The sequence below is a fragment of the Loxodonta africana genome, chromosome 4 (assembly GCF_030014295.1).
Source record: "Loxodonta africana isolate mLoxAfr1 chromosome 4, mLoxAfr1.hap2, whole genome shotgun sequence".
Lineage (NCBI taxonomy): Eukaryota > Metazoa > Chordata > Mammalia > Proboscidea > Elephantidae > Loxodonta > Loxodonta africana.
Genome location: NC_087345.1, coordinates 147,477,410 through 147,549,498, shown reverse-complemented (window position 1 = coordinate 147,549,498; position 72,089 = coordinate 147,477,410).

Genomic DNA, 72,089 nt, shown 5'->3' with positions numbered 1-72,089 from the left:
GATGAATCCTAGCTGAAAGCAGAGAATACCGGAAGGATGTTTACCTGTGTTTTATTGACTATGCAAAGGCATTCGACTATGTGGATCATAACAAACTATGGATAACACTGCAAAGAATGGGAATTCCAGAACACTTAATTGTGCTCATGAGGAACCTTTGCATAGATCAAGAGGCAGTTGTTCGGACAAAACAAGGGGATACTGATTGGTTTAAAGTCAGGGAAGGTGTGTGTCAGGGTTGTATTCTTTCACCATACCTATGTAATATGTATGCTGAACAAATAATATGAGAAGCTGGACCATATGAAGAATGGGGCATCAGGATTGGAGGAAGACTCATTAACAACCTGTGTTATGCAGATGACACAACCTTACTTGCTGAAAGTTAAGAGGATTTGAAGCACTTACTAATGAAGATCAAAGACCACAGCCTTCAGTTTGGATTGCACCTCAACATAAAGAAAACAAAAATCCTCACAACTGGACCAATGAGCAACATCATGATAAACGGAGAAAAGACTGAAGTTGTCGAGGATTTCATTTTACTTGGATCCACAATCAACAGCCATGGGAGCAGCAGTCAAGAAATCAAAAGACGCATTGCATTGGGCAAATCTGCTGCAAATGACCTCTTCAAAGTCTTGAAGAACAAAGATGTCACCCTGAAGACTAAGGTGCGCCTGACCCAAGCCATGGTATTTTCAATCGCATCATATGCATGTGAAAGCTGGACAATGAATAAGGAAGGCCGAAGAAGAGTTGACACCTTTGAATTGTGGTGTTGGCGAAGAATATTGAATATACCATGGACTGCCAAAAGAATGAACAAATCTGTCTTGGAAGAAGTGCGGCCAGAATGCTCCTTAGAGGCAAGGGTGGCGAGACTGCGTCTTACATACTTTGGACATGTTGTCAGGAGGGATCAGTCCCTGGAGAAGGCCATCATGCTTGGCAGAGTACAGGGCCAGCGGAAAAGAGGAAGACCCTCAGCGAGGTGGATTGACACAGTGGCTGCAACAATGAGCTCAAGCATAACAATGATTGTAAGGATGGCGCAGGACCGGACAGTGTTTCGTTCTCTTGTGCATGGGGTCGGTATGAGTCAGAACCGACTCGATGGCACCTAACAACAACAACATGGCTATTATAATTTAAAAGAATATTTGCTTCAAGGGATGACTCCAAGTTCTTTTCTTCATGTTTTCCCACTGTAACAATCTTTTGAAAAAAATCTTTTAAGTCCTCTTGACCGTGTACGCTAATGTATTTATTTCCAAGGTACCTACTTCCTCTTGAGTTCTTGCTCTCTAGATTAACTTTCTCTCCTCGACTTAGATCAAGATCTAATATTTATGTCCATTCAATCAGATTTGCATGACATATAGGTTTATCTAAAAAATACAGAAGCAAAACAAAACCAGAGAATAATTAAACCATTTCCCCAATATTGGGGTTTTCTTGTGCTCATTATATATTTTGGATATATAACCAATGGCATTAAAAAATGAAGACACGGTCAATGCCCAACTGTAAAGCCCATGGAACTATACTTTCCAACCTGTTGCCATCATGACAAACATCATTCTGAGTTTTGCAATAACCACTAACTCCCTCCTCCCTTTAAAAAGATGGAGATGGTGTGAAAAATACTGTTGGTTACCTATACCACAGCCATTTCCTCCCCCTCCCCCTTCTTCCTTGCTAACAGAACACTATTTTTGTTCAGGTATCAGGGGCTCATATGCTCGCAGAAAGTGGACCCCTCCCCAACCCTAGGGAGAAAATGTTGACTCTAAGACAATCATGGAAAGTCCACTCCCCTTTTCTAGTAGCGTACTTGGTTCAAGATACGTAATCAACTCTGGCCAAAGAGACGTAATAGAAAGTCCAATGGGGCTTTCCCGGAAAGGGTACCTCCCTGGCATGCCTCAGACTACGTACAGATGTGATCTTTAGAATTACAGCAGCTATCGTGGGATCATGAGATATGGAACCTATGAACCAAACTAATACCCAGGTTCAGTGAGGTCAACAGATAGTAAGACACTGGGTCCCTGAGGATTTTAACAAGCCTGCAACCACCCTACATAGCATTTCTTGTTAAATGAAGTAATATTTTCCTCCTTTTTAAAATCACTTTAGCTGTATATTCACACATTTACACTGAAAGCATCCTAACCAACTCGTTGCTGTCCAGTCAATGCCGACTCACAGCAACCTTACAGGACAGAGTAAATCTGCCTCATAGAGTTCCAAAGGGCACCTGTGGATTTGAACTGCAGACCTTTTGGTTAGCAGCCGTAGTTCTTAACCACTATGGCACCAGAGTCTCCCTCTTCTTATATAAGTGAAGTGAATTACATGTTTTCAGTATTCTTAATTTTAGGAAACACTTTCATACAACTGAAAACACTTGGCATTTTTTAAACTAATTTGAATACCATTCAGGGAACACTTTAGTGCCTAACATCTAAAAGTATATTAATATACATTTTATTTTTTAATTCTTATTATTACATGTAAGATGGGAATTATTCCATATTAAAGATGAGGACAAACAGGGAAATCAATTGATTCACATAAAAGCACACAATTTGCAAGTGTTAGATCCAGGATTTGAAGTCAAGTTTTTTGAGTCAACGCCCAGTTCTCCTTCTAGTCCACCAAGCCACACTTGTTGTTAGGTGCCATCGAATCAGCTCCAACTCATAGCGACCCTATGTACAACAGAACAAAAGACTGCCTGGTCCTGCACCATCCTTACAATTGTTGTTATCCTTGAGCTCTTTGTTGCAGCCACTACTGAATCCTTATCCCTGGCTAGGTTCTTAGACTGACTATTGACATCAACCTCATCACATCTCTATTTTAGGTTACGACTGACCTTGGTTGAAATACCCTACTGATGTGAAGTTTTTTATTTAGTAGGACTTTCAAAAAAAAATTTTTTTTTTAGTTGAACATCTTTATACTTGATCAACTAAATGGCCCTATAAAGACTTGGGCTCAATTTTTATTAACAAAAGCTGAAAATATGCTGACTACAACCAAAAAGGAAAAAAAAAAAACTTAAACCCACTGCCATTGAGTCGATTCCAACTCACAGTGACCCCACAGGGTTTCCAAGGCTGTAAATCTTTGTGGGAGTAGACTGCCACATCTTTCTCCTGCAGAGCTACTGGGGGTTTTGAACCACTGACTTTTTGGTTGGCAGTTGAACACTTTAACCACTGCACTACCAAGGCTCCTCATGCTGCCCACAGTTGGTGTATTTTTCATTAACCAGTACAATTAAAAACACAACTAACAGATGAGTGGCTGTTCAATTAGATTTTTTTCTCTTCCTGAGTGATAACTTCTAGGTATAGCACTTAGTCTTTATTCCATGGCATAAACCTTGGGAACAGGAATCATTCAATAACCATGGTAAGCAAAAATTCTGACCCCTCTAGCAAACATTCTGGATTTTCTTTCCATTTATGATTTGCAAAATAAATGTTTCAATCTTCCTAGGATGGTATTTGCACAAGTAATCAAATAGTTAATTGTCCCTTCACAAAACCTATTTATCTTCTTATCTATCTACCTAGACACAAAAGCTTTTAAAACCCCAATGGATTTCAGATGTGTCCTGCTCAATAAGTCAAAAACAACATTTTTTATTTTTTGCTGGTTGAGCTCAAGTTTTGATTTGTTTAATTTTTATTGTTTACCTTTGGGTTGGCACAAGATTGGCTTAAATGGATTTATTCATACAATAAAAAGTGTTTTGAGTAGCCAGGCACTTTTCTAGGCAGGGGGATGCTCAGTATACACAAGACATAAGATCCCTGCTCTCCTGAATCCTCTACTATTCTAAGGTAAGCAGACAATAGGCAAATAAGCAAATAAATAAGCGTTTCAGATAGGAATGATACAATGAAGGAAACAAACCAGAAGAAGACCAACATTAGATAGGGTGATTGAGAAAGAGCCCTTATTTCCAAAGAGCTAACATTTGAACTGTAACATGAATGATGGACGTGCATATGAAGATCTGGGAGAAAAGTGTACGATTCAGAGGCAAGAAGAAGGGCAAGAGCTCTGAGGCAGGAATAAGATTTATACTGTTCAAGGGTCAATGTGGCAACGATTAGTCCTAAACTCCAATGTCCTATTACAAGTTGCTCTTCAACATCTCCATGTGGATGTCTAAGGTATTTCAAACTTCACATGCCAAAAACTGAGCTCCTCAAGGGAGAATGAAGGAAACCAAAGATACAGAGGAAAGATTAGTCCAGAAGACTAATGGAACACAACTACCATAGCCTCCACCAGACTGAGTCCAGCACAACTAGATGGTGCCTGGTCACCACCACTGACTGCTCTGACAGGGATCACAACAGAGAGTCCTGGACATAGCTGGGGAAAAATGTAGAACAAAACTTAAACTCACACAAAAAAAGACCATACTTACTGGCCTGACAGAGACTGGAGAAACTCCAAGAGTATGACCCCCAGACACCCTTATAGCTCAATAATGAAGTCACTCCTGAGGTTCGCCCTTCAGCCAAAGATTAGACAGGCCCATAAAACAAAACCAGACTAAAGGGCACACCAGCCCAGGGGCAAGGACCAGAAGGCAGGAGAAGACAAGAAAGCTGGACAAGGCCAAGAAGGGGAGAGTGTTGACATGTCATAGGGTTGGCAACCAATGTCACAAAACAATACGTGTATTAATTGTTTAATAAGAAATTAATTTGCTCTGTAAACCTCCACATAAAGCACAATAAAATAAATAAATAATAACTGAGCCCCTCATCTTCCCTCCCCCTCCCTGTAATCTGCTACCCTGTGCCATCCCAACTGATGATACCTTCATTCTTATTCAGGCTAAAAACCTGGGAGTCATCCTCTGTGCCTCTTTCTCTCGCAACCCTCATCTATGTCATGAAACCTTGACTCTACTTCCAAGTAAATCCAGAATATGACCCCTTCTCACCACCTTTAGTGGCACTAACCAGAGTTAACAACTGTTATCTCTAACCCAGATTACTACACAGAACTGGGGTTTAGGCTGAGGAAAAGCCGGCCTCCAGGGTACAAAATTTAAGGAGGCACTCACTCTCAAGCTCACTTGCAAGACCATGAAAGTGAGTACCTCCTTAAGTTTTACACCCTTAAGGCCTACCTTACTTCACCTCAAAACTGTCTCCTACTTCAGTCCTTGTTCCCCCCTACAGTCTATTCTCAACACAGCTGTCAGACTATTTCTTTTTAAATGCAGATCAAGTCGTGTGATTCTGCTGCTCAAGACATTGCATTGGCTGCCCATCTCACAAAGACCAAAAGATAGACTTTTTACAAGGGCCTCCTCTCACCCCTCTCCAGGCCACTGGTCGCCTTACTGTTCCTTGAACACAACAGGTATACTCCTGCCTCAGGGTCTTTACTCTAGATACAGTCTCTTCCAGAACACTCTTTCCCCAGATGCCTGTTTTGGATAATTCCCTCGCCTATTTCAACTCTTTGCTCAGATTTCACCTTTGACTCTGGCCTACCCATGCCCACTACTGCAACCTTCCTCAAGACCCTCCCCTTAGCACCCAATTCCCCTTACTCAATTCAACTTTATTTTTTTCTACAGTACTTAACCACTTGCTAACATCCTAAATAGCTTGATTGTTTTGTTCCTGATTTGTTTTATGTCTCCCCTGTTAAAATGTAAACTCTGTGAGTTTGTCTGTTTTCTTCTCTGATCTACCCTGAATGCCTAGAGGAGTAGTAATTACATAGAAAGCACTCTATAAATATTTCCTGAATGAGCTAATTAACGTATGAGCATAAGCGAGCAATAGTGCTAAAAGATGAGGATTAAGAGGTAGGCAAGAGCCAGGCTATGTAGGGTCTTGTAGACAATGGTTAAGACTTTGAAATGTATTCTAAGCACAATCATGTGCTTAGTATGAGTGGAGGGTTTTAAGTAGGGGAATGATTTAATCTGATCTGTGTTTTAAAATCATTTGCCTGGGCAATGGATGAAAGAGAAAAGTGGATGTTGGGGAGACTAGTACCCTAGTCCAGGCAATGTATGCTGGATTAGGATGACAGCAGGAAAAACTGAGGGAAATGGATGGATGTTTCAAAAGATGAGTCAACAGGAATTCCTGATGAATTAGTGATGGAAACTGCCTTAAAGAAGGAATGCTGACAGGATGAAAAGTGGTAGAAACTTTGGGGAGGTGGAGAGTTTCAAAAGATCTATTTTTAAAATGTTAATTTTGAGATGCCTATTAGATATACAAGTAGAAACATAAGAAGGCAATTGAAGAAACCTGGTATACAGGGAAGAGGTCAATGCTGGACATAAAAACTTATGAGTCATCAGCATATGGATGGTATTTAAAGCCATGGTCCTAGATGAGATCACCTAAGAAACCGTACACGTGGAAAAAACGACCAGAGCACAAGATTGAAGGTGTGGAGTGTAAATGACAATATCTAGGAGACTTCCTTCATGGCGGTTTTCCACTCCTTGAAATATTTGTATTTCACCTATGTTCAAAAATCTGCATTTCTCTAGCCTCCTTCTGAACATTTGCAATCATTTTTAACTTCCTCCGTTGACTAAAGCAGTATTGGCTGACGCTCACACTTGGCTTTACAGACCTAAACCCATTTTCGAGAGTCTTTAAATTCAGTCAGTTTGCCGGTTAATTTATTGTTATGAAATGTACATTAGAATGATTACACAAAATAAGATTTATTTTCTAGACTCTGTTTTATTTGTTTGTTTTGTTTTGCTTTTAATCTCCTTTTCTTTCCAAACTGAACACCATGGTATCTGCCCAGGCAAGAGACAAGGAGAACATTTTCCAAAAATATTCTGGGTGCTTGAAATTTCACTGGTACATCATTTTTATTTTAATTGCATCAGGGAAGTAGTCCAAAATCTTATTCCTAGAACAACCAAGGCAGCTTAGAGTAGTTTGCTTTAAACCAAGGGATGGAAGATGTAGGTGGGATAAGGCGTATGACCCCACAAAGAAGATGTAATTATTCACTGAGTATATTCCTGGAGACCCTTTCTAATGAATTGACCCAACTGTATAGTTGAGGTCATTCAGTCCTAAATGGAATATGGAAATCATGGTTTGAAACTGAATCAGAGGCTAAGAAATTACTTTGCACTTTGTCTCTCCATTAAATGTATCACACACAGCAAACTATTGCCAGAGCCAAGCATAGAACTCTGCCCCAAAGTTCTAAACCCCGGGGCCCAAACATAGTATCTTCCTTACTCATGATAAGCCTAGTGTAGACATACCCAGGCTTCTACCTAGTCTTGTGGCTTCCACAGCTGGTCGTAGGTCATCCACTTCTAAAGGATCTTTCCACTGTTTGTTTTTTCTTGCTCTTATCACAGAGGTGGATGGTATTAGATATGTTTCTTTTCAGCAAGGATGAGGTAAGCAGAGGTCAGTCCAGTGTCAAACAGAGATGTAGAAAAGCAGATATAGTTACAGTGCAAACGCGCCAGCCTAAAGTAAAAACAAAAGAATTCTTTCAGTGACACTTCAAAACCAATTGAAACCAAAGTGAAGATCTGGAGGCCACTTTCTAAAGAGAAGTCAAGCCAAAGCCTCCGTGCTTAACGGCTCTTACGTACTGAGCTGACAGAGGTAAACAGACGTCTCAAGCAACTGCTTCATTTCCTCTACCAAACCCGGTTATGGGTACTACTCTAATACCTTCTTCAGTGGGTAATTAAATTTGAGAGAGGTTAGGAACAAAAGCGAGAAAGCCCTGTGGTGTCCAAGCTTTGTCGAGATAAAAATCTTCTACTGCTGAATCTATTCTGATTGCTGAGGTGGAAGGAAGGTTGCATACTTTTCAGAGCTACTGTTTACTCATAGGGTTGCTGTAAATCGGAATCTAACAACAACACTATTTACTCAAAGCAGGAGTGCAATAAAAGAACTTGAGTATATTACTATGCATTTGTCTCCTAGACTATAAGCTCCTAGGTGACAATGATCTTGTCTTTTTTTTTTTTCCATCATCTTCATTCAATTTCCAGGGTTCAACATGTAATAAGAACTCAATAAATATTTCTGGAATCGGTGTCTCATCTTTTAAATCTCAGTATCTCAATGTCCTCATACATTTCAAATTAATGTTAGCCAGGAGCCTAGACTCAACAGAATCTCATTTTATTCTCATCTTCACTTTCCATGTCATTTTATTTTAGCTAACCCTAGTGTCATTGGTTTTTCCTTCCTTCCTTTCTTCCCCCCTCCCCCATTTCTTCACAAATCCTGAGTCCTTTTAATTATATGTTTGCTTGTTTTCTCAGACCCCCAAATCTCTCTTTTCTTCCTCTCACCCCCTCCCTCTATCTTTCTCCCCAGGTGAGTCATCCTCCTCCATCATGTACTTCACATTGTTGTCGATCTTATTGCCTATCCTCATGCCCCTGCTGCTTTGTCTTGGCCAGGTGACCTGTGAAGAAATTCATCGACGAAATCATCTGTTAGCCTTGTGATAACAAGGTACTCTAAGAAGCAGTGCAATCCATCCATTGGTCAGGAGATGGTTTCTAGTTTGTGTCAAATTTTTACTGGTCCACAACACAATGCTCTATGAATTTAATAAATTCAATCTTGACACACTGAATTATTGCCTCACTTGATGTGATCAATATGCTTTGTTCTTTACTTCACTGTTAAAACAAATGAATGAAAATATGTAAAATACATATATCATTAATTATTTCATAAATACATTTTATATGCATTTCGGAATTTTAGATATTTTACTGTTTGGGACAGGGCTTCAAACCAGTTTGGAATGGTTCAGAAATTTTCAAAAAAAGGACAGCGTATCTGTTGCATAATAACCACATCTTTTGCCCCTTTGGGATTTTGACCAGAGTAGGAAACAAACAGCCCCGGTGTTGCAATGGTTGAGTTTGGCTGCTAAACAAAAGGTCGGCCAGTCCAAATCCACCTTGGAAACCCTATGGGGCAGTTCTACACTGTCCTATAAGGTCACTAGGAGTCGGAGTAACACCACACAACAGTTTTTTTTTTTAGGAAACAAACCAGAGGTGCCCTACTCAAAGATGGCAGCCAACTGCGCTGCTTTGAATGTGTGTCGGTCTCCACAGTCCTGCCAATAATCCCATCTCCTGCATTGATCCCGAAAGTTTCAGGAGCCTGATGTGGGAGACTGGGTTATTGGCAGGACTGTGGAGAGGGACATGTACTCAAAGCAGCATGTCAGCAACCACCTTTGAGAAGGGCACCAATGTTTGTTTCCTATTAGGGTCAAAATCCCATGGGCACAGATTTGGTTGCTATGCAGCGCCTACGCTGCCCTCATTTATGCCCCCAATTACTGAACCCTTCTGAACCGGTTGAAGGCCCTGGTTTGAGTTAAGTAGCACTGGTCCAATAGACAGAGCTTTGGCTAGCTATGCAACTTTGAGTACATCGTTTTGTGTCCTGGATTCCAGTTGGTACATGCACAAAAACCATAATAGTATCTTCACCTGTGATCCCTACTCCTCCTTCTAATTTGACCTTAAGTAAAATCACTTTCAAAACAAAACCTCAGCCTGACAATTGCCTTCAAATCCAGTCCAGTACACGACACATGCTAAGCATTCAATAAATGTTGAGTAGATAAATGAATCCCAACATTTCATTATTGTTGTGAGGATTAAATGCAATAAAAAATGTACACTTTGTAAACTATAAAACAATGTAAATGTAGTGGATTATAACTAGGGGGTGCCAAAGCACTCCTTCAACATGCTAACAAATCACATAAAGCACTAAGTTAAAATTCAAATAAAAAGTACTCTAGAAGTTCAGAGGAAGCAAACATGACTGAAATTGAAAATAAAATGTGAGTTGGTTTATGTTAAAGGCCATCATAAAGCTTTGTAGACTACAGTATCTGCTTTCCCTTCTCAGACTCAATAACACATATTCTAGATTTTCATTACAACAGCATTTGACCTCGTGTACTAATTTTTATATAACCCATTGCCATCATAGTAACCCTATATATAGCTAGAGTAAAAATCTTTTTTTTTTTTAAAAAAAAATCTTAACTCCTCTTGGGGATGGGGATCAGTGACGCGGTGGCTTAAATATCAAAGAGGCTTGTGTGTCTTTCATGTAAATATCCAAAGCAGGTATGTGAATGGTTCTACACATGTCATTCACAGACCCAAGTTCCTTCTATATTGTTTCTCGGAAATCCTGTAGGGTACTATCTTCATCTGTATGGTCAAAGCTGTTCGTCTGCACATCAATGTTGTAGCTCCCAGCAAAAAGAACATGGTGAGAACATGTGCCATGTCTTACGGCCTAGGCTCAAAAGTGGTACACATCACATCCACTTACATTCCAGCTAGGTTTGGGCCAGAACTCAGTCACTTAGTCCAAGCCAAGCTTCAGGGTAGCTGGGGAATGTGGTCCCTTATTAGACAGCCAGGAGCCCTGTTGGCACAATGGTTAAGCTGCTAACCAAGAGGTCAGCGGTTCAAACCCACCAACTCCAATCAGTAGCTAAGTCTGGACTTGAACTCAGTTCTTCAGACATTACTTTCTATCCTCTTGTCACTCTATTTTATTGCCCCTCAGATATTGCCCCACATTTGCTCATTGCTCACGCTAGAAACCTGGGAGTTGATATTCTGCCATAGTTCTCTCAGTGGTTTTCCTTCTCCTATTCCTGCTCATCTCCAATTCATTCTCCACACAGCAACAAAGGAATAGTTCCAACGTTATTTTAATATAAGTTGGGTCATATCAATCATCCATGCAAAACCCTCCAACAACTTTCCATTGCAAGGCCCTTCCTGTATGATCTGCTTTACTTCCCAGCCTCATTTTTCCACTATCTCCCTGCGCTCCTCGTGTGCTCTGATCCAGCCACACTAGCTGTCTTTCTGTTCCACAAATGCCCCAAACTGTTTCCTATCTTGGACCTTCCTACACACTTTCTTGGTACCTGGAATGCCCTTTCTCTTTTCCTTGCTTTGCCCTCACTCATTCTTAGGCCTCAGCTGAAATATCACTTCCTCAGGAAGCTCCTCCTGAAAATCTAATCTAAAGTATGTCCCTGTCCCTTCCTACCCTATTATTTTCTTTCAGAGTACCCTGTTCTTTTCCGTCACAGGGCTTTTCGCAACTTTTAATTATATATTCAGACATAGTTTAATGCTAGTTTCCACTGCTGAACTGTAGCAATATGAGGGCAGAGGACGTATCTATTTTGTCCCTGCTGTGCACCCGCTATTTAAACCACAGTATGTAGCACATAGTACATGCTCAAAAAATGCTGTTGAGTGAGGTTAAAAATAATTCAAAGTTTTAATTTTTTTAAATACTAAGGAGCCCTGGTGGCACAGTGGTTAAGAGCTAGGCTGCTAACCAAAAGGTCGGTAGTTCGAATCCACAAGCCAATCCTCGGAAAACCCTTAAGGCAGTTCTACTCTGTCCTATAGGGTCGGAATTGACTTGGCGGCAACAGGTTTGGTTTTTTGGTTCATGTGTCTGAATCCTGTCATCCAAAAGCTTCGGTGTACTATTTGGATGAGCTTCTCTTTCATTACATGCGTGTATCTCAAGCACACAATTCTATTTAGGAGATTTTTTTCCCTCTGTGCTGCAAGATTACATGAGTAATTTTCAAAATCAAATGAGGATTTCAAAACAGATGTAGAATTCAATTTTACTCCTCCACTGGGTGATAAATTGAACAGTCTTATTTGGAGAAGGAGCCCCAGTGGCACAGTGGTTAAGTGCTCGGCTGCTAACCGAAGGATCGGTTGTTCAAAACCACCAGCTGCTCCTCAGGAGAGAGATGTGGCAGTCTGCTCCCGTAAAGATTAAAAAAACCCCACTGCCGTGGAGTCGATTCCGACCCATCGTGACCCTACAGACCATAAAGATTACAACCTTGGAAACCCTACGGGGCAATTCTGCCCTCTAGTATAGGGTCAGTATGAGTCAGAATCAAGTCCACAGTAAGTGGTTTGGGGGCTTTCCGGTTCTTTGTTTTTTTTTTTTTTTTTGGAGAAGAATTGGAATCATGGTAACAGAATCTCAGAATACAGAAGAAACATTTGAGTCCGATAAACTCCCTGGACTACATGGCCAGGGCTAAAAGGAAGTCAGGCGCGGACCTAGTGAAAGTCATTATGGAAAGCCTGAAAGAAATAAAATACGCCCCATCTTTGTTTTCTTTTCTGTCCTGGTTTGTGTTTTGCAGGCATTATTTTGAAAATGGAGGAAAGTAAATAGGAGCTCCTTGACCGCACCGGCTTAGTCAGAGGTTAAAAAGCATCTCATAATCAAGTGGTGCAACTACAGTAGAACGTGTCACATGCTGCAAAGAGGAAAAGATGAGATCAGGACTAAAAACCGAAAAGATTTTTGGTCCCGAAACACCTTTTGCAAGACTGATCTCATTCCATAGATACTCATTCGTATTCATTTATTTATTCATTCAACAGTTACTTTATTCCATATCCAAACTTTTCTCAGTGATACAACAAAAAACAATGTTTTTGGCTTTCCTAATTGGAGCAACTCCCTTAAAATCTTGGGAAGCATGGTTTAAAAAATACATATTTTAAGGCAAATGTCCATTCACCTCCTGTTAGGAGCCCTATCCCTTTTAGACCTCGTCTCATAGCAGACCAATTGTACCCAGATTTTAGACCCTGGGAAGTAGAATCTCTAACTAGATTATGACTGTTAGACCAGAGATAAGAAATCTCCCTTCTTGCATTAAGAGACAAACCCCTGGAGGCACTCAACTCTTTCCACCCAAGGCACTCTTCAGGTGGAATTCACAGGCACCCAGCCACAATGGCTCCTGAATGCCTGTTTGTCTTCAAGATTCTGTTTGTAAGTCCTGGCTCCCTGGAAGGAACTCACGGCCTTCATTTACATGAGCCTTTGCCTAGCATTTATTTATTTGCAGAACTGCAGGACAAACAAAACATCACACAGAAAAAGAAGGGGGAAAAAATAAAGAGCCTTATATTATCTCCCAAGGTCCAGCCCCATTTTGAGGAAAGATTGCTTCTTCCCCCATTGTCTCCCGCAGTCAGATGCAAACACATGCCCTGTTCTAACACAAGGACTGGGTTTAAATCACAGATCTAAGCTGATAGCACTTGGCAGTGTCTGCCTTTAGGGCAGCTTAGAAAAGTACCTGGAGTTGTTAAATTTTTGACATTTTTACTACTACCTGTGTTATTGACTAAACAAGGAATAATTACTATAGCAACTTCTAGCATAAATTGTTAAAAAAAAAAAAAAAAAAACACCCATCATTAGTTGAAGAACACATGGTTAAGGGTGGGGCTTTGAGCTCCAAATAAATACATGCCACTCAGTAAACTAAACATCACTTCAGACAGGAACTTACAGGGCAGCAAATCTATGTTAATGGGGGAGGAACAGCTCAGAAAAGAAGGGTGAGAATGGTTGCACAATTCAAAGAATGTGATCAATGTCACTAAATTGTATATGTAGAAACTGTTGAATTGGTGTATTGTTTTGCTGTATATATTCTCCACAACAACAACGAAATAATTTTTTATAAATCACTTCAGAGAAAATAGTGCATACTTAACAAATAGCAATAATTTCTCTGTATAAATGCATAAACTGAAGATAGAATAAGTACTTTAACGCTTTGTACCAAGTCTAGAAGAGAACGTTTTACCAATTACCAGTTGCAGTCACGTTGACACCGACTCATGGTAACCCATGTTAGTCAGAGTAGAACTGTGTTCCATAGGGCTTTCAATGGCTGATTTTTTGTAAGTAGATCACCAGGCCTTTCTTCAAAGGCACCTCTGGGTGGACTGAAACCTCCGGCCTTTCAGTTAGCAGCCAAGAGCATTAACTGTTTACACTACCCAAGGACTCCGAAGAGAACGTAGAAATTTTCTGCGTATTCATTTTAAAAAACCCAATTCATTTTACAGATGAGAAAACTGACTCAGAAGAAATAACCACCTCATTCCACACAGCTGCTAAGCAACAAGAATGGGTTTCCTGGCTCTTTCTCTGTAGGCTGAGTGTGGCCTCGTTCCTAATTTAAGATCAGAACATATATTCTAATATATTCAAGTGCACATATAGAATATCTGAAATCAGGACTGTCTCAGAAATTCTAAGTCATCAAAACTAGACCATACTCCTTCCTCCTCAGTGACTCAGAGCTAAGTCTGGGACACTAATCGTCTTCAAGGAACTCATTCTCTCATTGAGCACACAGAGTTCGTATCCCATACCTAGTCTCTCGTTGCAGCACAGTTTGTCCTTGTTCTAGCTCCTCAGCTACACACCCATCCAAAATCTCATCATGGTTCAAAGTTGATAAATTCTCTCCATTCCCTTTTTTCCTCAGAGCCTTTGTCCCAAGCTTTTCCAGATTAAGAAGTTACCAGTGTCCTAACTACAGCACTGAAAAAGACGCTTCTCTTTGTTTCTGCGATTGTCTGCCTTACTTTGGGGCCTGTTGCCCTCAAGAAAATGAGTAAAAAATACTGATAAACAGAAGGAAGGCACTATTGTATCTCCATATCTGTATCTATACAGTCCCATCAGAATGCTTGACTCAGCAGAAACAATGATTTCATCACTATAATAACTGCAACACTGTAGAATTTTCTCCTGATTAGGGCATAGTCAATAAGGAAGTCCACTTATTTTGTTAGCTTCGTTGGTTATCTGAGCCCTGTATCTTGAACCCATTCTATGAAAAACACCTTGTTTCCATATTTTCTGTTGCTAATTTCTGGGATATCAGACTTGGTAATATGTCAGATCGATGTGAAACAATTGAGTAAGAATTGGACATGCACTTTAAGCATATCCCAGTTTTGCAATAAGCTGATCAGTTTTTTCATGGAGGAAGAGAAAAAAAGGGTTAAAACATTTTGAACCAATTAACGCATCATATTACCAGGTACTCTTCAATGCATGTTTCCTTGTGTTTCTTAGGTTGGCACAACTATATGTCAATATCACAGTAGATTAGTACACACTTCTGTGATTATGGGTGGGCACACGTGGTTGCCAAGAGACAGACTGAGTCAACAGCAACTAACAGCAACAAAACAACCCCAAAACCATTGCCGTCGAGTCCATTTCAACTCATATTGACCCCACAGGACAGGATAGAACTGACCCAAAGGGTTGCCAAGGAGCAGCTGTGTAGATTCGAACTGCCAACCTTTTAGTCAGCAGCCATAGCTCTTCACCACTGTGCCACTAGAGCTCCAACAAAACAACGGAGGGCTTAAACATTGCACAGGTTCAGCCTTCCCCCAAGTGTGTTCCCAGGAACACTAGTGAAGAGAAAAGAGGGTTCTATAGTCAAATGATTTGGGTAAATACTGAATTAAATAAAATAAATAGGCTTCTTAACTGTTTTTCTCAAAACCTTTACTATGTTAATATCTTCATGAATCACCAAGAGGTAGGTGGATCAGTATACATTATTTCCCAAATTAGTTGGTCATAGATGTTCTTTTCAAAGAGTATTTCATGGAACTGATGATATTTAAATTATTGATAATGTGTTGTTGTTAGGGGCCTTCAAGTTGATTTTGACTCACAGAGACCCCATTTGACAGAGTAGAACTGCTCCATAGGATGTTCTAGGCTGTAACTTTAAGGAGAACAGATCGCCAGATCTTTCTGCTGTGGAGTCATTGGCTGGGTTCAAACCACCGATCTTTTGGTTAAGCCGAGAGACTTAACCATTGCACCATCAGGGTTCTTTTTATTATTAATAATAATAATAATGACCACGCTTGAGTGCTCACTCTATAGCAGGCACTATGTTAAGCACTTCACATTTTATCTCATTTACCCTTTCCAATGACCCTAGGATAAAAAAACCCAACCCATTGCTATCAAGTTGAGGTCAGATGAGATGACCTTAGGACGACCCTATTATATGCCCATTTTACAGAAGAGAAAACCAAGGATCAGAGACGTTAAAAAGCGAGTCTCAAGTCACGAGGCTGGCAAGTCGCAAAAACCAGAATTCTGCCCAAGTCATTCTGATTCCAGAACTTATACTCTTGACCACTCTGGTATATATTTGTCTTCCTTAGTCACATGAGGATAATAATCCCCGCCCCTGCCTATTTTTGTTGAACTTGAATGAGAACAAATGCTTTGAGAGAGAAAGGAGAGAACAGAAAAGGAGAGAGGAGGGGTAGGGAGGGGACAAGAGAGGGACCATCATTTGGCTTAGATTAGGATAAAGTGATTAAAGTCATTACTGTTATTTTAAGGGAATGGAAACCTGAAAAGAACAATTCATTCTCTATTGGCAGGATAGAATCAAAAATAGGTTTGTGTTTTTGACATGTCATGTTCTAAATTAATCTTTTCCCAACAAGGTGCAAAGAAGGCTAAGAGGGTGATGTTATTTTGTGCAAATACCTCACATTGCCAAGGTGACCAGAGTGACATCCCAGCCACAAAACTAGTACAAACCACAGGGAGCCAAGGGAAACAAAAACAGCCCCAAAGGTAGATTCCAAAGTGAAACTAAAAATTTGAAAAAGTACACTAGAAAGGCGGTTGGCTGCAGCACAGATAAAAAAGAATATCATATTTTAAAAGAGTTTTTTACCTTCAGTCGAAGGAAAAGTTTTTTCTAGGACCCATATTCCCCATAGGGCCAGTCCCTCAACTACATACAAACCCACAAATGAAATTGACGACAAAATGGGGCGGGGGGTGGGGAGAAAAGCTGCCTGGTCCAATTTAATTGAGTTTCCTGGAGGGACTAGCTGAAGCCAACCAACTTTTCCATACTCTGGGAAGGAATTTGAATCTCACATGCCCAGTGGAAAAAAAAAAAAAAGGAGCAAGTCTTCAGCGTTTTAATATCACTGGCATTTCTTTAAAGCTTTGGAAGTTTCTTCAGGAGGCCAGGAGCATTCAGAAATTAAAGAATAGAAAGTGCCTCCCTTGTCACTTTTTTTTTTTTACCTTCTTTAAATTAATTCTATCACTCACCAAAAGCTTAGGATCTCTCCCAAGAACATAAATTGAGTTAGTATGACCTTTAAAGGACAGGGGAAGACAAGCAAAGAGGTAAGCACCCAAGGCTAAAGCCCCAAGGAATCCCAGAGAACCCCTGTCTCATGCCCCCACCCTCCCACTCGCACCCGTTTATGGCCCTTTGATGAAGTGCAGCTGCTGGCTGGACAGCTGAAGGAAGTTCCAACTGCTTGAGGCTCCTGAAGGTCTAACCAGGCCAAGGGTCATGTGTGATCTAAGCAGGAATATATCTAAAAGGGATTTTCTGCCTGATGATTTTGTGGTAAAAAGTCAATTTTATTTCCCAACACTGCCTGGAGGGGGCTTTAGAGAAACCAGAGAAAGACCAAAGTTCTCAGCCATTAAACCAGTCGCCATCGAGTCCATGGAGACCCCAAGTGTGTCAGAGTACAGCTGCGCTCCATAGGGTTTCAATGGCTGATTTTTCAGAAGTAGATTGCCAGGCCTTTCTTCTGAGGTACTTCTAGGTGAATAAGAACCCTAACCTTTTGGTCAGCAGCTGAGCGCGTGAACTGTTTGCACTACCCAGGACTCCTCTCAGCTATTACCATTCAGGAAAAATAAGAAAAGCCAACTCCAGAATAACACCTTCCAATGGAGAGACAGTCGGTTTGATATGCAAGCTTGGTAATTGACTGGATTAGATAAACTCGTGCAGATTTTGGAGTTTAGGTTTCTAGAGAAGGTTTGGATGCCATATCTGAAAGCATGCCTATCCCAGAATCAAATTGATGGAGGCCAGGGAGTCTCAGTTCCAATCAGAAATTTAGCCCACCTCAAAAGAAACCTAAACCTCCAACTCTATCATTGCGATTGAGTCGATTCCGACTCACAGGGACACTATACTACAGAGTAGAACTGCCCCATGGTGTTTCCAAGGCTGTAAATCTTTACTGAAGCAGACTGCCACAACTTTCTTCCCCAGAGCAGCTGGTGGGTATGAACCTCTTTTTGGTTAGCAGCCCATAGCTAGCCATCACTGCTCCACCAGAGCTCCCTATAAAGCATCTAGAGGGTCTCTATACTGGACCTATATTCCTAAGCCTTTGTGATACAGAGTGAAAAGGTCTGAAATTAAGTGACACAAACTCAGGAACTTTTGTAGCTGTGTCCTACCGAGCCAACAAGCATATCTCGTCACGTATTCAACAAAGGTTCACTGAGGGCTTGCTTAGGACAGACACTCTGCTGGGTGCTATTGTTGTTATTAGGTACTCTCCAGTGAATTTTGACTCACAGGGACCTAATGTGACAGAGCAGAACTACCCATGTGGTTTCTAGGCTGTGATCTTTAGAAAGGAGCCCAGGTGGCACAGTGGTTAAAAACTTGGCTGCTAACCAAAAGGTTAGCAGTTTGAATTCACCAGCCACGACCTGGAAGCCCTACGGGGCAGTTCTACTCTGTCCTATAGGGTTGCTATGAGTTGGAATCAACTTGGCGGCAATGGGTTATTTTTTGTTGTTTTTAATCTTTATAAAAGCAGATCGCTAGTTGTTTCTCTTGTGGAGCTGCTGAGTGAGTTCGAACTGCCAACCTTTTGGTTAGCATCAAGCGCTTAACTGTTGGGCCACCAGGGCTCCTTTGCTGGGTACTTGGAGAGATAAAAGTAAAAAGCACACAATTCCTGTCCTCCCTGGAGCTTACAATGCAGTCAAGGAGATAAAGAAGGATGGTATTTGGAAGAAAGGTCCTTCAATGGACATGGGAAAACCTGGATGCAGAAATTTACCGAAGACTAGCCCAGCTAATAATGGGGTTTTAGAAGCCTGCATTGGCGAATTCCTGGCCAGTGCAGCTCACGCTTAGCCACCACCCGTCTCTCAGTGGAAGCTTGCATGTTGCTATGATGCTGAATAGGTTTCAGTTGAGCTTTCAGACTAAGATGAACAAGGAAGAAAGCCTTGGCTATGTACTCCCAAAAATCAGCCAGTGAAAACCCTGTGGGTCGCAATGTTCGGATCAGCAACTGATCATGGTGATGGCACAGGCCCAGGCAGCCTTTTCTTCCTTTTTGTATGGGATCACCATGAGTCAGGGGCCAACTTGATGGCAGCTAACAACAACGATAGAGACAATTTTTGCAGGTTAGAGATTTTCCATTCAAGCATAAAGTAAGCCCAAAGCTGAAAACCTAAGATCATAATCTGTCAGAAGTGCACCTATTCTTTTCCTCTTGGTGTTTCAGGCATCTGATCAAAAAGACGTGAGAGGTAGATGAGGGTTCAGCATGAAGACTCTAGAATAGGATTCAAAAACCTTTGGTTACTTTCTTGAAACACCCCAATTTCATGCTCATTTTATGAAAAGTCAATTCATCCCACTTCCAAGTCCATAAAGTGGATGGTAACAAATTATACTTGGCACCACCTTCTTCACTAGGATGGTAAAGAATTAATGAGATAGCGTCTATAAAATGCTTTGAGCTCCTTGGAAGATGTCACGTAAGCTAAATAAGCAATACTATTCTCACTGAGGCTCTTCTAATCCAGTGAGCTTCAGCAGAGCTTTAAAATACCTTCATTCTCTCTTCAAATCTTTTTTTCTCCCTAACTTTTAAAGGTTGGCATGACTGATTCATCTAACGTGACTGAAAGCAGCCAACAAAGTGGAAAAGAAAAGGCTTAATGCAAATCCCTCTGTGTTTCTGCACAGTAGGTTATGCAGAGAGGCGAGTACGACCTAACCTACTTCCTGTCCTCCCTGCAGCACGGGGCACTATCTGGTTATGTGGCTGCAACTTATCCTCACTCATACAAAAATTATTCACTTTCCACTCTGAGTCAGAACCTTTTGGCTTCCCAACGTACTGACAAACACGCATCCACTCAAGGTGTTTTGTGTTTGGGATGTTTCCCTCTTCAGCACATATTTTACCTCCTTTGTTCTGTGTCCCTTCTGAAATGGCATCCTTCACTTGTGTCTTATAGATTGTCATATATTTGTAAGCTGCTCCGTAAAAAAAAAAAAAAAAAAAATAGTGCCCCCCCTCCCGCCCCGTGTATGCAAGGTGTGCTAGATTCCCAATTAATTGTAAGCTCCTTGAAAGCAGGAATTTGTTTGGTATCTCCCTTGTTCCCGATTTTGGGTTTGTCATTTGTATTTCTCTATTTTATCATATTTTGAAAAGAGCCTCTTTCTTTGAGGAGATGGACGGCAAATGGTGAGACTGGTGGGTGCTGTTTCTTTGGAAGTCAAAGGGTTCCTGGTGTCAACCCTAGGCTTACGTTGAGCACGAGAAAGAGATGGCTTTGTCCTTTATCTCTCTTCATGCTGCTAATGCACACACCTCGCATGGGAGGTGAATGCTGCTCCAAGAAGGTTTTACAAGTTAAGGATGTGGAAAATACCCACATCCTATAGCAAACACTGACCATATGAACTCTTCAACTGAGACAACACAACCAACAAAAAATAGCAAGCAGTCGAGCAGAAGAGAATATGCTTAAATATTGAGTAAAACACTTCAAAGGGATGAACATGGCATCCTTCAAAGCAAAGACAGTGCCAGTCACACCACACTGAACATGGGCTTGTACTCTCTCTAGTGATGACGATGACCTCCATTAAATCATGCATGTACTTTTTGCACCCTTCGGACCACAGTTAAGAGTTCAGCCAGATGTGGAATCATACAAGCTCCATACAGTAGATTAAAAAAAAAAAAAAGAAAAACTAATAATTACCGTGCTTCTGAGGTTAAGTGGCACTATTCAGGGTGGTTTCCAATTTTTTATCCCACCTCTCTCCAGCATAAACTCTCTCGAGCTCGAACTGGTCTATTCTCAGTTCAAACTGGTCGGTTCCCAGCCTCAGCACATAAGCCCTCATTACTCCTTTCCATCTTTTCCTCTTGCAAGAGCTAGCTCACATATTTCCACTCTAAAAGGCCATGTCTGGCCACCCCACAGGGATTGCTTCTTTCTTCTAGAGCATCTAGAATTCATCCCTCACTTGACACTTAACATAGGCCATTATTCTCCTACATGTGTATGGCGTTTATTCACTCAATAACTGTTATGCTGAAATGCATAACAGGTGCCGAGCACTGGGAGGTGCTGGGAATACAGAGAAGCATCAGCACAGACCCTGCCTTTGAGTGGTTCCTAGTCTGTTGGGGTAGACAGCTTGGCTCCTAAGAGTCTGAAAACTCCTCCAGGGTAGAGGTCTTTTGTGACTTTTTTTTTTGGTTTCCCTCTCAGCAGCTAGCACACACTGCCTGACTCAGGTAAGCAACCATTATAATAAAGCTTGATTCAAGTATGCAACCAAAAAACCCAAAGGAGACGTTCCAAAACACGGATGAATGAAAATGCCTCATTTTTACTTAAAAAATTTTAATATATATCATGATTTAGTCCTCTAAATGACAGTGCTATAGGTCGGTTCCTCTAGGCATTCTCTAACTACTGTTTACCTGCTCTCTAATTTAGGAATTTTAGAGGGGATCCTAGGGGTGGGTGAGGGCAGGGCTGATGATGCATTTACATAACAAAATATGTTTATAGTAAGAGATTCCAGTCACTCAAAATTCAAAAGAAACCAAAACAAATTTGTAAGAATGAGGGGCAGTTCTTGCTCTGCTTTTTACTTCTAGCAAACAACTAAGGCATTTAGGCTGTCTTTAGATTCTATCCTTTTTTTCCACCGGAAGGTACATTATCTAAGCAAGTTATTTACCTCTAACCAAAGGCCTAAAGGAGCACAAAAGAGGGAAGTCAGTTACTGCCCCCAAGACTACAGACAAACGAATAGGCACACATTTTCCTCAGGAGACTGGATGGCTCAGCGGTCCTGAAATTCACCCAGGGAACACCGGCATTTGTGCCCTCAACAATCCAAGACAAAGGATTTCCAGTCACAGCAAACTGACCCATCTTGTGTGCTTTGTGTACAAGCTCCACCTTCTTCCTCCATTCCCTTCCCACCCCAAGCCCTTTCAATACCCTCCCACCACACCTCGCACACCCAGAGTACCAAAGCACTGAGACGTGACCCCATATTTTTTGACCAGTGTTTACCCCTTCCAAAGCAAATTTCCATACACATAGTCTCTTTAAGAAAAATAATAAGAGACATGGAAAGGGTGGCAGAAGTAAGAGTAGAGGGACTAGGGAAGTGGGAATAAAGAGCATAAAACCAAAACTAAACCCGTTTCCTTCCAGTAGATTCCGACTCATATCAGAGTAGGACAGAGTAGAACTGCCCCATAGAGTTCCAAGGAGCGCCTGGTGGATTCAAACTGCCGTCCTTTGGGTTAGCAGCCGAAGTCTTAAACGCTATGCCATGGACCTGGATTTATATATTTGTTTGTTTAGCTCTGAACCAAACCAGATTAACAAATACTGACTCTCAGTAAGACTTCTCTGTTATTAATTCATAATTAAAATTAGCCTCCCCTTGCGCCCTTTGGAAACCCTGGTAGCATAGTGCTTAAGTGCTACGGCGGCTAACCAAAAGATTGGCAGTTCAAATCCACCAGGTGCTCCTCGGAAACTGTATGGGGCACTTCTGCTCTATGCTATTGGGTCGCTATGAGTCGGAACCGGCTCAACGGCAATGGGTTTGGTTTTTTGGTTTGGTTCTGATCAAGTTTATTGACGAGAATGAGTCAGCACCATTGTGAGGTTGAAGCTAGCTTCCTGAAATGAAGCTTAGCACAGCATTGATTTATTGTGACAACAGATCATGGTGATCTTTGGTTTCACTGTCCATTTATGAGTAAAAGGGAAAAAATGGCATTTATGAAGCAATTATCTGCAAGTTGGATTTTTACCAAGAGGTAAATCTTAAAACTCCTACAACGGTAGCAATTAGAAAAGGCTTGCTTAGAGTAAGACAGACCTGAATTTCAATCCTGCTCCATAATTTACCAGTTTTCTGACCAAGCAAACTTAGTCTAAAACTTTCTGAGGATTAAATAGGATAGCGTATGTACTACGGCTGCTAACCAAAAGGTCCGCAGTTCAAACGCACCAGGCGCTCCTTGGAATCTCCATGGGGCAGTTCTATTCTGTCCTATAGGGTTGCTATGAGTCAGAATCGACTGGGTTTTTTTTTTTTTTTCTGCTATGTACAGTAATATAATGTATGTAAAGAACTTAATAGAATGCCTGGCATTTAATTAGAACTCAAAAAATAAAAAATAGAGGGAAGGAAGGAGAAAGAATGAAAAGAGATATTAAATATACTTTTTTTCTTTCTCTTCACTTACACACAAACAATCCATATCTGAACGTCCTTGAGACTATAGTTGAATTAAAAAAAACAAGCCCTTTGCCTTCGAGTCAATTCCAACTCATAGTGACCCTATAGGATAGGGTGGAACTGCCCCATAGAGTTTCCAAGGAACACGTGGTAGACTTGAACTGCTGCCACTTTGGTTAGCAGCCACAGCACTTAACCCTTATTCCTGAACACTAGTCCCAGGTCGATTACAAAAGAGCCCTGGGGAAACTGAGTTGTATCAGGGTGAAATATGAGAAGCAGAATTCTTGCCAAAGTGGACCCCAAGAGACCCAGAGGTAACTGAACCTTCAGTCCATCCAGAGTAATATAGGATGACTCCCTTAAACCATTCAGTCCTCTTAACTATCCTTTGGTGGCATAGTGGTTATAAACTCGGCTACTAACCAAAAGGTTGGCAGTTTGAATCCGCTAGCCTCTCCTTGGAAACCGAATGGGGCAGTATGGGGTCACTATGAGTCAGAACCACTTGATGGCAATGGGTTTGGTTTAGTTTGGTTTGGTTTGGAGACATGGCAGAACCCAGAGCTGAGAAGTGTTTCCAGGGACTTTGCAGACTGAACAGAACACTTCTCAAATTCCTAATGAGTGCAAAAAAGAGAATTTGGTTCTTTTTCTCAGATCTCTCATCTCTCCTCCAATCCATTTACTAAAGATCTGCATGAACTAACCACTATTTATTTCGCCAGTAGACATTTACTGACCACTTATTATGTGTTCTGTGCTGCTGTGGTGGTACCTAAGATACAGAGATTGCCTCCAACGGCTCACAGATTGAAGAGATGGAGATTTAAACAGATATTTCTAATCAATCACGAGAAATACTTTGGTAGAGGTATGCCTAGAGTTCCATGTGAACATTGGAGGAGGGACAGGAGCATCTATGCAAGGTGAGAAGGTCAGGGAAGACATTCCAGAGAAATTGATAGCTGAAGTGAATTTTAAAAGTAGAGTAGGAGTTATCCATATCATAGCTACTGTTGTGAGTGATGTGGAGTAGGAGACATTTTGAAAGCACAGAGAAAAAAAACAAAATCCTAAATAGGCCACTAAGTGGAGGAGACAAATCTGAGTGGTCAAAGATGAGAATGAAGAAGTAGACAAGGCCATGCCATCTCATGAAGGACCTGCTGAGGATTTTCCTCTTTCCTAAAGACTGTAAGACTTTAAGCAGTGGAATGATATAATCAAATTTCTGTTTCAGAAAAAAAAAAAAAGAAAGAAAAAGAAGCTACATTCAAAGATGAGAGGTGGGAGGTGGAGACAGAACATGAAGGTAAATTCGTGATGCATGTATTACAAGTTGAATTAGCAGGACCTGGTAACTGAATGCATGTGGGAAGTAATGAAGAAGTCAAAAATGACTTCCAGCTTTCTGCTTAGAAAATGGGTGGATCATGATGCCATCCACCAGGGAAAGGACTATAAGGAGAAGAAGAGAGAAAAGGAATGGAAGGAAGGTGACTTCTGTTTGACCTCTTGAGTTTGGGGTCCTAGTATACATAAAAGTGAAGATATGTAATTGGCAGTTGTATATATTCATCTGGAACTCAGAAAAGCAATCAAAGCTACAAATAAAAAGTTGAAATGTATCTATTCTTCATGAAAACTCACATAGAAAGTGTATATAGTGAGAAAAGAAGAAAACCAGGAACAAAACCTGGGATATACCATCATGTAGGGATGGTAGGAGGAAGAGGAGCCTACAGAAGACTGAGAAAGAACATCCAGAGATGAAAGAAAAGATTTCAAGAAAAAACAAAAACCAGTTGCTGGTGAGTCAATTCCCACTCATGGTGACCCCATGTGTGTCAGAGTAGAACTGTGTTCCATAGGGTTTTCAATGGCTGATTTTTCAGGAATCACTGGACCTTTCTTCCAGGTCTTCTCCAGGTGGGCTCAAACTTCCAACCTTTCAGTTAGCTGCCAGATGAGTTAACCGCACCACCCAAGGGCTCCATACCCCATTGCCGTCAGGGTGATTCTGACTCATAGCAACCGTACAGGACAGGTAGACCTGCTCCATGGGGTTTCTAAGGCTATGATCTTTATGGAAGGAGACTGACATGTCTTTCTCCCACAGAGCAGCTGGTGGATTTGAACCACCAGCCTTTTGGTAAGCAGCCAAATGCTTTAACCACTCAGCCACCAGGGTCCCTTAAAGATTCCATAAATAGTGTCAAATGCAGGAGAAAAGCCAATAAGATAAAGAATGGAAAGAGTCCATTGGACTTAGTAACAGAGATGACCTCAAGAAATTTAGTTCAAGTGTCATGGTGTGGGTGAGTGATACTTACCACCCTTGCATTTCACTGTGACATTTGACTCACTGCTACTTCAGCTGACAAATCTTCTGGTGATAAAAAATGCGGATGAGGAGCCACTTGGGCCCTGTCATCAACTGTCTTGACTCAGCAGAAGTGAAGAGTAATTTACCGGTGCTGCTCAGAAAGTCAGCAGTGGTGACCAGGAGACACACGAGGTATTATACTGAAAAAAATTTCTTACTGATCATGGCCACAAGCTATGTTACCTGAGTTTAGCAAGGAAGTAAAAATGTTCATCTTAGTTAGGAAGGTAATTCTCTGAAATTTCAAATTTCCTTCAAAAAACTTGGTTGCTAATCCTCTTTCTCCTCACCAGTCTATGTCTTTCAGAAAAATTTGGTGCTTACAGCTTAAATTACACAAATGACATGTTTATTTTTCCATACTGCTTTTGAATAGGTATACTCTGTAAAAAGCAATAAACTTGTTTATGGAGTTTCTTGAGCTTTCTTAATGAATAAATAATTAAATAGTTGGATTACTTATTGCCAACAGCATGATAAATTAGATATGGGAATGAACGCATGCGTCAACTTTGTTTTTTAATTGACAAAGTAATTTGTTATGTATCAAATATAAAGGTCACAAAAGAAATGTATTAATTTCTAGCCAGTATCTGGAACACAGAGAATTAATTAGAATATAGTATCCACCAACTCTCCCACATTAAAAGATTCAGCTCATTTGTCACTTTCTCCAATATCCCCAGTTCCAGCCATAATCATTAAAACATTGATGATCTTGTAGTTCTTCCATTTCACTTTTTGACATTGTGATCTTTTTACTTCTTTGCTTCTGTGTTGTTTCTACAGAGGCTGATAAGAGAGATTCCGTACATAATTAAGACACAATCATTTCATTTCAAGTTCATTGAAAAATGCATTAGACAAGGCTGGCCTAGCTCATACTGCTTCAAAGTATCTGAAGCTACTACTGGTGGGATCAAGAGCTAGATGACTCTTCTACCTCTTACCCTAAAAGATCATTCGAATCCTAGAAGAAATTCTACACTCTTGAGCAGTGCTGTTCAATAGAATTTTAATTTGAGCTTTACGTGCAATTTTATATTTTCTAGTAGCCACATTTTAAAAAGTAAAAAAGAAAATGGTGAAATTAAGTTCAATAATATACTTTATTTAGTCCAATATATTCAAAATGTTATTTTGGTCAATATTAAAAATTTACTAATGAGATATTTTACATTCGTTTTTCATACTAAGTCTTCAGAATCAGGTGTGTATTTTACACTCACCTAACAACCAAAAAGCATAGCAACCCTACAGGACAGAGTAGAACTGCCCCATATGGTTTCCAAAGGAACGGTCGACCTTTTGGTTAGCAACCATAGCTCTTAACCACTGCATCACCAGGGCTTTTACACTCATAGCACATGTCAATTCATTTCTCTCCTAGTCGAGGAGTACGAAAATAGGGAGACAAAATGCTCTTTCACTTTCTGTTTCTCTTTCTCGCCATACTCTACCCTAGCCTAACCCCCCTCCCCAAGAAAGATTCATTGCCATGGAGTTGATTCCAACTCATGCAGACTCCACATGTTTCAGAGTAGAACTGTGCTCCATAGGGTTTTCAATAGCTGTAATCTTACAGAAGTAGACCACCAATCCTTCCTCTGTACCACCAGCTGGATTGAAATTGCCCACCTTTTGGTTAGTAACCACGTGCAAACCATTTGTGCCACCCAGAGGCCTTCACCCTAGCCTAAATCCTCTGTTTATTTCCCTTTAATTTCGTACCTATACCTACTCATCCCTCACATTTCTCTTCTCTTTTCCTGGAAGTCAATAAACCTGAGTTCAAAGTTTGTTCAGTTATTGGTAAACCTGAGCAAGTCATTTAACCTCTCGAATCCTCAAATCCCTCACCTGTAAAATGAGAATAACAATACCTGTCTTATCTATCTCTCAAGTAGCAGTCAATTAACATTGGGTGTGATATTGTTCATTATACGAAGATTAACCCATAAACCCATTGCCATGGAGTTGATTCTGACTCATAGCGACCCTATAGGACAGAGTAGAACTGCCTGTAGTGTTTCCATGGAGCAGCTGGTGGATTCGAACTGCCAACCTTTTGGTTAGCCTCGGAATGGTTAATCACTGCTCCACTAGGGTTAATGAGCAATATGAAGGCTAGCTATTATTATTACCAAATTCCACTTAAGTCTCAACTGACGTTTATTGAGTACCTAATGTGTTGCAAGCTTCTTAAAAAAGAGGCTGTCATATCCAACATGCCTCTCTCACCCTTAACCACCTCCGACTCCAGCAGGGTGTCTCCTCTCACATAATGTGATCTACAGCTGCTTAGTATTTTTCCTCAGCATGCAAAGAACTGCTGAGTTTACCAATGGCTTCCAAACGCTAGTGAGGTGAGTGCCACTCTACGAAAAATTCGCACAGGTCCAAGACAAAATAACAACAATGTCGTTTTTCTTAATACAGCCAGATTTATTAAATTTAAATGATTTACGTTATTTTGAGTTGTCCTTCCTATTTTGTTGTCGTTAAAATGTCTCTCTCTCTTTTTTTTAATGACAGGCTGATGATGATGATTATTGCTATTATTGGTTTTGTTAATGCCCTTTTTTCGCAAAATTAAAAAATGGACAATATTTGCTCTTGCAATTTAAAAAACTGTATCAGGTCTATGTAGCCCACAATGCCATGCCTCTGTCAACCTCATTGGCATCAGTGAGTCGAGGAGGAAGCTGTACTACATTGTTGTTTTTGCCAAATCCCTGCTTAAGACACTTCAGTGTCTCCTCACTGTTATTAGCATCAAAATCCTTAAAATACGCTAATAGAGGTTTCTGATCTGACTTCTGTCTCCCCTGTCTGCTTCCTCTTGCCTAGTCCCTCTCTCACTTTCCCTGCCCCACCTCCTCACTCCTTCCCCCACCCCCAAGCTTCAGCCACATTGGCCTTTCTTCATCTCCCGGAATACCCAGAAGTCCTTTCTGTTCCGACCCTTTACCTCTGCGGTGTCTCTCCCTGCCCACTCCTCTCATTCCTACTCCTTTGCCTCCAGCTCATGTTCACTCACCCTTCAGAGCCAGCTTCAATGGCACATCACTGGCTTCTTAATAACTCTCTGAGGTTCATCAACAGCTATTTTCCTACTTCACAGATAGAAAATGTTAAGGCATACATAGAGAAGTTCAGTGATTTTTTTTCCCAAAATTAGTGACAGAGATAGGTCTGAAACTCAGGTTTTCTGATAATAGAACACTGAGGTCCTCTCAGAATTGCTATGCTCAAATAAGGTTTTGATACTGGTGGAGTGAGATAGGGTAGGGTGGGATGAAATGTGGGGAAAAGAAAGAGGTTTAAAATGGGGAGGCCTGTGGCTGCCACCCAAAAGTTTGGTGGTTCAAATCCACCAGCTGTTCCTTGGAAGACGCTATGGGGCAGTTCTACCCTGTGGAGGAATCAACTCGACGGCAACAATTTTGGGTTTTTTTGGCAGTAAAAGGCATCAGAACTATCTTTTCCTGCATATTCTGAACTCTATCTCAAAGGAGGAAACTCAATCCCATGCAGGAGGCAAGTTCATTAACAATTTAGCAATGCCCTTAGTAGGGAGTCCCTGGATGGTGCAAACAGTTAATGTGCTCTGCTGCTAACAAAAAGGTTGGAGGTTTGAGTTCACCCAGAGGCACCTTGGAGGAAAGGGTGGCGATCTACTTCTGAAAAAATCAACCACTGAAAACTCAATGGCGCCCACCGTACTACTCTTGACACATATGGGCCGCCATGAGACAGAATCTACCTGGTGACAACTGGCAATTGGTAGGTTAAAGGTGAGCCTGGATAAATATTTGTACCCTTAAAAAAAAAAGAAAGAAAGAAACTAGACCTTTCGAAAAGTGAACTATTTGTAGATATTACAATGTCTATAAAAAGGCCATTTTCTCATTCTCTTCCCCCAGCTGCTTTCTGTAGATGAACTCCCCCCATGCCCTTACAAACAAATGAGGCAGCTGGAGGTCCTCTCCAAACTGACTGGCATGGGATGGACCAGCTCACCTTTGTGTGACACCAGCAGGGCCTGTCTCTTAGAGCTCCTTAGCTACTCTGTCAGCATGGTCTCTTTGTTCAAACCCCACTGCCCCTCAGGAATTGACATGTTCAGGGAAGTCAAGACTCAGATCCCCCAGGTGTCACGCTCTCTGGAGAAGCTTCCTAAAGAACATCCTCGTGCCCTCCTGACTGTTTACACCACTTACCTAAAGGATGTTTAAGGGCTATTTTTAATAATGGATGTTGTGTTAGGAAAATCCCCCCAGCAGTATAAACTAACAATCAGTTAATGATGCCCCAAACAGGTTGCTTCGATTCCTAAAGCAGCGCAAAGGATTTGGTTCAGTAGTTCTGAGTGGTTTGCTATCAAGAAGGCAAAAAGACCTGGTAAGGCCTTCCCTGGAGGCGCTTCCCTATAAAAATTTATAGGACAAAGCTCAGCCTATAGAACAAAACCTGTTCAAATCTCTGACCAGGCTCTTTCTGGAATGAACTTCAGGAGGGAAGTCACTTGGACTCAGAAGTAAGTGACATGACTCATTGGTTTATTAAAGCTGAAATAAACAGAAGGAAGCAAGTGTCTGAAGAAACAATAGGAACGATATGAACGGGTTTGTCTTCTGGAGAGCATGAGAACTTGTTCTCATTTTGGCAGTCGTAGAATCTGGCTTGATGGTAGGACATTGTTTTCCCAGAGTGTGTCCTTTCCAACCCACTTGGCATGACATCACACACCTTCAGTGTTCCATTCCACCGGGGGGAGCCCCTTGGATTTCTTGATCAGTGGACCAACATAATGGTAACCATGAGAATGGAAAGGGGGAAAGTCAGAGAAAATACCGTGCTTACCAGAATAGTAGGAATTTATCCAGTGTTAAAACACAGAGAGCTCTCTAACACATAAATGGTATCAATGGGAGTGCCCATTCTTTTAATGGGGCAATACTGTGTTCATAAAAGGCAACAAAATAAAGCAAGGATGAGGGATGAATGGCCATTTTGGTGAACAAGGGAAAATGGAAATTAGGGCTGTGGAAATAGGCCATGGGTGGAGTAATTCTACAGTATTTTACTACTAGTCAAAATTGGGAATGTCAGCAGAGAATAAAGTATTTTAATTAGAAGTTAGAGCTGGCCCTACTTACCCACCTAAAAAGAATAACCACATTGGGGTGATAAACCCTTTGAACTGTGTCTAAGTACCAAGACTGTTTACTTTGAGGAAGGAAACTGTCAGTTCTGTTTGTTCACAACGAGCCAACCACAATGTGTGTGATGGATTTGGGACTAGTAAAAGAGTGGCACGTCAAGTGTAGGAAACAAGAGGTTTATCACAGGATTAGATTTAGGAAGACAAAAGTAATCAGGAGACTGCTCGGCAGTCATTGTTTGCTGTGAAGCTCCAAGCATGGAGTTGTTTTTCTTGAGGGTTAGTCCCATATCCTGGGGGTCAAAGGCCCCTGAAATACTAATTCTATTCTTCAACACTTTTAAGAAATGTAGATTTCCCAACCCAGATGCTGTTTTGTTTTTGTTTTCCTCCTTGCAACAAATTTTCTTCCATCTTAACCGAGAGTACCAACAAAACTGCCCATTCACGTCGGTTATTAACCAGTATGGGAAGAGTTCCTTTTAAACAAGGAATTTCATTTAAAATGTTGTAAATGTTGCTAAAACTAGGGTGGGAAGCAGATTTTGACATTATACCCTTTCTGTTCCTGAAAGCAAATGTAAAGTAAAGCAAATAGGCAAAGGGATAAAACAAAGAAAACTCTTTAATGGGCCAAGTCTAAACGTGTGTGGACTCGAGAGCTGGTAAAGTTCCGTCCAGGGCTTTCGATGACACAGGCATATGCAATTTGAAAAATGAAGAGTTTCACTTAAGGTTAAACACACTTGAGTCACTGTCAAGTCCTGCCACAAAAAGCAGAATCCAAAGAAAAGGCAGTTGTGTCTTTTATTCAAAAAAGTTTCCCCCAACTAGCCCAGCAAATCATATGCTTCTGAAAGAGTTCGGTAGCTTCAGAGTTGTCATATATCAATTGTAATGATTTAGTGTAACTTCAGGAAATGCCCAGATTTCAATATTGCGATTTCCTGGATACTACAAACTGGCTTGTTCTACTTCACCTTGCCAGGCTACTACTTATTCTTAAATATTCTGTTCAGAAACTTTGTTATGCCTTAGAAACATTTTGCTCAACTTTTTTTTTTTTTTTAAACTCATGCCCTCTCTCTATAAAGATAAAAATCTCGTACCTATTCCCTGCTGCGATTCTCAAACTGCCCTCTGTTGGAAGTATGTCCTCAAGGTTGATAACCATTTCTTCAAACCTTCACAGGGAAGTTGACTTTGTAAAACCTTATTTTGTGTTATTTGTACTCTGAAAACCATTTTTGTTTTCATTTTTTTCAAACAAAAGATTATGCATTAATAACAAATGCTGCTTCAAATAGTCTCCAAAATGAATATTTTGATATGACAGCATTGCCCACCTCACCACCCAATCTAAAGGCACTCATACTTGATAAGAACAATATTTAGGCTCTAACCATACTTCTTAAATATTCAGATTCATGGTGGGTGTCAAGGAGGCATAAACTGCGGATTTTCATGAAGAAATTAGAAAGCTTGAGCAATAGAACTATAATTTTTTCTGTTGGTTTCGTTGTTGGCTTACAGGCTTGCACATAAAAACAAAAACTGTTACTCTGCAACATATAATGAAAGGGAGAAATTTGCTGCTTGTCTCTTGCCCTTTTAGTACCTGATTTCCTCTCTGGGCCTCAATCCCAGTAGCAGTACCATCTTAAAACTACTCTTAATGACTTAATGTCCTCATGATGCCCTTTCCCCTCCAACTCCCCCAAAATATACCTCTCCTCATCTTTGTCAGACCCTTCATTTTCTCAGGCCCTGAAGGCAACCAATGAATCTGAGGATCTATTCTTTGGTAATAGGGGAGGAGGTCTTCTATTTATGCATTTAATGGTACCACAGTGATTTCCCAACTGGGGTCCTTGAATCCCAAGATCTGAGTGGGAATCTGAAAACTCTTCACAAGCTTAAAAAAACCTACTAGAAATAGTTGCTTTGCTTTTGAAAAAGACACACGATGTAACCAATCCCAGTAACCATATCATTAAATAAATGTTTTTGCTCTGTCTTGTTGGAGTTGACTCAACGACAATGGGCCTGATTTTTGGCATTGTTATTTGTTGCTTGCAAAACACTGTTTGCTTTTAGTATTGCACATTCAATTTTATTTGCTCTGAATAACAAAAATGGGGAAATGAATTATTACTTTCTGCAAATGGATTTAAAAGCTTGCATGAAGATTCAGGCACTTAGAGATCCTTTGCAAAGAAGGGTCTTCTTGACCTTGGGAACTTTGTACTCTACGGCCAAGTTCTAAAAGTGGCACAATTAAAGCAGTAAGAGAAGAAGGTTACTTTCCACTCCCTACCTCTGTCCCCAGTTTGTCAGGTCTAGTAATTCAGTTCTGGAGTTTGATGGGGTAAAAGATATTACATATGTAATTGGGTAGAGACCTTCAAAATATCGGAGTTGGGACTAATGCACCACAACTACCACAACCTCCACCAGCCTGAGCCCAGAATAACTAGATGGTGCCCAGTTGCCACCACCGACTGTTCTGGCAGGGATCACAATGGCAGGTCCTAGACAAAGCAGGAGAAAAATGTAAAACAAAACCCAAATTCACACACACACACACACACAAAAAAAAAAAACAAATCAGGCTTGCTGGTCTGACAGAAACTGGAGAAACCCCAAGAACATGGCCCCCCAGACACCCTTTTAACTCAGTACTTAAGTCACTCCTGAGGTTCACCCTTCAGCCAAAGATTAGACAGGTCTATAGGGCCAACAGTAACACCTGTGAGGAACGTGCCTCATAGTTCAATCACGTATATGAGACTAATGGGCACACGAGCCCAAAGGCAAAGACAAGAAGGCAGGAAGGGACAGGAAAAGTGGATGAATGGAAACAAGGAATCTGGGGTGTAGAAGGGGAGAGTGTTGACACATCATAGCGTTGGTAACCAATGTCACAAAACAATTCGTATGTGGTTTAATGAGAAACTAATCTGCTGTGTAAACTTTCACCTAAATCATAATTAAAAAAAAAAAGTTTCAGCAGTCAAGTTAGCCAAAATGATTGACTAGGTTCATCCTGATTATTTGACCATTTGCAGACACAATCTGGGTTTATACTTAAGCTAAAGCCAAACCAGTTGTCATCAAGTCGCTACCAACTCATGGCAACCCCCTGTGTGTCAGAGTAAAACTGCTCCATAAGGTTTTAAATGGATGGTTTTCAGAAGTAGGTTACCAGATCTTTTTTCCAAGGTGCCTCTGAGTAGACTCGAAACTTCAGCCTTTTGGTTGACAATGAGTACATTAACCATTTGTACCACACAGAGACTCTGTGTTTATACTTAACATACTATAATATATAGTATAATAGGTTCAAAATTTGTCTTAGGTGATGGAACTCAGCAGAAAGTTTTTCAGCTCCCTCCTCCTGCTGTCCCCTTAGGCTACTACAAGAGGATGCAATAGGAACACCTAATTCAGTCTTGGGTAAGCGCAATCAGAGAAGACTTCTTAGAGGAAGTGATATCTAAATAAAGTCCTAAAGAACAAAAAGTTAGATCACTCAAGAGGCAGGGAAAGTGGTCCAGGCAAAAGAAACTTGAGCAGAGGTCTGGAGGTGAGCAAAAGTGTAATATATTTGGACAATCAAAAGTAATTTCAGCTTAATGTATGGGAGGAGAAATGCAGAAAAATAATTTTGCAAAGGTAAGCAGGGCCAGATAATGGCAGGACTTTGTTAGAATTTCCTTCTCAAGGATAATCAAGAGCTGGAGTTAAAAGAGGGAGGTAATGTGATCAGATTTGTCTGAAAAAGAAAAAATGGAGTTGGGTTGAGAGTTTCTGGGTAAGGTGCCATCTAAGAAGTACTTGTAGTGGAAATGTGGGAAAACCTTTTGAGTCATTTTTGATGCTAACGGTGAGAACTGGAAATGCAACAAACTAGCTCATCTTCTTCTTTAGTCCATCCATGACCCAGCTGGACCTTGGAACCAAGAGGGGGACTCAAAGTTCGCTGAACAAATGATTGAAGTATGGCATGCCATTGTCCTTAAAAGCCCTCATTTATGAGCTCAGAGTAAGAGAATCTCCATGCAGGCCACCATTGGGAGGAATCAAGAGAGCACTCCTGGACTAAGACTAGGACCATTCCTCTTCAGGACCCGAAGTCTCAATCCCTGTTGAGTCAAGTGGAGTCAAGTGGATACCTCAGAACTCTCCATGCTCCTGGAAACACTCCCCTCCCACACCCCAACACCTACAGCCTTTCCCCCACTATCTGACTTGTGGCCACTAAAACTAATCTCTTCACACCCTTGATCCCAGGTCATTTTGGAAACCACAAGAAGCTCAGATCTATCATGGCATCTGTTATTCTTGGACTCTAATTCCCATCCAATTTATACATAGTCTTTTTAGAGGCCATTCCTTATCCCTTTGAAACCCTATCACTGACTTCGGGTACTTACATTCAGCCATGTTGCAAACTCCTCTGTATCCTCAAGCTCTTCCCTTTGCATTTTTACTCTAACAGGAACCTGGCTTTCCTCTGATGCTCTGCTGAAGTTGCAGCCCACTCATTTGTACTACTGGGCCAGGAGGTAGGGCACCCCACCGCCATCTATCCTCTCCATTGTTGCCTCTAGACCATTCTCCAGCCCTCACGTATAAAAACCCCAGCTTTGAATCCTATGTCATCAAACTGTATCTTTTTGTTGCAGTCATCTACTCAACCCTGCCCACTACCCTCAAAAACTTACCTCCCCCGCCAATTCCTTGAATATTTTAGCTCCCGCTTCATTGCCACTCTCTCCAACAAAATCTTATTATAATTCTTAGTCATACCCATATCCACATGGGTGGTCTTTCCACTATTCTGGCCTCTCACTTCCCTGACCTAGTATCCTCCAGTGATCTAGTATTCCATACCACCTCGACCATCATCAAACCCCTAATGATATTGTAGCCAATAAATGAAATTCCTTCACAATTATTTTAATTTTAAACATCCCGCTCTTCAACCACCAGTCTTTCCAATCTACTCCCTCTAGGACCTCAACTCCAACAAACTTTGAACCCCACTGGGACCTTCATTTTATGGATTCTATCACCTTTTGTTTTCCCGTGTCCCTTCCATGCTCTAAATTCTCTCTTTACCCATTTTAATTCCATGGACACCGTTAAAATCAGTCTTTTACATTCACCTCAACTCCCTTGCCACTCTCTCATATCCTCATCCTCATTTGGCGAACTCATAACACTGGTCAAATCCAACTCTCTCACCATGCACCCATGCAACTGAGCACACCTAGAGAAAAGTACTCAGCCAGCCAAGCTAACTGTTCTCTCTTTAAATCAATGATCACTAATATTAAATGTGGTCTTAATGCTGGCACTTGCACAGCCTCCCACCACATGCACCCACCGATCTGTGCCTGCACCCCTGTATTTTACTTTCTCTGCCAAGGCTACGGTTGAACTGTTCAAGCTCCTAACCAAGGTAAAACCTTCCACCTGGGCACTAGATTCCAGTCTCCAACCTACTTAAGAACATTGCTGCATCATATCTCCCCTCCCTTCACTGAATCACTAAAATTTCCTTCAATATTGAATCACCATACAAACATGCTTTTTCTCTCACCTTAGTAAAGTACAAAGACAACAACAACATGAAATCTCTTTGACCCACTTCCAGCTACCACCCCATTTCTATTCTTTTCCTTTATATAAAAACTCCTTGAAACTCTGTTTGCTGTCTCCAATTCATCTCAATCATTTTCTCTTGAGCTACTTCAAGTATGTTTCTACCCCTATCCACTTTCCACTGAAGCTACTTTATCAAGGTCAGCGGTGACCTCCATATTGCTAAATTCAATCATCAATCTTTAGTCCTCATTCTCTTTGACTTATTAGCAGCATTTGGCACAGTTGCTCACTCTCTTCTTGAAACATTTTTCTTCACTTGGCAGCCAAAAACTCATGGTTTCCCTCTATCTCTCTGGCTCCTCCTTCTCAATCAATCTCCTTTCCTTTTTTTTTTTTTTTTCTTCTCATTTTCCTAACTTCTAAATGATGGCATGTCCCAGGGCTCAATCCTTTGACATTTTCCCTTTTCTACTTATAAATATTGCCTGGGTAAACTCGTTTGTTTTATTGCTTTAAATACTATCTGTATTTCAGTGGGGGTCCCTAGGTGATGCAAACAGTTCGTGCACTAGGTTAACCAAAAAGTTGGAGGTTCGAGTTCATACACAGGAGCCTTGGAAGAAAGACCTGTGAGCTACTTCCAAGAAATCTATTGAAAACCCTTTGGAGTAAAGTTCTATTCTGACACACATGGGTTCACCATGAATTAGAATGGACTCAACAGCAACTCCCAAGTTTATAACTCCAATGAGGGCATCTCCTTTTAATCTGGACTCAAATATCCAACTGCCTATTTAATATTTCCACTCATAAGTCTAATAGGCATTTCAGCCTTATGTCTAAAACTGAGCTCTTGATACCAAAAAAAACACCCCACTGCCATCAAGTCAGTTTCAACTCATAGTGATCCCATAGGTTTCTGAGGCTGTAAATCTTTACAGAAGCAGACTGCCACATTTTTCTCCCATGGTGCTGCTGGTGGTTTTGAACTGCCAGCCTTTTGGTTAACAATCACTTTAACTACTACTCCACCAGGGCTCCTGAGCTCTTGATATCTCTTTCAAAGCCTGTTCCGTTGGCAGTTTTTCTTTCCTCAGCTATTGACACCCCATTCTTAAAATTGCTCATATCCAATAACTCAGTGTAATCATTGCCTCCTCTCTTTCTCTCACACCTGCCTCCATTCATCCAAAGCCCTGCCTGGACACTTCTCACCATCTCCACGCCCCCCTGCGCTCAAAGACATCATTATTTCTTGCCTGGATTATTGCAATTGTCTTCTAAACAGTCTCCCTGTTTCTACTCTTGCCACCTTTTAGTCTATTCTCAACTCAGCAGCCAACAATAATACCCTTGTAAAATACAAATCAAGTTGTGTTACTGTTCTGCTCAAAATCATCGAGTGAATTCCCAGCTCACTCAGAATAAAATCCAAAGTTCTCGCAATGATGGAAGCCCTACAAGATCCGGTTCCAAGTAGTTTCTCTGATTTCTTCTCCTCTTGTTCTCACTCACCCACTCCAAATACATCAGTCTCCTTGTTCTTCCTCAAACACAGCAGGGAAGCTCCCTCTCTGGAGTCTTTGTACCTGCTATTCCCTCTGCTTGAAATGCTTTTCCCTCAAAATCACTGCATAACTCATTCCTCACTTTCTTCAGGTGAAATTACCCTATTTTTCATGAGTCTTTTTCAAGTAATTCTACTTAAAATTTCAACCACACCAATCTCAACATTTCTCTCCCCTCCTACTTTGTTTTTCCTTCTTTGACCACATCACTAGCACATTATGTTTTACTTATTTATCTTGTCACTTACCTTACATACTTTAATCATTATATTTTAAGGACTATATGAGTTAGACAATAAGCTCCTTGAGGGCAGGGACTGTTGTTTTTAATCCTGCATAGTACTTTATATCACGTTCATAAAGAACATGAAATAAATATATGATCACTTCATTGCTTGACATAGCCATTCACAGTGCTTTAGTTAGATAGGTGACAGAATATCTGTGTACTTCAGCTGTTGGAAAATGTTATGTCTACCCTAAAACCTGCGGAAATAAAGCAGAATCATAATCTGCAAATGAGGGTAGGATATTTAAACCTACCTCACTGAATTGTTACGAAGATCAGAAAAGATCTAGAACTGCAAAGCTCTATGAGAACGTTAATTGTTCTTATTGGGTCGAAGTGTAATATGAGTCAAGTACACTTTTTATTTAAATGTACGATTTGAAAGTTTAGGTGAAACATACATGAGAGGATCCACAAGGTGCATGAGCTTTACTTGATGCCGAAGAACTTACACGCTGAAGCTAATCCTGGGAGCGGATCTCACTGCCGAGATGCTGATGGGATGCCTTCTGCCAGGACGGAGGAAGGACCTTTGCAAAACTTTGCTCAGAGTCTGTATTTTAAATTTGACCATGACTCTGAATGTTTTAGGAGCTTCTAACTCTGGGACTCAAACAAAGGAAGAAAAGAGTGGCAAAGCTTCCCGAGTCACTACTCCACTAAGACCATATCAAGAAGAGGAGAAAAAGAAAGAAAAAGGTCAAGAGTTGAGGGATTTGTGTGTTTGGACATATAAGAACACAAAGGAAGTCAATACAATGATGTACAAATCTGGACAGAGCTTAGCGTCAAAGCTTGTGTAAACTGTGTACGGGGCACGCTCTGCGGGAAGGTGAAGATTGCCTTCTGAGGCTCCCGGCAGAGTCTGAAGCATTTCACACAAAGATTTTATTCTTACAAGTATTATTCTTACAAGCTTTTGTGCAGTTTGGCCGTCATTCTACTCCTCTCTCTCTCTTTGTATTTTTTAAACACACATACACACACACAAAAAAAAGATATGGCATTCTCTCTCTCTCTCCCTCTGTATATATGTATGTATAAACAAAACCCATTGCCGTTGAGTTGATTCTGACTCACAGCAATCCTACAGGACACAGTAGAACTGCCCCATGGGGTTTCCAAGGCTGTACCATATTTTTATAAAAATAACAGGCACCTTCTACATTCGTTTGCCAACCGTGCCCTCCCCCTGTGTGGTATTTTCGTAAACACTTTTTGCTAATTTTTTTTACAGCAACATGTAAAAAAAATTCGCATAGTGGCACTTATGAATATGCCTCATGGTGTAGGGGATGGGGAGGAACAAACAAACGTAGAAGGTGCCCCTTTTTGTGTAAAAGTATGGTAATCACAGAAACAAACTGCTACATCTTTCTCCCACGGAGCCGCTGGCCTGTTGGAATCACTGACATTTTGGTTAGCAGCTGAGGGCTTTAACCTTGTTTACAAGGAGCACTGGTGGCTCAGTGGCTAAGAGCTTGGCTGCTAACTAAAATGTCGGCAGTTGGAATCCACCAGCCACTCCTTGAAAACCCTATGGGGCAAGTAATTCTACTAGGGTAGCTATGAGTGGAATCGACTTGAGGGCAACGGGTTTTATGTATATATACATATACACATAAATGTATATAAACCCAGGAAAAACCCAGTGCCTTTGAGTCGATTCTGACTCATACACATATACATAAGTATATACACATATATACATATATGTGTGTGTGTGTATATATATATACACACACACACATACACATTTGTATATATATACAGTGAAACCTGTGAGAACCAGAACTCGACAGGACTATCTTTTTTGTCCAGGTCTCCCAAGTTTTCCATCTTTGACAGGGTACAGTCTTAGCACTTTTTTATCGCTCTCTATTTCCTTCTCTGAGAGGTTTCAGCCTTACACAGGGTCCAGGTTTCTCAGGTTTTACTGTATATACATGTGTGTATGAGTCGGAATTGACTCGAGGGCACTGGGTTGGGTTTGACTATTTGAAAGTAAGTTTCAGACATCATTACATTTCAACCCATCGTCAGCGTGCATTGCCTAAGAATAAGGAGAGTCCTCTACTTAATGACAATAATATAATCAGGCCCAGGAAAATTTGTAAAATAATCCCATAATATAATCTATTAAAATATCTAGTTCATATTTAAATGTCCCTAATTGCACCAAAGAAACACTGGTGGTGTAGTGGTTAAGTGCTACGGCTGCTAACCAAAGGGTTGGCGGTTTGAATCCACCAGGCGCTCCTTGGAAACTCTAAGGGGCAGTTCTACTCTGTCCTATAGGGTCGCTACGAGTTGGAATCGACTCAACGGCAGCGGGTTTGGTTTAGTTTTTGGAATTGTTTTATTTCAGCTGCTATTTTCCAAAGAGTATTCAGTCAAGGTTCATGCATCATGTTTGGTGATAACTTCTAAAAATGTTGTTAGCTGCCATCAAGTTGGTTCCAACTCATGACAACCCCATGTGTTACAGAGTAGAACTGCTCCATAGGGTTTTCTTAGCTATAATTTCTACTGAAAGACCCTGGTGGTGCAGTGGTTAAAGGACCCAACTGCTAACTGAAAGGTCAACAGTTCGAATCCACCAGCTACACTGAGGGAGAAAGATGTGGAAGTTTGCTGCCATAAAGATTACAGTCTTGGAAACAATATGGGGTGGTTCTACTCTGTCCTTTAGTAGGAACCAGATCAAAAGCAATGGGTGCGGTTTTTGGTAATCTTTACAAAACCAGTTTGCCACACCTTTCTTCTGTGGAGCCACCAGGTGGGTTCAAACCACCAACCTTTAGGTTTGCAGCCAATCTCAAACTATCTGAGCCATCCAGGACTTCTCTAAAGCTACCTCCTTTAAAACACACACACATACACGCAATAGAAATATACCTTTTCAGGTAGAATTTCTGATCCAGAAAAATTAGGGAACCTCTAGCTCAGACCACTTTCTGTTTACCTCTGCGGCTGTTGAGGCAGCACGGAGGGACATCTGTTATGGTTTGTGATTATTGTATTTCCATTAAGTGAAGCCTCAATTGAAAATAGTAACCCCTGGAGACCAGTTACTACCCCTGTTGGTGCTGAAGTTTTCCTGGGAGTTTTATACTCCTTTGTGCCCCCCTTACTTCTCCTTTCTTTTTGTCAATTGTTATTCTTAAAACCCTTCCTTTTCACTGTCCTCCTTTCCAGGTTCGCAGCCTCCTTTTCCCCCAAGGAAACACTGGCCATCAGCACAGGCCCCTTCTTAATCAAAGCTCTCATCTTGTTCTCTCTGAAGGCCTCAGGTCTCCCACCAGGCATGTCAAAAGTTAGAGCTCAAATCTTACTACACTGGCCTCTGTCTGGTGTTCCCACATGGATTCCCCACTCTTGCAATCACTGGCCAGGAAGACAGTAAGAAGAAGGCTTGATTTGTAGCTTATTAGCAACTGTAAAATTAAAACCAGTTACTGTTGAGTCACCTCCAACTCAAGAAAACCCCACCTGGTCAGAGCACTGTGCTCCATAAGGCTGTCAATGGCTGACTTTTCGAAAGTAGATCGACAGGCCTTTCTTCCAAGGCACCTCTGGGTGGACTTGAACCTCCAACTTTCAGTTTTTAACCAAGCTTGTTAACTATACAATTAAGCTATCTGTTTACACACTTCTCTTTAATCTTACCAGTACCCTCCTAAGTCTGATTTCTCCAACCGTCTTTTGGGGCATTTTGAAAGCAAAATTTGTGTTTTCTCTTCTCACCGAATTTCTCCAGAAACTTAGCAGCACACTGAATGGATGCACCCCAGAGGAAGCATTTTAGTTTTCTCCTTCCCAGAGGGTCACAGTGCTGTCTATTGACACATTCCAAAGCCTCATAAAAGCTGTCAGGCTCATCTAGTACAGAGACTGCCCATGAGAAACACCCATGGGGTTTGATTTTTACAGCTACTGAGTTTTCCCTTTGAGCTATCCCAGAGCTCTGTACATAATTAAAACAAACAAACAAATTTTTATCTCTGTCTCTCCTACAAGTTTGCTGTGTGACCTCAGGAAAGTCAGTTAACCTTTCTGATTTTTTTTTCCTATGAGGAGAAAAAGATAGCAAGATCATAGAAATCACTACCAAATAAAGCCCATCATAACAGTTCAGTTGATTAAAAAAAAAAAAAAAAAACTTCAATTCATCATTTCAAATGTATTTCTAAAATTAAAAACCACTTGCTATTACTTCTAATGACTGTTTTAAAAGACTAAATTTTGGGGGAAAAAAAAAAAGGAGTCACTTTTCTAAGCACATAAGACTTTCCTTCAGGAGCAAAGATCGTATGAAGAGCTTCAGCTTCTTGCAGGAAACAAGCCAAAACAGAACAAGAGATATTGGAAAGAAAAAGGAAATTTCTCTTTTAAATGTTTGTAATCACCATTGTGTGGTCAAAGTAAATGTCTTAATGTGCGTCTTATTGCATCAAATATATCAATAACACTTAAGCTCTGATCCAAAAATTTCCATCATTTTCCCTAAGGGACTTCATTTTCTCAGGATGAATTTATCCAGGTTTTGTCCAATAAAAATATTACCAGCTAAAATATTTTAGTCACGGGCTTCTAATATTGCAAAGCTCTGTCTCAGCTGAGTCTGCGTTTTTTTTTTAACACCCCATTCTTCTCAGACTTGTGCCAAATGTCCGCTATCCCTTATTAGCAAAATACTAATACTTTCCCTTTGTTCACAGACACACAGTTCCACCACCCCATTTTCGTGACCTGGGAGTAACAGTGAAACAACCTGGTGTTATGAATAATTTTGAGTATGCCACCATGTGATGAATCCATTCAGATTTTAGTTTCTCAAACCCTGGTGGCGTAGTGGTTAAGAACTATGGCTACTAACCAAAAGGTCAGCAGTTTAAATCCACCAGGCACTGCTTGAAACCATACGGGGCAGTTCTACTTTGTCTTATCGGGTCACTATGAGTCAGAATCAACTCGATGGCAATGTTTTTTTCTTTTTTTAATGGGTCCCCACTGGCATCCTTCCCCCCTCCCACTCCCAACCTTAGTCCCTATTTCTACTGTTGGAGAGAAGGTGGGAGGATCTGAACAGACTCAGAATCTAGAAAGTTTAAAAATATGTACAGGGCCTATTTCCTAAATAGAGAACTTGCAACTCTAAATTCTAAGTGACTATGTTACTTCCATCTATTTTCAAAAGCAAATAATAATATTTTATCTTGGAATTACAGTAACATAAATAACAATGTTTAGAGAAAACTTTCTGCAAACATCTAAAGCCAAAGAGACAGGCTGGGTCCTTGCTAAGGTCTAAAAGAGAATTAGGGGAAAGTCGGATATTTCCTGTCTTTGTAATGAGTTTACTAATTAAATCTTAATTGTAAACCAAGCTGAGCAAAATTTAAATGAACTTCTGGTGCCAGAAGCCAGGTTATTATGGTGGAATTGTTTATAAGGACAGGAAAGTGACTTTCTAAACATCAAATTCCTGTGTGTTAGCCAAGACCTAAAGGAAGTCCCCATGTGGAGAAGCACAGAACGGAGCGGGGTTAAGTGACATGGGCCTTGAGATAACTAAATGACACCGAGATGTCCAAGTCCTCTGAATTCAGTCATTGCCAGGGGCAATTCTGTCCTGACGGGCTGGAAACAGTCATTTCTGTAATAACCAATGTGTTTTCCCCATTTTATAACCCACAATGATCCTTTTTTTTTTTTTTTTAATGATCCAGCCATTTTAGCAGTGATTTAGCAACGATGGAAGTGGAAATTCTTTTATTTTACAGATTCTGGCTGCTATATTGAAAAACAAGTTTTGTAAATATACAGAAGCCCAAATGCACAAGAGAAGCAAAGCTGCTATTATGGGACAGAAGAAAAAGAAAGTTGATTTTATGTCCTTCCTAGTATTATCCAGGGAATAAAATGCAGGCTATAAAACAAAAACAAAATTTCCTCTGGATATATACATGGTTTAACATAATTTATTTATTGTAAGATTAACAGAATTTTCAAAGTCCTATTACGTTTCACTTGTTTGCTTTTTACATCCATTCGTTTAAAGTGAACAACTTTTCTTTGTAGACTCTCTTTTTAGGGGCACTCATTTACAGCCAAGGTCCCTAGGTAGTGCAAATGGTTTGTGCTCTACGATTAACTGACAAGTTGGCAGTTTGAAGCCACCCAGCAGTGCTGTGGAAGAAAAAGACCTGGCCATCTGATTCCTTAGAGGTTACAGCCAAGAAGCCCTAGGGAGTTCAGTTCTACTCTATGACACATGAGGTCACCATAAGTCAGAACTGACTTTATGCCAACAGGTTTACTTTTTTTTTTTTAATTTATAGCCAACTCTTCCCTTGTTTGTTTTTTTATATATATATATATATCTGCTTTGCCATTAAAACCCCCGACTTACCTCACTTGCCATTGGAAATATGCCTGTGTGCTGAGTTCTCTACCCAATACCCTCCCATCTATGACACCACGACATATCAGAGATCAGAGATCATGTGGGAAACACTCCCTCCAAATCCTAAAAGGAGTTAGATTAATAGGAGAAGTGATGGCTGATACCTGTGGTCCAAAGTTTGGGGAGCCAGTAGACATGTCATTAGCATAATTACACTCTTTATCCTTCATTTATGTCCAAGGAAACCACCCAAATCAATTTTGGGTAGGATACTGCGTAGAAAATCCACCAGGTGCTCCTTGGAAACTCTATGGGGCAGCTCTACTCTGTCCTATAGGGTCTCTATGAGTCGGAATCGACCCGACGGCAGTGGGTTTGGTGGTTTACTATGTAGAGTAAGCAGTCAAAATGAAAGAGGCAATATCATTTTATAAAAGTGAAGCAGTGGTTCAGCCGTAGAATTCTCGCCTTCAGGTGAGAGACCGGGTTTGATTCCCTGCCAATGCACCTTGCACACCGCCATCTTTCGGCAGAGCCTTGTGTGTTGCTTTGCTGTTGAATAGGCTTCAGGAGAGCTTCCAAACCAAGACAAACCAGAAAGAAAGGCCTGATGTTCTGCTTCAGAAAATCTGCCAGTGAAAACCCTACGGATCACAATGGTCCGATTCCATTGCGAGGGGGGATGCCATGGGTCAAGGAGTTGACAGCTAACAACAACATATAGTATTATATATAATTGCAATATAATTTGTTCCATTCATTCATGTAATTTTAAAAATGCAAAGTGATCTTGCAATTCCACAAAAAAAAAAAATTTTTTTTAATTTTATTTAATTTTTTAAATTTTCTCTTGGGCCAAGTAAGAGGGGTTGTCTTCAGGACAAATCATGGGACTAGGCTCCTTCTACTTGGTTAAGTGTCATTGTCTTTATACTTCCATTCCCTCTTCAGATATAGGTGGCCTGGAGAAAGTCATAAAGCCAACAAGGGACACATTAGGCATGAATACTACATACCTCCTCTCTTCACAGGGCTATGATAGGGCTCTTAAAGGAAGACCCTGGGCATGTAGAACTTATTATTAGTGTTATTATTGTCATTTTGACCTTTTAATCCAGGAGGGAAAAAATAAAACCAGAAAAGCACCCCCTGGAAAGCCATAATAAAACAAGCCTCTTCCATCTCTCATTTCTCGGAGTCACTTTCTCAATTTTCCCCACAGAGAATTTTAACTGTCTACTATTTACTCAGTAAACTTTGATTGTTTTTATGGATCTTTTTCAAAACTCCTGGCTGTTGTTCTTTGTTTTGTTTTTAATAGGAGCCAGAGCCTAAATGTAGATTTACATAATAAAACCTCATTCCCTCTTCAAAATCTTTTGAGGCTATTTTGAAATATGGTACATCACATACTTCAAAGAAATGCAACTTCTTTTTCGCTTTTTCTAACTTCCAGGTAAATGCTATGCTAATCACAAGATAAAAACGAACATTTTCAAGCCGCCTGCTGCGCGTGTGTGCTGGGACCATTAGTGGTTCCTACAGGATAGCTTGACTTGGTCCCGTGGATTTCCATAAGAATATTCTTCAAAAAGGAAAAACAAATAATTTTTATTTTAGTTATGAATCAGAACTTTGGAGATACGTGGCGGTGCCTTTGTTTGGGAGTTGTTGAGTATGCTTTCTTGTTTGTTCTTTTAAAACAGTGGCTACGCAAAATCTTTACTTCTTCCTCCTCATCATTTTCAAGGCCATGCCAACAACCAAGCTGACCTCAGGGAGCCTTACTACTCGGGACTCAGCCAGTTCTAGAAACCTTTAGAACCATAGATCTACAGATTGTTGTTGGTGGGAAAGACCTTAGAGAACTAAGTCTCCATCATTTTACAAAAGACGAAAGAGGGATTTGGGTCCAACTGCACCCTAATGGCCTACCTCTATCTAGAATCTGAGACTTCACATCACTCCAACACAAAGCCCAGTCCCAAGGCCTCTGCTAGCTGTATAGCTTTCACAGGCTAAAAAGAACTTGGCAGGACTTGCTGGTAATATGACAGGGGGCAGGAAATCTGCTTTTATTGAACATAATTTAGTGTGGGGCAGAATCCAGTTTCCTACAGAACGTAAATCATCTGCGCTGAAGTACCTATAGATAAAAACATAGGAGGGCTTTCTTCAGCTTTTGGTTAATACAGAAAGTGGTAAGTTTTAAGAAAGCTTCAATATTCTTTAGCCTAATGCCTTATTTTTATAAGTAAAAACCATGGAAGCCAAAAGAAATAGCTAGTTTGTGGTAAAGTCAGTTTCTCACTACTTCCCAATCTCCTGCATGCTTACTTGCAGAGAGCCCAGAAATATGTAGAGAAGCCATATACTTTTTTTACTTCAGTGAGGTGGCTCAGCCCCAGTGTTAACAGGTGAACGCAGGTAGCATAATAAAATCTGACATCAAGTCTTTGGGAGACTTCAGTTCATTAAAAATGGACGTTTTTCCCAATAAGATTTCCATTTTACCTTAGAAATAGATTTCCGGGGTGTTGCATGATAACCTAAGCCACGCTGCAAAGTGCTATTAGTCTGGGGGAAGGGAGATGTTAAGCAATTCCAGCTTACCAGTTAAAGGTCAGATAAGTTCCAGTGACAAGCTTCACAGCTGAGTGTAACGCTCCATTGCCGAATGGCCCCAAGCCGCATGATGTTGTGATTGGCCACCACGTTCCACAGTAAGCTGGGGTGCTCAGCTGGGCCACACGTCTAATTTGATCTCAAACAAACAAGCAAAAAATACTGCAAAGTTTTAGAAAATCCAGAACTTTTTTCTCTTTTTTACCTTTTAACGAGGAAATTGTTGCTCTGAAAAGCCAGATTGGGTTTGGTTTGGTTTTTTTCCATGATAGCTGTTGGAAATAGCATTTTCTACCAAAGGCTCATTTTTGTAGCTTGTGGATTCCAGTTCCATTCAAATATATATGGAGTCTGTGCAAGAGAGAGAACTGTGAGGGAACAAAGCTGTCCTGTTCTACAAGAATGAGAGGGAGGCAATGACGAAGGGTGAGTAGATTTGGGGGTACTTTTCAGGTGATGCAAAAAGAGCTTCTAGCAATTATCAGCGTTCCAGGTGTACCTTCTGAGTCACAGAACTGGCTGTGGTTCAGCTGAGCTTTTGCCGCCTCAAGAGCACAAGATCAGGCCAGGGCAAGCTTTAGACTGCTGGTGTAAAACCACTGAACGAGGTATAACCAGTCCTCAACTAGTAAACTCCATGAGACCAGGGAATATTGTCTGTCTGTTAATTATTGAATCCCCAGAGCCTAGAACAGGGGCTGGCCTAGAGTTGATGCTTACTATATTCTCGTTGACAGAAGGGTTATCATATTTGGGAGAAGCACCAAGTCAGATATTTCTTCATAAGCATTTTCTGTTCAGTAACAATGAACTAGGAATTACAACAGACATAAGTATTAAAAAAAAAAAAAAAAAGAAGAAGAAGAAGAAGTACATTGTAAGTGGCATAGCATGGTGAAAAGGCTTTGAAGATAGACCTGGTCACTTTTTTGACTTTGACCTTTACTGGTTCTGTAACTTTGGACAATTTATTTCATCTTGCGCAGCCTCATTTTCTTAGTCTACAAAACGTGGATAGCAAAAGTACCTACCTCATGAAGTTGTTGTGGGGATTAATTGAGAGCAAAGGGCATAAGGTAGTTCCTGGCACATAGCAGGTGCTCAGTGAACCCCTCAAATAAAACATATAATCCTTGTTCTCCAAAAGATCAGCATCTAGCATGGGAAGCAGAAGCATAAAAAATGAAATAAGCTTATATTACCTTCCGATAGCTTCTGTTTAGAATAACTTTGGGGAAACTTGACTAGTGATCAGCAAACTTTTCCTGTAAAGGGCCAGATAATAAATGTTTTAGGCTTTGAGGGCCAGAGAGACTATATTACTGATATTCAACTCAGCCACCGTGGTACAAAAGTGGCCGTAGCACACCAAGGGATGTGGCTGTGTTCCGAAAAAGCTTAATTTACAAAAACAGGCTGTGGGCTGGATTTGGCCCGAGGACTGTAGTTTGCTGACCCCTGCTTCAGAACATTTAGTCTGGCTACGTGATTTTATAGGTGAAGAAAATAGAAGTCAAAAGAAGCCGAATGACTTGCCCACCATCACACAACAGTATGAGGCAGAACTAGGACTAGAGCCAGGTAGGATGCACTTGTCAGCGACCCCACAAAATTCCACAGCAATGTTTCAGGCAGTGCAAGGCCATGTTTGGTTTATAGGGAATGAAAAGGAGCCACTCATGATATGAACACTGATGAGTGCTGCAGGCAGGAACAGCAGAGAAGGCAAATGCTAGAGGAGAGCTGAGGCTCACACCACTTCCCAGTGAGCCCTCAGACAAGGTTTCATGAAAGCAGCAGCATTTGAATTGTGACTTGAGAATATGAAAAACTTCCTGCCTCTGACCTCTTCTCCACCTACTAATTTATCTGCATCTGCAGCCATCTTCATCGAGTTTCCTCCTGTGGCCCTGTGGTTGTCCTCTAGTGTAAAGTTCCTTCCTCCAATCCATGAACTCCTGTTCAGGGACCTTCCTCCATCAGTGGTTGACTCTCTCTCTTGAATCTTCAACATTTCCCTCCTTTTCAATGTTTCACCTCCATAGATACACATGTTCAAGGGTCTCCCATCTTAAAATATACTTCCTCCATCCTAAGCCAACCCATTTCTTCTAAGAGCACTGTATACATACTTCTTAGCCAGTGGTACTCTGGCTTCTACCCTGACTGTTCCACAAAAATCATACTCACTAGGGTCACCTGTAATTCTTTGGTTGCTAAATCTTACCTTGCTTCAACTCTCTGCTCGGAGTTTAACATGGTGGACCACCTTCTCCTTGTCACTTTTTCCTCCATTGGTACCCGTGATTCCAATATCCTCTGATTTGCCTTGTTCCTCCCTAACTACTCTTTCCCTCCACCTCCTGCTCAGGAATATAAACTCCATGAGATCAGGAGCTTTTTCTCTTATGTTCACCACTGTATACCCAGCACCCAGAGCAGTTCTCGGCACACTTTAATACGATCTTAAAAATGGTTAGTCATCTCCTAGATAAGAGTCCTTAAGTGTCTTGGTTATCTAGTGCTGCTATAACAGAAATACCACAAGTTGGTGCTTTAACAAAGAGAAATTTATTTTCTAACAGTCTGGTAGGTTACAAGTCCAAACTCAGGGTGTCAGCTCCAGGGGAAGGCTTTCTCTCTCTGTTGGCTCTGGAGGAAAGTCCTTGACTTCAATCTTCCCCTGGTCGAGAAGCTTCTCAGGCACAGGGACCCCAGGTCCAAAGGGTGCTGTCTTCTTGGTGGTATGAGGTCCCCAACTCTCTGCTTGCTTCTCTTTCCTTTCATCTCTTGAGAGATAAAAGGTGGTGCAGACTGCACCCCAGGGACACTCCCTTTACCTTGGATCAGGGGGGTGGCCTGAGTAAGAGTGGTGTTACAATCCCACCCTAATCCTCTCAACATAAAATTACAGTCAGAAAATGGAGGACAACCACACAATACTGGGAATCATGGCCTAACCAAGTTGGTACATATTTTGGGGGGGGAGACAATTCAATCCATGACATCAAGTTTCTGTCCTTGACCCTCTTTCTTCTACCCTACACAATTCCGTAGGCAATCATGTTCACTTTCAGAGTTTTCATTACTTCTTAGAAGATCTTGATTTCCATGTGTCCAACCATTTACATAGCCAACTAACAGGCATCTCCTGTTAAACATAGTCAACCACTTTAATTGCTTCTAGGATACATCCTTCATTCTTGGAAACTTAAGTCATTAAAACACATATGCCTCTTTGTTGAAACTTTCTCTCTCGTTATTCCCTAACTGTGCATCTTCACTCCAGTCCCATAAAAATGGAAATGCCCCATACATATACCAATCTCCCATTAGCCCTTGCATTTTTACTCAATTTGGCTCCATCATTCAAAAAAAAAAAAATTTTTTTCTCAAAGCCCAGTTCAAATCCCATCTCCGCTAATGCACTTATTAACCCCTTTAGCATTTACAGAACGTATCCTTGTACAGCCATTGCTCTCCAATGAGTCCATTACCACTGAGCTTGGACTTCTCTCTGTGTTCACTTCCTAGGACCCTAGTCCCCTTCAAGGTAGTGTAAGACTGACTCATGTCCCTCGGTGTGCAAACAGGTAACCCACTTGGCTGCTAACTGAAAGATTGGAAGTTTGAGTCCACACAGAGGCACCTTGGAAGAAAGGCCTACTGACCTACTGCTAAAAAATCAGTCATCAAAAACCCTATAGAGCACAGTTCTACTCTGACACACATGGGATCACCATGAGTCAGAATCAACTTGATAGCAACTGGTAAGACTGGCTCATGCTTCTTTTTGAATCTTCCATAGTCATGGCACATTACAAAAAACAAAACAAACCCACTGCTGTCGAGTCAATTTTGACTCATAGCGACCCTATAGAAAGGAGTAGAACTGCCCCATGGGGTTTCCAAGGAACAGCTGGTAGATTTGAACTGTCAACCTTTTGGTTAACAGCTGAGCTCTTAATCACTGTGCCACCAGGGCTCCCATGCACATTAGGAGTTCTGTAAACATGGCATAGACACTATGGGTATTAAAGATTGGGAAGTAGCAGTAGCTAGTTCTGTTTTTCCCACTTAATGCCATCATTTTTTGAGCACTTTCTGAGTGCCCAGCATGCTGAATTTATTATCTCATTCAATCCTCAGAAAAATCTTGGTTGGTGGGTCACTATTATTTTGATCCCTGTTTTAGAGATGAGGAAACAATGCCTTTGGAGAGATTAGTCACTTGTCTAAGTGAGTAGGGGAGATGAGATGTAAACCCTAGGACTCCAAGACCTGTCCTGTAACAATGTGCTGTTTTCCTTGGTGGTCTCTGATCTATTAAAGAAGCAGAATCAAGCATTTCCTTTTCCCCTTCCCTCGCTCCTTTCATAGGGCACAATTTGATAATTTCTAAGGTAGTGAGGTCACTATTAGCATGATTTTTGGCTGATGCGGTCTCTGAACTATTGCTGAAAAGCATTCTTAAGAAAATAGACTAGGCTTAGTAAACAAGTAAAAGCTTTTGTGACTAAGGAAGGCTCATGGGAATACGGGGGTGGTAAGAAGCTGCAGGGGTCACCCAATGAAACACCTTGTCCCAGGCAGAACCACACTTATCTAGATGATTATCAGTCTTGTCTTAAAGATTTCCAAGCATCAGATTTCAGAGCCTGCTTTGGAAATCAAATTCATTGCTACATTTCAGCCACCACGAGGAACTTCTTTTTAAGATGCCTGTAATAATTAATACATAATATGTTGTCTGTGGTAACTATGGTTTACGTTTAGACTACAGACCCAATTATGAAGGACAATACAACAAAGTATTTAAAAGATTAGGGCCCCTCAAAATCAGAAATTCTATTATTGCAATAGAGAATAAATACATCGGGAATCGGAAACAATACTGAATGCCTACTTGGGGATTATTTTTTTAATTTCATAGTACTTCCCTTATGACAGATCCTGTTGGAACAGACTTCAGCTCACTTTGTGTTTTCCTCAGGATCTGACACAGTGCTTACACATGGCTTTAAAAACACTTACGAATTAGTAACTTCTATAACTTCCTTCTAAAGTGTGGGTAACTATGTTAGGCAAATTCCAAATAAAAAGTTTATTATATGGTCAGTAATGGGTTGGTTATTTTCTATACATGTTGAAGATTAAATGAGAAGGTGAAAAATTAGGTTTCAAACAAAGAATTATAGCGATGTCAGTTAACATGCGAGAATGCTATTTGACGATGGAAAGAAAGAACACCTCTTTCTAGACATCAACCACTAATCCTTAAAATGTCGACTCTATTAAATTAAACTAACCACCTCCTCTTCTTGATCCCTATGCTTCAGCCACACTTTCTGTTCTCTCAGACAACCTAGCTCTCTGCATCCTTCAAGAACTAGCTCGAATGTCACCGCCTCGTTGTCACACTTCCTCCTCACCCCTGTTGTTGTGTGGTGTTGAGTTGATTCTGACTCACAGTGACCCCATGTAACTGCTCCCACAGAGCTTCCAAGGAGCAGCTGGTTGGCTCTAACTGCCCAACTTTTGGTTAGCAGCCAAGCTCTTAACCACTGCACTCCGTAACCTTTACAGGAGCAGACTGCCATGTCTTTTCTCCCACAGAGTGGCTGGTGGGTTTGAACCGCCAACCTTGGTTTTAGCAGCCAAGGACTTAACCGTTGCCCCACCAGGGCTCCTTCACTCCTATAAATCAAAAGAAACTCATTACCATCGAGTCAATTCTGACTCACAGAAACCCTATTCAACAGAGTAGAACTGCCCCACAGAGTTTCCAAGGAGCAGCCGGTGGATTCAAACTGCCAACTTTCTGGTTAGCAGCCAAACTCTTAACCACTATGCCACCAGGGCTCCATATAGCACCTTGCTTATATCACTTTAATGACTTATAATTATTGGCCTAATAGTTATGAACAATGTTGTTTTCTCTGCTTGGCTATGAAACTTTTGAAAACAGACTCTGTAGCTTCACCTTGATGTCAATCGTCAGTGCCATCCACAACCCTGACACATGTCAGATACTCAATATTTGTAAAGTTAACAAATCCACTCCAGTTCCACTCCTAGCACTTAGCTCAGGGCTCTGCAGAGTAGGTATTTCAACGAATGTGGCCAAATTGAATAAAATTTTATTTTCCCAACTGAAAAGAGATAAGACTTGGTTTTCCCCTCAAGGGTTAAGAAACAACAATAAAAAAAAAGCTTTGACCAGTTTAAACCAGGAAAAAAGTGTTCAAGGGTCACAGGGGCAAGCTGTGAGCCATCCGAAGGAATCCCACCCTCTGCTCTTTCAAACCACACCAAAACAGGTTTCTGCACCCTATGGCTAAATGGGTGGGCTGGGAGGAGTTTGGCTCCGAGATCTGCTTAAGGGGTTGTAGCATGCATGAACAGCCCCCAGCACTCAGCCTGTGGAAAGTACCCGCTCACCTTGTGAATCATGCCTCTGCCGCAGCTGGAAGGTCCTGCATCCTCTCACCCAGTTTTCTAGAGACTTCTCATGAAACCCCAGTCTCTGATTAAGTGCATTAATGCTAATGAACTTTCGCGGCCACAAACAAGAAACTGCTAGGAAAAAAAAAATGTAAAATGGAACAAGGCTGGGAAATTGGGCCTCGTTAGAGTTGTGGTTAGAACGTAACCACATGTTAATTTACCTGTTTCTAGGGCAATGTAAACTGGATTTTATAAAGATACAGACAACTGCCATTATAAATCATGTCGACCAGCTGGATAACTTTTTAAAACTTTGTTCTATGTTCATCCTATAGAAATTATACACAGATATTTAATTTTAACATGGAAAATTGATGTATTTTCAGATTGAAATAGATTAACTGCAATTTCTGCTTCTAAAGGTGTAGGCACCAACGGACCTTCGATGAGATGGATCATGACAGCTAAGTATAAAATAGCTCCTCAAGCTCTAATTTCCTGAGACATTATAAATAATCCACTATGAAAATTATAGTGCAGTAGATGTGTAATGGAGCCCTAGTGGCGCAGTGGTTAAGAGCTCAGCTGCTAACCAAAAGGCAGTTCGAATCCACCAGCCGTTCCTTGGAAAACTTATGGGGCAGTTCTACTCTGCCCTATAGAGTTGCTATGAGTTGTAATTGACTCGACGGCAATGGGTTGTTTGTTTAGATGTTAAATATGAAATCAAATAAAACTAATGTTTTAAAATTTTTAATAGCTAATCTAATAAATGTTCATGGCTGACAGATTAGCTGTCATTATGCTTTTAAAAAAACTTAAGTACTGAAATAAAAAAATTTTCCTCGGCCTAAATTTATTTTTCTTCCCAAAATTAAAAAAAAAAAAGTTGAGGGAAAGAAGAAAAAACACATCGCTTCATTTTGTTTACAAAGATGTTTTGCTTTTGTCTTAATAAATATGTGTTTAAATTTTTTCCAATATCCACAATTTTATCGTGATTTTCTTCTGTACCTCTAATGATTCTCAGATGAAATATGTTCTGAAATTTGATTTCGTATTACCTAAAAATGTACCCGCTTCATAAATTTATCACCAACTTCCTGGAAAATTTTGAGAGAATATTTTTGGTTGACAGTAATATCAAGGTACGGTACATAGCTTTAAGAAGGAAGGCAGAGGAAATGGCTTAAAACTCTCCTGAAAACCCTGTTTCTCTAAAAGTATATATACGTATATATACATATATATACATAGATACATATATATACATATGTATACATATATATATATATATATATAACCAAAACCCATTGCCGTCAAGTCAATTCTGACTCATGGTGACCCTACAGAACAGAGTAGACCCGCACCACAGGGCTTCCAAGGAGCGCCTGGCAGATTCGAACTGCTCACCTTTTGGTTACCAGCCGTAGCACTTAACCACTACACCACCAGGGTTTCCATATATATATATATATATATATATATATATATATATATATATATATATATATATATATATATATATATCATGTTTAATTAGCTCGGCTGCTAATGGAAATGGCAGTTCAAACCCGCCAGCAGCTCCTCAGGAGAAAGATGTGGCAATCCGCTTCCATAAAGATTAAAACCCTATAGGGCAATTCTATTCTGTCCTATGGGGTCATTATGAGTGAGAATTGACTCAATGGCAATGGACTTTTTTTTTCGGTAACCATTTGCTTTCCACATAGGTCTCAACCCAGCTTCACAAAAGAGTAATGGAGACACCCACAGCCAACATTTTTTCACCTGCCACTCACTCCTCAGCCCACAGCAATCTAGCTTCTGGCCCAACTGCTCCACTGAAATTTCTTTCCCTGAGGTCACAAATGACCTACTAATTGCCAGATCTAATGGCCACTCTTCAGTCCTTATCTTACTTAACCTTTTGATGACATGTGACACTATGACTAAGCCCTCTTCCTTGAAATTCTTTTCCTCCTTTTGGCTTCTATCTCTGGCCATTCTTTCTTTCATGGTCCCCTTTCATTCATTCAGCTGGTGCTTTACTGGAAAACCCTACAGAGCACGGTTCCACTCTGCACACATCAGGTGGTCATGAGTTGATATCGACTCAATGGCAACTAACAACAACCAAGTGCCAGGCATAGTGCCAGGTTTTAAGACACAAGGATGCATAAAACATAGTTTCTGCCCTAAAGAAAATTATAGAATTAGTGATTATTACTTTTTGAGAATTCACTAAATGTCAGGCACATTACTGGTTATTACACACATTTTTGATCCCAAAGCTATACTCTTTTCCACTCTTCAGTGTTGCAGGTTGTTGGTAGTCATTGGTTTTCCTCAGAATTTTCTTCATATCTCTTTTCCTTTCTTTACTCTTCTTTGACTTTCTCATGGACACCATGATTTACACATCAATGACTCCCAAATCTATAACTCCAGCGCAGATCTTCTTCCTGATTTCCAGACCTCTCAGTCTTTTTGACCCATATCACCACCAGAAGGTCACATAGGCACCTCAAATTCAACCTACTCAGAACTGAACTCATTCTTTTTCTTCAGAAATTGTTGCTCCTGGGTTTCCCTTCTCACCATTAGCACCATCATCCTCTCATACTTTCCTAGACCACAAATCCATGAGTCATCATTACTCCTTACTCTTTTTCTATACCTGCATTCATTAACCTTGGTGGTGCAGTGGTTAAGAGCTTGGCTGCTAATCAAAAGGTCAGCAGTTTGAATCTACCAGCCACTCATTGGAAACCTATGGAGCAGCTCTTCTCTGTCCTATAGGGTTGCTATGAGTCTGAATCGACTATATGGCAACTGGTTATTCAGTTACTTATCAATCAATTTATATCCTAACCAGTACTTGGATTTTTCCTTTCCTCTTTATCACTACCATGGTCTGGCCCTCATTTTTTCTTACCCAAATTAGTTAAAAAAAAGCTTCCTAAGTAATCGTCATGCCTCCAGATTTAAGCACCTTCTCCCACCACTACCCAGCCATCTCCCACACAGCCATCAGACTGATTCAATCACAGGACTTCTCTGCTAAATCCCTCAGTGATTCTTCACTGACTTCAAGAAAAGTTGCAATTTCACGATCTGCAAACTGTTTGTTTTTATTTATTTACTTGTTTGCTTCCCTAACGTGGCTGTGAAGAACTTGGAATGTGTTCTATTCATCTTTGTATTACAATGTCTAGCATGCTACTTTATGCATGCTGTTGTTTGCTGCCATCAAGTTGACTCCGACTCATGGCAACCCCACGTATAACAGAAGGAAATGTTGCCAGGCCTTGTGCCATCCTCATGATCAAGTGTATTGTTGCAGCAATTATATCAATCTATCTCAGTGCAGCTTCCTCTCACCTTCGATGGCCCTCCAGTTTACTAAATATGATGTCCTTCTCCAGCAATCAGTTCCTCTTAATGACACAATCCAAAGTAAGCAAATCAAAGTCTTGAACATTTTCTGTGATCCATAGGATTTTTGTTGGCTAATTTTTTGGAAGTAGATCATCAGGCCTTTCCTCCTAGAGTGTCTTAGTCTGGAATTCTGCTGAAACTTGTCTACCATGAGTAATACTGCTGGTATGTGAAATACCTGTGGTATAGCTCTAGGATCGCAGTAACCACACAAGCCACCACAGTGCAGCAAACTGATAGATGGGCAGTGGACCTTATGCACCCATTAAAAAAAAAAAACCATTGTCCTAAAGTTGATTCCAACTCATAGTGACCCTATAGGACAGAGTAGAGCTGCCCGATAGACTTTCCAAGGAGCACCTGGTGGATTTGAACTGCCAACCTTTTGGTTAGCAGCTATAGCTCTTAACCACTAAGCCACCAGGGTTTCCGACCTTATGCATAGTAGATATTTAATAAATGAAACTAAATAAATGATATGTGTTTTCTACCAGTCTTCTAACGTTACTAAAGTCCCCCACCATTTAATTATTCCCTAGAAGCTTTCTGGGTGTATGTATTTTTTAACTAGGTTGATCATTGAATAACCTGGCTACTAAGGGTTTTATTTTCATTAATTAATATAACTTCTCTTTACTGATAAAATTCTGCTGACATCCATTGCTCCTTTCAGAGAGCAGAATCCCTAGAAATGAGACAGGTGAGTTTCAATAAACATAAATAGATAGGAGTGGTTCGAACTAGAAGATGAACTATTGCCTGGGAAGATGGACCTTAAGTGAAGGCTCAGGGACAAATGCGAGCCTGAGTACTGGATACTTTGGTGCTCCAACAGATGACAGGGAAATAGCAATAGGGGGTGTGAAGGCAAAACTTGCCTAGAATGTTTACACACAGAAAGAAACAATCTTTGATGGTTACAAGGGAAAAGAGTGGTGGGGATGGAAAAACACTAAACAGACAATAGATAAGTGGTAACTTTGGTGAAGGGTAAGACAGTAACAAGACTGAGGAAGCAAGCACAACCCTAAAGAATGAAATGTAATTACCCCTTATCAGGTAAGGTCATGGAAGCTGCATAGACACATCCAAACTCCTGAGAGACTGAATTACTGGGTTGAGGGCTATGGGAACCACAGTCTCAGGGAGCATCTAGCTTAATTGGTATAACATAGTTTATAAAGAAAATGTTCTACATTCTACTTTGGTGAGTAGCGTCAGGGGTCTTAAAAGCTTGTGAGCAGCCATCTAAGACACTCCACCAGTCTCACCTCATCAGGAGCAAGGGAGAATGAAGAAAACCAAAGACACAAGAGAAAGATTAGTCCAAAGGACTAATGGACCACATCTACACAACCTCCACCAGACTGAGTCCAGCACAACTAGTTGGTACCCCACTACCACCACTGACTGCTCTGACAGGATTCACAATAGAGGGTCCCATACAAAGCTGGAGAAAAATGTGGAACAAAATTCTAACTCAAAAAGAAAGACCAGACTTGCTGGCCTGACAGAGGCTGGAGAAACCCAGGAGTATGGCCCCTGGACACCCTTTCAGCTCAGTAATGAAATCACTCCCAAGGTTCACCCTTCAGCCAAAGATTGGACAGGCCCATAAAACAAATGAGACTAAAGGGACACACCAGCCCAGGGGCAAGGACTAGAAGGCAGGAGGGGACAGAAAAGCCGGTAATAGGAAACCCAAGGTCAAGAAGGGAGAGTGTTGACATGTCTTGGGGTTGGTAACAAATGTCACAAAACAATGTGTACTGATTGTTTAATGAGAAGCTAGTTTGTTCTGTAAACCTTCATCTAAAGTACAATTTAAAAAAAAGAAAAAAACTTGCTTGGGATGATTCTGTATCCAGCTGTATAGGCTAACGGCTTCCCATAAGGCTTTCATTTTACTTACTGAACTAATTTCTCTTCAGTACATCTAGACGGGTATTGTATAACATCCTTAGGAAAATTTAGAAAACATTTGAATAATTTTCCTTGTTCTGTAGTTCAGATCAGGAACACTGGTTGACAAAGGTTGGTTGAAGATGGATAGAATTAAGTCATCTACAGGACTAGTCAGAGTCCCTGGGTGGTGCAAACAGGTAAGCGCTTGACTACTAGGGGAAAGGTTCCAGTTCAAACTCACCCAGAGGCAGGTCTGGTGATCTGCTTCCAAAAGGTCACAGCCTTGAAAACTCTATGTAGCAGTTCAGCTCTCCACACATGGGATCACCAAAAGTCAGAATCCACTCGACTTGTTGGCAACTAACAACACAGGACTATTTAGCACTTATTTTATGGAAGAAAATGAGAGAAATATATACTCAAAAAGGAACAGGATGCCCGTGATTGAGCTAGCAGAGTATCTATTTTCTCTCTCTCTCTCTTTTTTTTTTTGTCCAAGAATAACTGGGAAAATGCCATGTAGTTTCTGCCTTTGTTCTGTGAATAATATTTTATATGATTTAACATCAGGATTGAAAGCAAAGGAGTGATGCCAAACATTTCATCAACTTTTGAGTTTAAGACCAAAGAGGGAAACCATTGAACATCTCTTTCTCTCCACAGAGAACAAGATACTTATCTGCTTGCAAGCTCAGAAAATGCAAAGAGACAGAGGAACCTCCAGACAGAACCAGACCCTACTATCTAAGACTTCCCGCTTCAGGCAAAGCCTCTGAGGACTCCTGGGCTCCGTCTTAACTTAGCTTCTTGTGTAATGGTTTTTTGCTAGGAGGGAGAAATTCTTTTCTGACTCCTGCAAGTGATCAACATATGCCCTAAAGCATGAAACATGATTACCCCTTATCATTATCTCAGTTTACCAAGTTACCGTAGTTATCAGTGACTAGCCAGCAATTTTCTCATGCTCTCTCAATATTACATGCCCTGGTTAATAATGTAGTAAAATCTTTATGCCAATAATTCAGGTTTAATTTGAAACAAGTTCTAGTTACAGAATATTTTTCTTGGGATCTTCTTTATAGTCAGATACTTGGTACTCTATGGCAAGGCAATCTCATTAGCTGCCTCATAAGCCAAAAAAAAAAAAAAAAAAACTGCGTAGAAGACCTATTTACTGGCTGTAAGAGAATGATTAAAAACAAAATATCAACAACTAAAAACACATAAAAGAATGTATCCTGAGCTTTATAAATGGGTTCTTCAAAGAAAAAAATCTAATTCTGATCATATGAATATGTGAAGTTTGCCTTGTCCCCAAAAAATTATGGCTATGAATTGTGAGTTTTACTGTGTATACGGTTTGTGTGTGTGTGTACACATGTATGTGTGTTTGTGTGCTGTATTAGAAAGTAGGAAAAAATGAATTAATTATGCAAATAAGCGCTTGTCAACATCTAAATTTGGATGTAGGCCTACCTCCAAGCAGGTAGACAATTTAGACAAATTCAGCTTGTTCTTTCAACACACTTTACTTCAGGTCTTTAAGGCCTGGTGCCCACAAATATGTAGTATATTAACCTCCTTCCCCTGATTCTTTAGGGAGTAAGGTAGTTCAGGTAAGGAATCTGTCTAAATAATTGAAACTTATCCCAGTGAAACCATTTAAATAGTTTAGGAGAGAAATCCTTTCACAATGCCTCCTAAGCAGAGCATACCGTGGATAAAGTATTACCAGAAAACATTCTATACCATAGCCTTCCTATTTCCTGCTTAGATGTCACTTTGGGTCAGAGGTTGACAGGCTATGACCCATGGGACAAAATTGTCCTACTGCCTATCTTTGTAAATAAAGTTATTGCGACACAGCCACACCAGTGCATTTATATTTTGTCTAAAGCTGCTTTCATGTTTCTTTTAAGCATGAAAGAAAGAAGGAAGAAGAACAGCCGGAATGCTCCTTAGAAGCGAGGAGGGTGAGACTTCGTCTCATGTACTTTGAACATGTTATCAGGAGGGACCAGTCCCTGGAGAAAGGCTTCGTGTCAAGTAGAGTCAGTGAAAAAGAGGAAGATCCTCAACAAGATGGATTGACACAGTGGCTGCAACGATGATGGGCTCAAACGTAAGAAAGGTTGTGAGGACGGCGCAGGACCGGGCAGCATTTCACTCCGTTGCACCTAGAGCCGCTGTGAGTTGGAACTGACTCGATGGCGCCTAACTACAACAGCTTTCATGCTCTAATGGCAGAGTTCAGTAGTTGTATCTGAGGTAACATGGACAGCAAAGCTGAAAATACTGTCTAAACTTTTCCAGAAAAAAAATTTGCAGATGTCTGTTTTAATTGTTACTTCTTGTAGTGTTTCTGGAGTGCTCTCTTCCCTACTGTGTTGACTTGAAAACAGAAAACCACATTTTGGAAACTTACTAAGAAGGGATGTGGACTGAGAACTAAAGTGCTTTCCTTGAAGTGTTCTGTGATAGCTATTGCCAGCTCCCAGGTGCCTTTGTGGGTCTCTGCTAAAGGATTTATTCTGGTTGGTTGAAAAGCGTGAACACCAGATCTTGGATAAGTGAGGCATTGCTGTATTTGTATCCTCTTCATCAAACGATAACGTGAGAGGGTGGTAAGAGGCCCAGCCCATCTAAATGACAGAGGGTAGTGAAGGTTTATGTAAAGGAGTCTGTCTAGTGAAAAAATTGAGTTGCGGGGGAAGCATAGATAAGTTTAAATCACTTTGCAGGACTGATGTCGAGCCACAAAGATAATTACCAACAACAGAAACATTGTATTATCTCCTCTTAGTACCCTACGTCTCACAGATGCTACAAGAATTAGAATGAATTTATTTGAGAAGAATTTGGCAAACACATACATACATACATCTTCCTATGCATATAAAAAGTCCTATCCCCCAGCATGCGGAGAAAGAATAAACCCCCTCTGTTCTCTTAAGAGTTCGTACACAAATATAAGCTCATTTGTGGTTCACTGAGTGTGAAACAATTACTCCCACAAACAGACCAACAGAAAGCAAAAAATAGACTAGTGTGTATTTTTCAGTTTGTGGTCTCCTCTGGGTTTAAATACAAAGAGAGAGTTAACACAATGAATGACTACATTACACCTGAAGAAGATGAGGAAGCCAGATAAACTGCTCGGGTGTTTCTCTTTGACAACCATTACAACACATATACCTAGAAATGTAACTTAGTCAGTTTTCAGGACACTGATGCTGTTGTCGTTTGAATTAGAACCGTTAGCTTTAATGCCCTGGAGTAAATCAACATTGGGAGAAAGGGGATGGTAAGGCGGGCGTGTGGGGTGTTTCATCTCTGCAGCTCACTGGTGGGTAAATAATGAGAATAGCTTTTCTTTGAACATTCTCAGATCACCAAAGAGCTGCTGTTACAACGCATTGGAGGAGATGGCTATTGTGTTCCTCGCTCCTTAAAACTTTGTAGTTTGGGATGCCAAAGAGGAAGAAAGAAGCTTATCTATTCTGCTGTTCTGGATTCTAGGGTAATTTGCCATTCTTATTGCTGTGTATCAAGAAAGTGGTAAATTCAAGGCTGTCATTTATTTCTCTAATGGAATTAAAAATAAGTGTGGTTCGGAGCAGTAATCAATGCCTTCCGCATTGTGATGGATTATGGTTTGGCTAAATAGTATGACCTTTAATTATCTGAAAAAAATGCAATTTTCCAATGTCTTTGCTGTTTTCTCTGTGATTTCCCACACAAATACAACTTGTCATGTGCTATTTTTATTTAGCTTAGAGAAATTTAGTGCTTATAAAAGGTGCTGGATTAAAAGCCCTGGAGGAAAATTCTTTATCCCTTTAGTCCATTATTATTAAACACTTTTAAAGAACTTTGTTCTTTTTTTTTTTTTTTTGAGCTCCACACAGTCAATTCATTTGCTTATTTTTAATAATATCCTTTTCGAGTGCATAAGGATTGCTCTTCCTATTTTTTACATAAGAACCCTGAACCATAAAAGGTAAGGGAGGGGCCTGGGTTACAAAAAGAGTCAGTAGTTGAGCTTACTCTTCATTCATCTTAACTTTGACTGAGGCCCCCTGAAACATACTTCCACTGTTGGGGTAGAGGGGTTGATGTGTGCTTGTATGGAATTTAAGAAGTGATATTCAATAACAAGCTCACAAATGAATTCAGCTTATATTCAATAAGCTTGAGGAGAAGGTGATGTTCAACATATGATGAAAACCAACAGGGCAAACGTGAATTATTTTCAAATGCCTATCTGAGACTAACATAAGAAAGAAAGAAGCAAATAATGGTTTAAGAAAAAACTTGTGATTTTTCTGGTTCTTGGAAAACATAACTGTTGACTTTAATATACATACATATAAACAGGAAACTATTAGACTCCTGGAAACCTTGGTGGCATAGTGGTTAAGAGCTATGGCAGCTAACCAAAAAGTCAGCAGTTCAAATCCACCAGGTGTTCCTTGGAAACCCTATAGGGCAGTTCTACTCTGTCCTATAGGGTTGCTCTGAGTCTAAATCCACTGGCAGCAACGGGTTTGGTTTTTTTGGTTTATTAAACTCCTGCATCCATGTATACTTATTCTGACTACAACAAAAGAGAGATAATTTTTCTCTGGAAATAACTTTGGCCCCAGATATTGGCTCAACAATATCCCCTATCACAAAAATGTGTCTTCTTCTTATCAAGATAATACGTAGATTCAGCTTCAATAAGGAATTTTGAGCTAACTTTCCAACACAAGGTAAAGTTTTCAAGACTCCATCTACAAAATTTCTGCCAGTCACTAAGACTGGGCATGCCTTTTTTTTTTTTTTTTTTGAATCATTGACAATTGTGTAGGTGAAAAAGGAGAAAAGCTATCTCATTCTAATTTTACTATGCATCTCTTATTAAGGGCCTCATGCTTGTTAACTCTAACTTTTTTCTTTTTTAATTTTTTTATTTATGTCATTTACTCATTTATCTGTTGAGATCTTAGTCTTCTCCAAATTAATCTGTGCATGGAATATTACATCTCAGGGTTCAAAATATTTGATTATGATATTGGTTGTAAGTACTTTCACAGCTTATTGTTTATCCTTTCATTTTGAGGAAGGCTGTGACATTAGGAATCTTATTTATTTAATTTTATGTGGTCAAATCTATCTTTTCCCTTCCACTTTTTTCCATACCTTTAAGCTTTGGAAGTTCTCCTTCATTTAGGAATTCTGTAAACAGTCAGTTATATGTTCTTCTTGGGTTTTTGATAAAGTACTCATAGAAAGCTACGGAGATAAAGCCTTACTCTGTCATAGATCTAGGACAGCCTCCCAAACTTTCAATGTCTACATGAAACACAGCAAGCTAATCACCTTTATTTATCCTTTGCTCTAAACCTTTACAAACTTTGCAGACAAAACACACACACACATCCTCATTTAAAGGGGCATTCATAGCTCATCAAGGAAAGTACTGCTGAAGAGATAAGGAAGTGTAAATCACTAAGTTCTACAGTTTTTCTTTCCACTGATCTTTGGAAACTTTCTTAGAATACTACCTGAGTTAAAGATGCTCTCCTTGATAAATAAGAATCTTCTCAAGTGGTTAAAAAAAAAAAAAAAAATCTACATTTAAATATCCCACTCTTTTATTTTGGGACCCCCATGTAAAAAATAAAAATAAACTCCAAGAAATTGATCCTCTGGCCTAACATTTTCTAATAAGTGGCACCTCAGTGAAAAGACCCCCACACACGCCCTTTCTACTCCTACTGTCTACTTCAGGAACTACTTGGGTGGCATTTTACCTCTGCTCTCTTGACCCTGAGAGAACCCGAGGGTTTTAACCCCATCTGTTATTTGGCCTCCAAACTCATTTTTTCATTCTGACTCATTACGCATGTCCTATGTATGATGTTACTCACTTGATGAGTTAGTTAATGTTTCTAATGAGCCACATAAAGAATGCCTTAACACATCTCTTCAGAATGATCCCCCTTGGTCTATGACCTCACTGGCTCACCAAAGAAAAGCAGGAGCAAGTCTCATCAGCACTTCACTGGGTATTCTCCAAAGAAAGCTAAGAACTAAGAAAATGATGTGACATTCCCAGAGGAATATTTCCTCCCCTGAGAAACTCAGTGCCAAACAATAAGTGAGTAGGATTTAATATGGACGCTTCTCCGTCAAATGAAATTCCTCTACTGATTTTTCCAAATGTGAAAAATAGTTTGCCCTTCATGCCTAGACAAATGCCAGTCAATTCAGATCATTGTTTTCCTCTGAAACGTAAATGGGCTATTTTGCTAGGGAAAAGGAGTAAGTCTGGGGTAAAGTTATAGGGAAACACATTTAGACTGAAAAAATGAATGGCCTTCTATTAGGGGCCCTAAAAATGGAGTGCCCTTGGAAAGCCGTGAAAAGAGTGAGTCATTTTCATAAAGATGGGATGATGGCTTGATAGAAATATTTGAAGGGCATTCATGAGCCTAAAATAGTGCTGGGTCCATGGCAGGTACACAATAAATATTTGAATTTTGAATATAGGAGTGTTGAATGGAAGAAGGAAAGGTAAGGAAAGAAGGAGTGGGGGAAATGGGAGCAAAGAAAGGAAAGGAAGGAGGAAGGGAGGGAGAGAAGAAGGGAAGGAAGGGGGAAAGGAAAAAAGGGAGGAAGGAAGAGGGGGAATGGAGGAAGGAGAAGAGAGATACGGAGGTAAGGAATGGAAAGAGATGAAAGAAAGGGGAAGAAAAGAAAGAAAGATTTTATATGTCATTTTGTTCTAGTTGAATAGAAATTGACTCTGGACTTAGAGATCTGACTTTCCCTCTTTTTAAAAAATGACAAGGTAGAAAAATCACATATTTTTATTTCTAGGGCCCTTTAAATTTATCAGTCTAAGCCCTATATGTGTGAGGATGGCCCAGGACCAGGCAGAGTTTTGCTCTGTTGTATGCAGTGTCACTATGAGTCTGAACTGACTGGATGGCACCTGACAACAGCAAGCCCTGACATTTGTAAGCTATGTAAATGTAAAGAAAATAATTTGGTTTCAGTAAGCTTTCAAAAATCATGATAGAAAAACAACTGTGCTTTTTTCTCTAAGCCAATGGCCTATGCTTCTCCTTTTCTGATCACATACTTAAATTAAATATTAGGTATCTCAAGAGTGGAGCGCTAGGAAGGGGAGAGACTCTTCCTGAGGCTGCTCTGCTGATGCGATTTCTCAGTAACTACATCAAGAAGGGCCTTCGACAAGACAACACATCAAATGCCCTGCCAAGAAAAGTTTTCTTTTTCAGCCATTTATTTTTAGTAGTGCAGCTGGGAAATCAAATGACTGACTAAGTAGACTGTTGGACTGTGCAGCAGGGAAAAAATAAAAGCACTTGAGCGGCTAATTTATTAAGATTCCACAGCTCAAGAATGATAATTCCAGCAGAAACTTGTCTAGTGTTCTGAGGGATGAGTCTTGCCTGTCTTATGAACCACTGATTGTACCTGTGCTCACTCAGCCTCTGGCAAGCTCTGTGGTTGGAGGTAAGTCCCTCACCTGCTCTGTGTCTATGTACCCTCCTAGGCAAGATAGGAACAATAGCCTAAAACAGGGACAATGTCCTATCCCCTCTTTACATTCATGGAGCTGCTTTTAAGATCCAAATGAAATATAAGATACATAAATGTTTAAGAATTTTCAAGTGTTCTAGACTATAATTTCTGCGTGTGTGGCATTGTGATCAAAGGAAGATTTTTGGTACTCAAAAGTTTAAAATGTACCTTCTAACATTCCCCCTTTTTACTGTTATTTTTTTCCACTGACTCTCTCCCTCATCTGCATTTCCCTCCCCGTCACCATTTCGCTGGTCATAACCAAAAAAAGAACCAAACCAAACCCGTTGTCATCAAGTCGAGTCTGACTCATACTGGCAGGTAAACTAGTAATTTCCACCAAATTCATCACAAATGATTTGAGTAAATGAGTGATGACGACATTACCCTACAGGTAACATATTGGTGTGTTTTACTGGTATTGGCCAGTACCAAAAAAGAACTGGTCATGAAAACATTTTCAAGCACAGCTCTGCTTATGTTCTGGACCTTTATATTTGACACATGATGCATAATCTATAAAATGTTTTGTGTCTGGAAAAAAATTGGAAGATCACTAGGAGCTAGCATGAGTTCCTTGAGAACAGACTTTGTTTCTTTTTTCATCAGCATTTAAAAAAAACACTTGTGGCAGTCAAGTAGATTCCAACTCACAGCGACCCTTTCCCCTTTCGGAAAGAGTAGAACTGCCCCAAAGGGTTTTCAGGGCTGTAATCTTTTCAGAAGCAAATTGCCTCATCTTTCTCCCGAGGAGCTGCTGGTGGGTTCAAACTACTGACCTTTTGGTTATTAGCCAAGATCTTAACCACTGTGCCACCAGCTACTGGTCTGAAAAACTGACTATGATTACAGGCATTTGACAGACTATCCCTGATAGCAATATGGAGAAATCAGACTAAATTTATATATATAAGTTGTCTTTAGCTGACTATGGAGTCCCTGGGAGGTGCAAATGTTTAAAGCGCTTCTCTTCTAACTGAAAGTTTGGAGGTTCGAGTCCACCCATATTTGACTCAAAAGAAAGGCCTAGAGATCTACCTCTGAAAAACCAACCATTGAAAACCTTGTGGAGCACAGTTCTACTCTGAAACACACATATGGTTAAGTGCTCGGCTCCTAACCGAAAGATCAGAGATCCTAACCCACCAGCAGCTCCACAGGAGAAAGATGTGGTAATTTGCCTCCGTAAAAAGCTTACAGCCTTGGCAACCCTGTAGGGCAGTTTTATTCTGTCCTGTTGGGTCACCATGAGTCAGAATTGACTCAATGGCAACAAGTTTGGTTTTTTTATACCTACCCCAAAAGTACCAGTCAGTCAATCTGGCTGGTATGTCTTACAGGTCTCAATCCATGGTTTTTATTGATTATTTAAAAGAAGCTTTATAAAGGAATGTATTAAAATTGAAGAATCACTATGAATAAGAAAATGGATTCAATTAATGTTCGGGGTCCCAGTCATGAGTTTTTAATTCTGTAAAAACTACCAATATCTTCAAGTCACACTTACTTGTTTGGAATTGAGTGTTGGCTATTTCCCTATGCTTCTAGTATCTTTTTGTTACGCGACATTATGTGTATAACAGCACTCTAAATAGTTAAGACCTGTTAAAATAAGATACTATTTATTTAATTATTCATAGAATCATTTTTTAATGACCCCTATGCACTGGATGGAAACCCTGCGTGACATAAATAGTTAAGCACTCAACTACTAGCAGAAAAGTCAGCAGTTTGAACCCACACGGCGGTGCGCTGAAAGACAGGCCTGTTGATCTGCTTCCTTGAAAACCCTATGGAGCAGTTCTACTGTGCACACATGGAGTAGCCATGAGTTGGAATCAACTTCACAGCAACTAACAACAACAACAACATGCACTTGACAAGAAGCTAGCCATTGGTCATATAAAGATAAATAAGATAGCCTTTGCCAACAAGTTGCTTACAACAAAATGTGTCACAAACTGCCTCACAGGGTTTCCAAGGAGCAGCTGGTGCATTCGAACTACTGACCTCTTGGTTAGCAGCCAAGTGCTTAACCACTGGGCCACCAGGGCTCTGGTGAATGCCTAGTATGTATCATATTCTATACTAGGCATGTTATACTCAACATACATTATTTAATTCTCACAAACATCAAGAGGTAAGCATTTTATTATTCCTACTTTGTACATAAGAAAATTAAAGCTCAGGAAGGTTAAATAATCTACCTAAGTCATTCAGCTAATAAATAGCAAAGTTGGAATTTAAACTGAAGATTTTCTGACTCCAAAATGTATCCTTCTATTTACTCTATTATTTTCCCAACCAGCCACCATCAACTGGAATCATTAACTTGGTACATTTGCTTTATTAAGCAGGTTTATTAAGTTATTTCCCTTAGTGTGAAAAATAAAGGACTAAAAAAATCATGGTAAACATTAAGCAGATTAAGTAAGTTTTAGAAGCCCTATAGCCAAGATAATAATAATTCAATTGAAATGGTATTCAAACAATATACATTACATAAGGAAATTATTCAAATATGAACCATTTCTAGTCTTCTTAGTTTGGATGTAAGCTTGCCCCACAGGTAGCATTTATCATTGTTTTCAAAAAGTGGAAGAAAGTCCCAACAGTGGTTGAGTAAAGTAATTTTCACAGAAGCTCTTTTTTAACATGGGCAAATATGATTCAAGTTGTTGGGTTGAACAAAACTCCATTTATTTCTCCACTTACTCTACACCTGGTTTTCCAGGAGGGAATCAGGCTAATTGTCTTGGCATCATCTCGACCACCTGCTTTAGTGGAAACCCAGAACAGAGTGTGGTTCAAGGAGATGTGTAATATCTCAGTAGCCACCTGAACAAAGCAGTTTTCCATGTCCATGAGCTTTTGATGTCAAACGAATGCCCCTAAGAAATACACATGACAAAACTGGAAGAGCATCCCTGTAGTTTTGATTCCAAATGAGATTTATTTTGGTAAATAAGTACTATAAAATTATTTAGAAGTTTCTGGGGAAGAGGAAGATAATGAAAGTTCGATTCTAAGAACTGCCTCCTCTCTGGCTGTTCATGTTATTGAATATTGACTTTGACTTTTAAATCTTCCTCCATAAGGTAGAGGTTTTGTTTGTGTTAAAAATGTCATTTCCTTTACTTCCTGGGCAATCTAGTTGGAGAGCAGAATTATTAGAAGTAGTTCTTCGATTTGGAAGTTGCAAACATGTAGACAGAGTGTTTTTCTATGAATTAACGCTAGGCTGGCCTTTACAAATGACACGAGGACAAATTTATTAGCTTAAATGTTTAACACCTTGTGTCAGGAAAATATTTCCTGATGTTCACTGTTAAGTGATTTTCTAGCATCAGGGTACTTACGGAAATCTATCCGTAAATTATTAAAGAATAACCCAAGAGTATTGAGTACCATTGTTTATTCTAGTAATTCAACATCTAAATATATGCTAGGTCCCTGGGTAGCACAAAGGGTTAAGTGCTCACCTATGAGCCTAAAGTTTGGCAGTTTGAACCCACCCAGAGGCCCTCAGAAGATAGACCTGGCACTATGCCTCTGAAGATCACAGCCTTGAAAATTCTATGGAGAGTTCTACTCTGCACACAGAATGAACTCAATGGCAACTAACAATAATAACAAGATACATTCTGCCTCTATCTGGAATGCTTCAAAATTTGCCAAACGCATTGTGCTTATCAGGAATCAAATCCAAATCATTTCTATACAGAAGTTGGGTTCCTAATTTTACAGATCAGGAAATGTTGAGGTCAAGTGCCTGGTCAAGGGTCGGAGGTGAGGTGGCAGAATCTGGATTAAAGAGTTTATCTAGGGATCTGAACTCATGGCATTGTGTCAAGTCCAATTGAGCCTTAATGCCTTACAAAACTTAAAAAAATTCCTTTCTTATTTAGTAACAGTCATTTCTGAGGTAAGAAGACTGAATTAGAAACCTTACCTCACATTATTATAGTGAACCAATTAAATTGTTAATTGGTCTATGTTATATTGTGGGGAATAGTTTAATTTTCTTAAATTTGACCTGGCTAATTACAAATGGATGGTTCCCAAACACCTTAAGTACCTTCTCACTCACACAAACTCATTAGTGTGAAAATGGTCTTGATGATTTAAAGACAGCTGGCTTGACTACACCATCCTCTCCACCGTCTTCTTGGATTAGTCACCATTTTCTCAAGTGAAGGAGAGTCTTGCCACTGCGTCTGCTGTCTTGCTGCTGCTGGAGTGGCACAGGCTACAGCCAACCACATGTGGAGGCCCTTCTTGGATTCTCCTTGGCCTCACACATCATTAAGAAAATTGTCAGCTAAGTTTTAATTACCACGCTTTTATGACTGCTGGTGATGTAAGAGGTGCGTTGGGCACACCTTGTTTTTTTCCAAGCTTGGGCTGTGTTTGTAGCCCTGGCAGTTAGGGCCAAAGCATTTTTCATCTTGCACAAACGGAGCTAATTTATGTGGGAACCCAGACCCTCTCAATGTTGTTTGTACTGCACCAATTTGCAGAGTGTAATGAATCCTTTTTAAATGATGGAAAAACCCTCCGTGGTTGCATTACTGAATACCCATTTAAAGGCTGCCACAGAAAACAAAGATGCTCAACCAGAAAAGAAACTAGGCTTACCTTCCCCTAATTTACTGCCTAACCCAACAGAATGATGCTTCGGTGTCGTAACAGTGTGAATGACTTCCTAATGGCCTATGCTCCCTGGCTTGCTCTGTCTTTGGTGGAGAGAACCTCCATTAACTAATCTGGTGGGGGATGCTAAAAGTCTGAAGGAGTCTGTTGTTTATCTTTTGGTTAATAAAGATTTTATGTACCCAGTGGATTATGCAAGCCAACCCTCTGGAAATAGTGTGTGTGGCACTTGTTGAAATGCGCAACCAATTAAGATACCTTCAATGACTTTATGAACTTTGGGCTCAGAGAATCAAAGGGCAAACTTTCTAGTCAGTGTTGCCCTAATGACTTGCAAGGAAGGAATCTAGCTATCTTGATGGACAGAGAGGCCAGCACATCCCAGGCCAATAAAAGCTATAGAAATAAAATGGGGTTCGAGCCAGAAGAAATCAAGCAACAATACAGTGGGAACAAAAGATAAATCCTTAGCAATAATAACGTTATGGGCTAATCATGGTGTTAGGTGATTACTACCTGTATTCATCTAAGGATTCCTCTCAACTTTTCTGTTGGGATCAAAATTATACACTGGGCTATAAATTCATACCAATATTTGGGTTTCAATGGCTCTCTATTGCTTTGAAAAAGAATTTTGTGATCCACACGCCTTTCAGAAAAGACTTCAAAAACCTTGC